The following is a 72,089-nucleotide window of genomic DNA, read 5'->3' as shown; positions in this document are numbered from 1 at the left end:
TCCTATTGGGCTCTCTCCCTTTCCCTTTCTTGGAACTCTCTTGGATCTTTATGTTAATTTTCTTGTAATTATTCCCAATATGGGGGTGATCCTCTGACAATGTATTCAAGAAATATAATTGTATAGGCTCAACAGGCTAGCAAAGTATTTCTTATTTGATTTTTTTTTCTTTTAAGTAGAAGAAAGAAGACCTACCATCCTTTTGGTGACCATTACCTTAAATGAATTGTTGGACACTAAGGGTCCTGAACCCAAGGTGAATTTTTAGTAAACTAGTTTTAAGAAAAAATTGGTTTAAAATTAAGGCTCAAGTTATCAAGTGGTAAATCAATGCATTATTTGGTTCTTTTGGTTATATTGGTCGACCAAAGATGGCCACTATCATTTGATCATGTTGGCCTTACAAGACTTAAAATCTTGTTTTGATGATAACAAATCAGAGGAACTTAACATATTTGGTTAAGTGATGATATTTCAGGAGTCAAGTATGAGAATACAAGGTCAAGTGCTCACAAGGTTCATTGAAGGCTTATACTCCAAAGACAATCAAATGAACGCTTACTAGACATTGAAGCTTGGAGTTAAAGAGAGATGAAAGCTCAATGAATATTGATGCATAGACAACACTAATGAAGCTTGAAGCATATTGACACATGAAGTCAAGATGGGCTCAAAGAAATGGAAAAGCATGAAGACTTAGTGCTTAGAGCATTTAAGTTTAAGAGGTCTCATGTAAGTACTTCTTTCAATATTAATATGGATATGTGAAGCTCTTTAGGGGACATTATAGACTTAGAGACCAACTTATGAAAATCACGAAAAATGATTTTTAAAGTCACATTTGAGTTTTTCAAAAATTAAAGGTTCAAAGTATTAAAAAATTGAAAATTGTGAAAATTTGACAGCTCAGCTGACTGACCCAACAAGTCTAGCCAACTGACATTTTTAATTCTAATATTTTGCTCAGATAGAATGGACTTAGTTGACTGACTCAGCCAACTACCCCAAACTAAATAGGCCCAGTCAACTAACCCAGTCGACTAACCTGCGGAAATTTCAAATTTTAAACAGCAATGGGAAATTGTCAAAAATAAGTTTTTGAATTCTAAACATTGTAAAAACTTGAGAAACACTCCAAGAGACGTGGGAAATAAGGAATTACTTTCTAAAACTCTATAAATACTCCCTAAACCCAATGTTTTTAATGTACCAAGCAATACAATCAGCATTCAAGCATTCATATGGAAAACTCTTCTAAAGATCTCTCTTGTTCAAACTCTTACTGAAGAATACTACTGATATTCTGCTAATCAAAAGCCTATGGTTCTTGATTTTCTACTGCATTTCAAAATTCTAAGAAAGAACCTCCGATGATAAACTTTCTTGAGCTTCATATCTTCTCTATTTGATATTCAAATTGAAGTATATTAGTGCTCTAACTTGTACTAATCAGCTCTATTTTGAGAGTGTCTTTCTACACCAATATTTGTTTCTTATTTTGTAGATGATTCAGGTTCTTGAATCGTTGTTAGACCAAGCGTGGGGTATCGCTTGGAGAGGCGTACTCTAGCCTATTGAAGGAGTGATCAAGCATGGGGTATTGCTTAGAGAGGGGGCTCCACCCTAAAGGAGGGATTGTAAATTTTTGTTCCACCCAGAAAGGAACAGTATAGTGAAATCCTTAGGTGGTCTTGCCTAAGGCGAGGACGTAGGCTCGGTATAAACCAAACCTTGTAAAAACTCTCGTCTCACTCTCTTCCCTACTCTCATTTTATTTTCCGTTCATATTAACTGCGTGGTTGATTGTTTATTTTTCAGTTCAAATACACTACGTTGATTGGATTATAAATAAACTGAAAATTAATTTTACATTGGGATTGCGGAAACCAAAAAGGGAGTATGTTGGTTAATCAATACTAATTGCGAAAACCATAAGAGAGTGTGTTGATTGGTTAACACCCAATACTCATTAATTGAAAGCTTATTTAAAATCTGAGTTTTGGAAGAGTGTTGAAAATTGATATTGTATTTCATATTGAGAAATCAAGTTCACTAATACAGGGCTATTTTCAACTATATACATACACTCTACTTTGAGTTACTCAAGGTGTTGTAACTTTGAAAGTATTGCTAGAATAATTGTGTATTGTGTTGTGGTCATCTTGATTGAATTGAATTGAATTACTGAAATAGATATTCAAATTGCTATACTCATTCATAAAGCTTTTAACTAAGTTAATTTTCTGCTGAACTTATAATTGTATAAACAACTTTGCTTGTAAGGTTGTTGAACTTCTTAAGATAAGTTGAAAAAGAATTATTCAAAGTAAGCATACTCATTCATTAAGGTTGATAACTAATTTAATCTTTCATTGTACTTATTATTGTTAATAAATTTTACATGTGTAATTGTTAAAACTAAAGAGGATTGAGAAAGAGTTTAATAAAAAGGATTTAAAGAAATTTTAAAATCCCAATTCACCCCCCCCCCCTCTAGGGAATACACCTTCCTTTTCAGATCAAAACACTATCATTACACTCATAAGACACTGGCCGCAATTAAGATTAAAAATGTAAGAAACTTTACTCATTTATCTCATCAAAAGGTACACATTACATCACACATAATACTTTTTTATAGCATCTAAATTGATAAGGTTTGGTAGGTCATCTTCATCCATATCGGCTAATAATAACACTCCTTCTAATAGTGTCTTCTTTACAACATATGACCCTTCATATTTCGGAGTCCATTTCCTACGAGGATCCTTAGGGATTGGCTTAATCCTTTTTTGGATCAGTTCTCCTTTGTGAAACTATCAAGGACAAAGTATACTCACATTGACTATTGAAGTGGGATTTTTACTAGGCACAATTTGTTTTTCCTTTGACATTCTTAATATTTCAAAAGGTAGGTCCACCTTTTCTTTTTATGCTTCTACCTCATTGACTAGATTATGAAAGCCAATTATTGGCTCTGGGTCTTTTATATTGGTAAAACTATTTCATGTGTTCGAATTGATGAGATCCAAAAAGGGGGGTGAATTGGTTTTATAAAATATTTTGGCTAATTTAAAAAAATTATGCCGATTCACCACATATCATATCCCATTCAATGTACACGCGTGTATGTAAAATAATTTTAACAGTGAAAATAAACATACACGTGTACAGTATATCTTATTTAAATCAAATGCGTGTATGCAAATTTAAGTGCAGAAATTTAAATAAGATAGAGATACACATATTTGTTAATGAGGTTCGGCCAATACCGCCTACGTCCCCGCCTTAGGCATACCCCCAAGGATTCCACTAAACCGGCTTGATAATGACCGAAAGGGAAATTGTTAGGGGCAAATCATAGGAAAAATTGTCTGAGCGTGCGCTTTAATGCTAAAATTTAATGCTAAAATTAAATGCATGATCATTTGTATTCTCTTCTATCTTAATATGCTTGAACTTTACTATGTATATTTTCAATTAAGCATTGTCTTAGAGGGAGCCTTTTCAGGCTATACCCATTTTGCTCTAGTGCGTTTGTCATCATCAAAAAGGGGAAGATTGTTGGCTTTTTGAGTCCGATCCCTTGTTTTGATAATGACAAACTGTAAGTTACTTATATGTGTTTCTAGTGGTTGAACAGGTTATAATTTAACACACACATAAGAGGTTTGAGATGGAAACCAGATGAAGCTCAAAGAACACATTATTTGGCATATTCCATGAAAATGGAAGAGCAAAAGAAGAATTTTGTATATGCATTTAATTTTAGCATTAAAGCACACGCTCAGACTATTTTTCTTATGATTTGCCCCTAACAATTTCCCTTTCGGTCATTATCATTTTTCTCAAAAACATCATGTATCCCTGCACGAAACACAAGCAAAACAGGAAAGAAAAAAAAAAAGTTGAGCAAAATGACAAGTAAAGAATGATGTAATAAGGTGAGATAGATGTACTGAAATGCATTTTATATCATTAAAATTCAAAATGATCTAAATAGAAACAGTTTATGGGGAATTTTCCTCTTATAAAAAAATAAGAATGTGGCAATTCTTAAACATTTCAGGATTACATAGATCCCGCCACCACTGGGTGCTTAAGCATATGTCAAATATTCAATTCAATATCTGTCGAGGTGGGGTAGGCCCAATTTTCTACCATCTCTTTAGTGACAAGTCGATCCACCACCAAAATTGACAATCAGTTAATCTTTTAACCCAACATGGAATTCTACCAGGAGAGCATCCATTAAGTTCTATAAAAATTCTTGAAACATACTATATTCCTGCATTAAAAAGATAATTTCTTCTTGACAACAACAACAGTGTGATTTTGCACCATAGAGTGCCCCTTCGTTAAACATTACCACTTAATGCAATTCTTCAAAGGCCTTATCCAAAGGGGTTTAGACTTTCCTTACCCCTTTTCTCTAATCTTCATTGTTTTCCTTTCCTATGACATTTACTGCATCCTTTCCATGGTTGGGCAGTGAATTAACATGCAGATTGGGCTCCCTTTTATCATCAAAAGCCAACCACCCCACATCCCTTAAAACTTGCACTTTGTATTTAAAGGGCCAACAATTTTCAATCGACTAGCCTAGTGCCCAAGCATGGTATTCACATTGGGTATTAGGGTTGTACCCTTTTGGGTAAGGAGGTTAGAATCATACTCCTAGTATCGAGGCAACTAGCTGACTTTTCATTAGTTATGAGAACAATTCTGCATAAGTCATCAGGATGCGCTGAATTTCTATTCTCTTTGTTTCCCTTGGAATTTTTCTTTTTGAAACTTTAACATTCTACTACCTAGGAGTTGACGGTGAGCCCAAAGAAATCATTTGTGGTCACTCATTCTGTTTGATTATACCATTTACTATGGGGTGCACATTTTGATGTCATTAGACCATCTAGCATTGTTTCCTTTATAAAGGTGGCCTTACAAGACTTAAAATATTATTTTGATGATAACAAATAAGATGAAATTAACATATTTGGTTAAGTGATGATATTTCAGAACTCAAATATATGACTACAAGGTCAAATGCTCATAAGGATTATTCAAAGCTTATACTTCAAAGAAAGATGAACAAATGAAGCTTAAAGAGTCAAAACATGGATTCAAAGATGATATCTAATAAAGCTTGAAGATCATGAGAGTGTGGATGTTAAAGAGTACTTGCTAAAAGCTTAAAGTATGTTGAAACTTGAAGTCAAGATGGAACCAAACAAAGACAAAGCAAGAGAGCTCAAAGAAAGACAAGCATGAAGACTTAAATGCTTAGAATGTCAAAAGTCTTAAGAAGTCTTTACGTAAGTACTTCTTGTTTAAATATCTTATGAAATATTTTTGAAGTTTTTTAGGGGTTATTCATTGACTTAGATACCTTATTTAAAATCCTGAAAAATGTTTTATAAGTTAACAAAGTAAGAGAGTAAAAAGGATTTTTGAAACCTAAAATGAAAATTCTGAAGTTGGTCTGCCCAGAAAACTGAGGTGTACCCTCAGAAGTCTGAACATATACCTCAGACAACTGAAGTTTTACTTTAGACGTCTGAAGAATTTGTTCAAAAGACTGAAGAATTAGTTCAGTCTACTGAATATTTATTTGTTGAAACATAGAACAGGCAGAACACCCTTAGAATACTGAACCTTCAGTTCAGTCGTCTGAGTTGGGACTTTAGAATTCTGAACCCTCAATTCAGTCATTTAACCCTGTGTCGAGTTCATATTTTTCAGTGTGTTAAGGAATATCAGAAGACTGAACCCGATAGTTCAGTCATCTAAACACTGTTAACGGTTAGAAATTTTAAATATTTTAAATTTCAAATAAAGATTTCTTGTGCCCAAAAATTAATAAAAACTTGGAAGATACTCCAAGTAATCTTGGGCATCACGAAACCACTTTTCTAAGCCTATAAATACATGGTTTTGCAAATCAAATAGAGAGAACAACAAAGAATTGAAAAATCTGTTGCATAACTGAAAGCACATCTTGCTATCTCGCTACTCTCTCTTGCACAACTCTTTGCACAACCGAATTGCTAAATTTATGAAGTGCTGATCCATCCTACTACTGAGTTCTGAGTTGCTAATTCTCATCTAGAAAGAACTTGGTGAATTATTACTTGAGCTTCAATTGTATTTCAATTTGATATTTAGATATTGAAGTATCTAATGTTTGAATTTGTACTAATCTGCTCTATGTGAGAGTGTTCTTGTATGCAGAGGTTACCTATTGTTTTCTACAGTTTCTTTGACGTTTCCACGTTGTCAGATCGTTGACCCAGTGTGGGGTATCACTTGGAGAGGTGCAGCTCTAGCCTATTGAAGGAGTGACCGAGTGTGGGGCATCACTTGGAGAAACGTTGCTCTAGCCTACTTAAGGAGTGTTTGAGTGTGGGGTATCACTTGTAAAAGGTTTGTTCTACCCGGAAAGAAATGGCATAGTGGAACCATTTTGTGGTATTGGCCAAAGGCAAGGACGTAGGCTGGGGATAAGCCGAACCTCGTAAAAAACGTGGTGTCACTCTTTTTTCCTATTCTCTTTACTTTTTAGCATATATGAATTACATGGTGTATGCAAAGTGCAGGTTACTGAAAGTTGAAAACTAAAAATAACAAGAGGACTCTTAATAAAAGAAAGTACGTTTTGATTAAACGTTTGAGGAAACCTTAAAAGGGAGTACTTTGTTTAATCATTTTGCGAAAATATTTGTTAGGAGAGTGCAAACAATTTCATTCAATAAAGGGCTACAATCAAAAGCTGAAAGTACTAAAGAACAACATATTTCATCTTGGATTGGTATCTTTGGTTGTTTACTTTAAAGTTGATTGATTGGTTGTTGGTGGATTGTTTGAGTTTTGGTTTACTTATGTTAAGTATTGGTTTGTGGATTGAATAAGTAAGTAAAAATTTGCTGTGTGATTGTTAGATTAACAAGTGATTTAAGAATTAGTTAAAAGAATTAAAAAAAAATTTAAAATCCAATTCATCCCCCCCCCCCCTCTCTTGGGACTACACCTTAACTTTCAATTGGTATCAGAGAGGGGTTATAGTAAATCTTAATCAATAGCTATATAAAGATCTAGATGGCCCATATAAGAGTTGTGTTAGCCTAGTAAGGCTTTCACCTCTTGTTTTGATGGTAACAAATGAAGGAAAGATTTAATGAGTTGTATGTTCAAGTAATGTTGTTTTCAGGAAAACTCAAAAAGCCAAAACCAACAAAGCTTCGAAGGAATTATCAAAAGATCACCAACAGCTCAAAGGAGTGTGATGTGGCATGAAGTGATTAGAAAGTGAAGCTCAAAGATAACCATGAAGTTTTCAAAGAACAAGAAATGTTTATATCTTTAGGAAATCTTCATGTAAGTACTTCAAAGGTAAAAATATCATTGTGAACGAAATGAAGCACTTTAGGGGATATAAATGGACTTAGATACTTTATTTTAAAACCCAAAATAATATTTTTCAAAAGTAAGAAAGTAAGAAAGCCAAACATCTTTGAAAAAGAGAGAAGAAAACAGATTTTTTACTATTCAGGTGACTGAGGTTTTACCCTCCGGTTACTGAGGATTTATTGAAAAAAATCATAACAGGAAATGTTGCTTCAAGCGCTTGACCCTGTATCTTCAGGCTTCTAAACCCACTTCAAGCGACTGAGGTTGTACTCCAGGCAACCAAAGTTCGGCAATGGTCAAATTTTTTAAATTTCTTATTTTCAAAATTAATTTACTTGCACCCTAATCTTTTTAGAAACTTGGGGCGCACTCCAAATAAGCTTGGGCAGCATGAATGCGAGTGTTTCTAAGCCTGTATGTAACGTCCCAAACCCTTAAACCCGGGTCTAGCACGTTATACTTGATAAAATCTCTTATAATCCATAATCCATAATCCATGATATACGCAGCGGAAAACATAAACATAATCTCCATATGATATAAAAACCATAATCAATAAAACCAGAGTTTACTACCCCTATATAACATCCAAGCAATCCATCCAACACCTGCATTACCACAAATACATACCTCTCCAAACATTCCAGTATTTTCCCAATCATTCCTCTCATAACTAACTTAAAACATAACGACATAAAACATAAAATATATACATTCCCAAGTATTATCAAACATATACCCTTTTTCCTTATATTCCTCAAAAATGCTAAATACCCTCAAGTTCCCTAAGCTCGACCTCGAGGATGTCTTGAAAAAGAAATAATCATATTCGGGTGCGACACATCTCAGTAAGGGAAGAAATAGTATATTAAAACAGCGTGTGGCTAACATGAGGTAAGTAGATATCATTTTAAAAATATTTGCAAATCATTAACATAACACTGAAATCATTCCTTGAACCTAATCAATCACATGCAAAGATTTAACCCATGAGATTACCCAAAGATAAGGGTGATTACCCGCCCATACAAATAGCACCCTCTGTTCTGATATTTAGGTAACCCTAAGGTCACTACTAAAGCATACCAGGGCACTCACCTTACTCAGTAAGCCCCCAAGTGTTAGATTGATCTCGTACTCACACCGTTCAACAATAGCTTATTGGCAAAGGCCCTAAGGATAGGGAAATCTACCCTCTCATACAAGTAGGTTCCCTCTGCCCTAGTACGTTATGCAGCTACTGCCACATCTGAAGCTACTAGTGCACTCGCCGTTCTCAGCAAGCCCTCAGGCGAAGAGTACGCCCCGCCCAAATCATAGGATATTCTACGAACATAAATACTTCTAATATCATAATACATCATTATTTCTATCTTTATTTAATCATACACATCCATTCATGTTCATAACTTAACATTGCATTGCATTTCACTTTAAGTGACTCTTTCCTATTTATATCGTTCACGTTTCACATTTCATTTCATTGCATTGTCATTCCATTGTCATTTCATTGCATAACGTTTTCATTTCATTCTTTCGTACTACAGTTAGTCTTTAACCATCATTTGTTAGTCCACATAAAAATGCACTAAAATCTACTAACATGGCTGTCTTTCAGCTGTCTGACATTTACATGGTTGCATTTAACATACACAGACAACATTGTCCATATCATATTTTATTCTCAATACTTTACTTGCTTAGCCTGTATCTCATACATTTAACATATATTTGCACAGATTCTCATGTCACACAATTTAACAGTAAAATTCATACATATTCCTATAGAATAGGCCAACCCAATTTTAACATTTAATTATTGAAAATACAATTTCCATTTCTTACATAATTATCCAGAAAATTCATTCCACTTTCTTCAGTTCATTTCCACAAATACATAACTAAATAAGTGGTACTAGGCACAGAAATCATAATTTTACATGGTTGGCATTTTAATAATTTACACCAAAACATACATATAATATAACATAAATTATTACCTTCAATTTCATAAAATCTGATTTAATATATAATTTCCCCTTACCTAAATTCTCGAATTACACCGACAAGAATCCCACACAAATGCCTGCGGCACTCACTCGGACCCTGATTCAAAAAGCCTAGTTCCATTAAATTATTCCTAAATAAAATACTATTTAAATATTTTCTAGGGCCATAATTTTCAAATTAATCGTTATACTCGCAAATATAACCAATTTGCCAAATCTCCCAAATCTCACTCTCACTTTGGAGTGGGGCCTAGAAAATCTCAATTGAAAATTTACCCAAATCAAAATGACAACAATCGCGACTAGGACAACGTGGTGGTGTCCGATCATCGATTTATTAGCATATTAAAAGAAAATTTGAGAAAAATGGGGAAAAGTTACCTTTCCCCATGAGTAGTGCCTAAGTCGTTCCCACAACAAATCTGCTCCAGAAGAAATGTCGGTGGCGGAGTTAGGAATCCAATTGCACCTTCCGTTTTCCGATCGGTCGAGTATCCGCTGAGAAATTGAGAAGAGAGGGATGAAGATGGAGGCTGAACTCACAAGAGAATTTCACAGGGGAAGGGTGGCATGGCCTGTTCTATTCTACAAACCTAATTTCAATCTGGATGATAAGCATCCAGATTGATATAGTATATAATATTATATCCTTTTTTAAAAAAACATATATATATATATATATATATATTATATAATAACCTACATGTATAAATACATATATATATATATATATCTTATTTCAATTAGTTTTTTTCTTTAAATTCAATGTAATAATGTTTAATTTAATAACTAATTATTTAATTATTTAATTTATCTTAATTTAATTTAATTTTTAAATTTTTTTTCTTTTTTTCTTTTTCCCACATCATTCCTTTTTTTTTTATTTGTTATTTTATCTATTTTTTTATTATTTCAATCATTTTAATTTTTCAGGTCTTTACATTCTCCTCTCCTTAAGAAATTTTGTCCTAGAAATTTGTTACCTGATCTTTCATTTCCATAATTCTACGATTTACCATATCCCATACCATAATTCCAACAACACAATTTAATACTTTAAATTCAATACACATCTAAGTTCTCCATATAAGGACCAGTCGCACGGTTAAGAAACTTCACCATCGATGGATTTACCGTGGTTTTCTGAAACCGTCGATTGAATCAAAAAATCACAGAAGTCCGCCAAGGGATTTCTGCCTCCAAGCTATAAGAAAAAATCCTATACTTCCCTACACCATACCTACTTCTCAACACCTAACCTAATCATCTCCTATTATCATCCTAACTTATTCCTATACTCTAGCATAAATCATCTCTAACCTAATATTCTAACATTTCCATATCCAGACATTATGAAATTAATCACAGTTCCGGCTGGACATTGCTTTGATACCATAATGTAACACCCCGAACCCTTATACCCGGGTCCGCGCATTATACCTAATAAAATCCCTGATAACCCATAATCTATGATATACGTAGCAGAAAATATAAACATAATCTCCATATGATATAAAAACCATAATCAATAATACCAGAGTTTACTACCCCTATATAACATCGAAGTTATTCATCCAACACCTGCATTACCACAAATACATACCTCTCCTAACATTCCAGTATTTTCACAATCATTCCTTACATAATTGACTTAAAACATAATGACATAAAACATAAAATATGTACATGCCCAAGTATTATCAAACATATACCCTTTTTCTTTATATTCCTCAAAAATGCTAAATACCCTCGAGTTCCCTAAGCTCGACCTCGAGGATGTTCTAAAAAAGAAATATTCATATTCGAGTGAAACACATCCCAGTAAGGGAAGAAATAGTATATTAAAACAATGTGTCGCTAACATGAGGTAAGTAGATATCATTTTAAAAATATTTGCAAATCATTAACATAATACTAAAATCATTCTCTGAACCTAATCAATCACATACAAAGATTTAACCCACAAGATTACCCAAGGATAAGGGTGATTACCCGCCCATATAAGTAGCACCCCTCTATTCTGATATTTAGGTAACGGTCACTACTAAAGCATACCAGGGCACTCACCTTACTCAGTAAGCCCCAAGTGTTAGATTGATCTCGTACTCACACCGTTCAACAATAGCTTACCGGAAAAGGCCCTGAGGATAGGAAAATCTACCCACCCATACAAGTAGGTTCCCTCTGCCCTAATACGTTATGCAGCTACTGTCACATCTGAAGCTACTAGTGCACTCACCTTTCTTAACAAACCCTCACGCGAAGAGTACACCCCGCCCAAATCATAGCATATTCTACATACATAAATACTTCTAATATCATAATACATCATTCTTTCTATCTTTATTTAATCATACACATTCATTTATGTTCATTGCTTAGCATTGCATTGCATTTCATTTTAAGTGACTTTTTCCCATTTGTATTGTTCACATTTCACATTTCATTTCATTGCATTGTCATTTCATTGCATAACGTTTTCATTTCATTCATTCGTATTACAGCTGGTCTTTAGTCATTATTTGTTAGTCCACATAGAAATGTGCTAGAATCTGCTAACATAGCTGTCTTTCAGCTGTCTTACATTTATATGGTTGCTTTTAACATACACAACCAACATTGTCCATATCATATTTTATTCTCAATACTTTACTTGCTTAGTCTGTATCTCATACATTTAACATATATTTGCATAGAATCTCATGTCACATAATTTAACAGTAAAATTCATACGTATTCCTATAAAATAGGTCAACCCACATTTAGCATTTAATTACTAAAAATACAATTTCCATTTCTTACATAATTATCCCGAAAATTCCTTCCACTTTCTTCAATTCATTTCCACAAATACATAACTAAATAAGTGGTACTAGGCACAGAAATCATAATTTTACATGGTTGGCATTTTATTAATTCACACCAAAACATACATATAATATAACATAAATTATTACCTTCAATTTCATTAAATCTAATTTAATATATAATTTCCCCTTACCTGAATTCTCGAACTACACCGACAGGAATCCCACACAGACGCCCGCGACGCTCACCCGGATCCTGATTCAAAAACCCTAGTTCCATTAAATTATTCCTAAATAAAATATTATTTAAATATTTTCTAGGGCCATAATTTCCAAATTAATAGTTATACCCGCAAATATAACTAATTTTCCAAATCTCCCAAATTCCACTCTCGCTTTGGAATGGGGCATAGAAAATCCCAATTGAAAATTTACCCACATCAAAATGACAAAAATCATGACTAGGACCACGTGGTGGTGTCCGATCGTCGATTTAGTGGCATATTTAAAGAAAAATTGGAAAAAATGGGGAAAAGTTACCTTTCCCCATGAGTAGTGCCTAAGTCATTCCTACGACAAATCTGCTCCAGTAAAAATGTCGGTGGCGGAGTTAGGAATCCAATGACACCTTTCGTTTCCCGATCGGTCGAGTATCCGCCGAGAAATTGAGAAGAGAGGGACGAAGATGGAGACTGGACTCGCAGGAGAATTTCACAAGGGAAGGGTGGCGTGAGCCTGTTCTATTCTGCAATCCTAATTTCAATATGGATGATAAGCATCCTGATTGATATAGTATATAATATTATATCCTTTTTTTTTAAAACACACACACACACACACACACACACACACACACATATATATATATATATGTTATATAATAACCTACATGTATAAATACATATATATATATATATATATATATATATACATATATACATATACATATATATCTTATTTCAATTAGTTTTTTTTTAAATCCGATGTAATAATGTTTAATTTAATGACTCGTTATTTAATTATTTAATTTATCTTAAATTAATTTAATTTTAAATTTTTTTTCTTTTTCCTTTTTCCCATGTCATTCCTTTTATTTATTTATTTGTTATTTTATCTATTTTTTATTATTTCAATCAGTTTAATTTTTCGGGTCTTTACACCATAAATACATGGTTTATGAAAATCAAACCTACCAAGCATTGAACAATCTTTCAAAAGCTCTCTCACTCAAAACTATCTTGCTATCTGCTCTAAGCTCTAAATTGCTCCGAATTTCTTGAGAAATCGCTGAAGTTTTTACATCTTCTTTAAAGCATATGATTCGAGTTCTTGATCCTTATCAAGAGAAGTAAACCGGTGATATTTACATTGAGCTTCTTGCTTCATTCCTTTGATATTTTTGAAATGAAGTATATTAGTTTTCAAATTATACTAATCAGCTCTTTGTGAGAGCACTCTTTGTACACATCTTTTGGTTGTATCTCTTGTAGATTGTGACAATTCTAGGATTGTTGGATCATTGGCTAAGCGAGGGGATATCGCTTAGAGAGGCGGGCTCTAACCTAATTGAAGGAGTGATCAAACGAGGGTACATCATTTGGAGAGGCGGGCTCTAGCCTACTGAAGGAGTGTGTAAACGGTCTTGTTTCACCCAACAAAGGAACTAATTTTAGTGAATCCTTTGGTGGTTTGCCAAAGGCAAGGATGTAAGCTGGGTATAAACCAAACCTCGTAAAAATCCCGGTCTCACTCTCTCTTTCCCTTACTCTTTATTTTCAGCACATATAAATTGTGTGGATGATTTAAATTCCTAAGTCATGTATACTACATATATTTAGAAATCAAGTAAACTTAAAGTCTAATTTTGATTTGGGATTGCGGAAATAGAAAGGGAGTATGTTGGTTAAAACATACTTTGTGGAAACCATAAGGGAGTACGTTACTTGGTTAAAACCCAAAGATAGATTTACTAAGAGTTTATTTGAATTCTGAATTTTGGGAAGAGTGTGAATGTTTTGTTGAAAATTACTTTGAGAAAGCTAATTCATTATCAAAAGGATTGCAATTAATCACAGGACTTGAATCAAACTTTCATATTTTTAGGGCTGCAAATAAACAAAAGTTGAAATCTTGTATCTTATATATCTTGGTTTGAATATTGTGTTTTGAATAATTGGTTTGGTTGATTGATCGGTTACTTGATAGTTTAAATAGTTGTGTTGTTGATTGTATAAAAGAAATTAAGTTCTTGTGTGATTGACAAATTAACAAACAAGTCAAGAATTGGTTAAACGAAATAAAAGAGGTTAAGAAGTCTTAAAAGGAATTAAGAGAAATTTTTTAAAATCCAATTCACACCCCCCCCCCCCTCTTGGGACTACATCTTAGTTTTTAATCGATATCAGAGTTAGGTTATAGCAAATCTTAATTAGTAGCTATAAAAAGATCTTAATAGCTCACATAGGCATAGCTCCCTTTGGAGAGGGACAATTTTCATTTAGGCCTCCTATCTTTTGTGGACATAACTACACTTTTTGGAAAAAACGAATGCAAATATATCTTCAAAGTATGAATTGGAAAGCTTGGGAGGTTGTCACGGATGATGATTTAATTCCTACCAAATTAGTTGATGGAAAACAAGTTCCTAAGGAGAAAATTGATATGACAGACTTAGATCATAAGATGCTGCAAGTTAATTCTAGTGTCATTAATGTTTTATATTGTACTTTAGATGCTAATGAATTTAATAGAGCAATGACTTGCAAATCGGCTAAGGAAATATGGGACAAGCTAGAAGTCACCTACGAAGGCACTATAGATGTTAGGGATAATAGGATTGATATGCTTACAAACGAATATGAAGCTTTTAAGATGAACTCAGATGAATCTATAACTAGCATGTACACTAGGTTCACTCACATAATAAATTCCCTAAATGCCTTAAGAAAAACCTACACTACCTATGAGATGATAAGAAAAATTCTTAGAGGGCTGCCACCAATATGGGAACCAAAAGTCACTGCCATAGCGGACGGAAGAAATTTGAAAAATACTTCCTTATATGAGCTTATAGGGTCTCTCCTCACATATGAAATGGCAATGAATGAAAGGAGTGGAAAAACCAAAGCACAAGAATCAATAACCTTTAAAACCTTAAAAGAAAATTCTAGTAGTGAAGAAGAAATAGATGAAGATGAACTAGCCTTAATATTTAAGAAACTTGCAAAAACCCTTAGAAGGAAAAACAAATTCAAAAGAAGAAATCAAGACTCCGAATCAGAAGAAGAAGATATTAGAAAAAAGAAATTTAAAAATAAAACTCCTACGTGTTATAATTGCAACAAAGTTAGACATATAAAATCAGAATGTCCATTACTAAAGAAAGAGTCTAAGAAGAAAAACAAAAAGGCCATGAAAGCTACTACTTGGGATAGTACAAGTAGTTCAGAATGTGAATCAAGTGACCAAGAGGTTGCTTATACTTACTTTATAACATGGGACGATGAAGAAACCTCCTCATCCAAATCCTTAAATAATCATTGTAGTGATTCATCAAATGAATCCAATGATGAGTGTATGTCATCTTATGATGAATTACAAAATAATTTATTTAGAGTACATAAGATGCTAATCAAAGTAACTATACAAAACACATCATTGAAAAACAAGATCGATGGAATAATGAAAGAGTTATAATCAATTAAGAGTGCTGAAAATGATAAAGATTCAAAACTCAAGAAAATAGAAAATAAGTATGAAGCTGCAATAAAAGAATTAGAAGCTAAAAATATTTCTAAAAAAGAAAAGGACTTGAAAATTAAGAAATTAGAAAGCAAGAATGAAAACATGATAGAAGACCTTCGATCCCTATCCTCTATGGAATATAAGAAAGACATATATATTTCTAAATTAGAGGATAAAATAAGAAAATTATCTCAAGAATTAGAAAAATTACTAAAGAAGGTTGATAACAAGAAAGATATCAAGATAAATGAGCTCAAAAATCAAATGAAGATAAAGAAAAGATCATTTACAACTTCACAAAAGGAAAGGAAAACTTTGACAAAATGATAGACTCACAAAAGATGACTTTAAACAAAGAAGACATTGGATTTAATGGGGTTGAAAATAAAAAGAAAAAGAATATTTACATGGGTTACTTTTCGAAAGCATCCAAAGAGTATGCTAGCGCATCTTCTAATGCCTACACTAACACCATATGCTATCAATGTAATAAAAATCGACATATAAAGTTTGAATGTCCATTTAAAAGAAAGGGTGTGAAGACTAAACAATTATGGAAAGTAAAAGAAACATCCCTTGATAAATCATCCAGACCAAAGAAAATATGGGTACCAAAATTGAAATAAATAACTTCAATTAATATTAATATTATGGAACTTCATACAAATATAAAATAGAAAGTAGCAGGATACATGAAGGTTGGATGTTCAAATGAAAATCAAAAGAAAAGTAAATATGAACTTATTACATAAGTTTTTACTAAAAGAAAGGTATGTGTCTATAAAAAGAGAAACTTGAACCATTATACAATAAGGGAAGTAAGTTAGAAGGGCTTCAAAACAAGAAAATAAGGAAACTGAAGAAATTGAAGAACTTTGGTTGACTGAACTGATAAATTCAGGCTTCAACATGTACTTCAGGCGCCTGAGCTATAGATCTCAGGTGACTGAATAGCTACTGCCTACTGAATTTCATTCCAAAAAATCCTCAAGTGACTGAACTTATTCTTCAGGCGCCTGAAGTTGTGAATTCCTATTGTATTAAAAGCGCGAAACCCTATTCTTTTCTAAACTTCAAGCTCCTGAACCGTATCCCATCACTCACCCAAAGTTTCAACATCAGATTCTCCTCAATCTCTTTCTTTAAAACCTTTGAATCAGAGTATCTTAGCACGATCATACCTATTCTAGGGTTTGAAAGAAGCCATTAGCTTGCTCCAAAAACTTCATGATGCCTCGAACAAAACAAACGGCACTTCATGGTTCGTCTTCAGGTAGAGATGATACCAACATTGAGCAATGGTTGGTAACTCCTCATTCAAAGCATGTATATCAAACCCTTCTTAAGTTTACAGATCCTATATTTAGTAAGGTTCTTGATGTTTAATTCTTCAACACTGAGTTTCCTGAAATCCTACCGTTATTCCACAACATAGGATGGAAAAAATTTATTGTATATCAAGCTAAAGGACTTTTTCCAAACCTTGTCAAGATATTCTATCCTAATATGGTTCAAGGGGAGAATATCTCATCAACTGAGTCAAGGGAAAGAAAATTGCTCTTACTCCTCAAACATTAGCTCCCATTCTCCACATTACTCCAGGAGAGTTTGAATGCCCTACATTTTCCCAATCTTGGATACTTCAACAAGGTTTTACACCAAAAGAATGTTTACCATTGATTATGGAGAATGAACCTACCTATTTTGGACATCCACCACTATATAAGCAACTTAACCTGAAAGCTCAAATCCTCCAAAAGATTATCTCCAATAACATTCTACCACAAGCCGGATCATATGACCATCTCTTGTATATAGACTGCTTTGTATTATGGTGTCGATTGAAGGGGAAAAAACTTGATTTGGCTAGCCTTATTATGAAATGGATGTGGGCTAAGATGGATGCTACTCGAGTCACTTTTCCATACAGGGGAGCTTTTAATATGATCTTTGCGAATCAGAATATCACATCTTCATCAAATTTTTTCATCAAAAGGACTAAGTATGACCTCTTTACCTCCACGACTCTCAAATAGATGGGATATGAAAAACGCAATCAAGAGTGGTTTTTAAAAGGGGTTAGACAACGAAGAGCGGTAGCTACACCTTCTCCTCCACCGCAGGCTCAGTCACACAAGGATCCACAACTGAAGCTCCTTCTTGGTTCATACCATTCTATAATGAATTCACATCCTTTAGTCGTGATATGCGTGATGGTCTTAAGTCTCTATAGGATAACCACTCTTCCTTAGATCAGTGTATTACGCGCATTGAGCAGATACGAGGTAGTTCTTCTCATGGTGATCCTATGGACACTAGCTCCATACCCCATAGTGATGATTCATCGACAGAAGCATCTGAAGAAGATAAAGAAGGAGACGAAGAAGAAGAAGCGGATGCTAGTAATGAAGAATCTAAGGATGATGGTGATGATGAGAATGAAGAAGAAGAAAAAGTGGAAGAAGATGATGATGAAGGACATAATGATTAAAGTTTCTTAGCTTTTAAGATGTAAAACACAGCTCTTTTTATGATACATTGTATTGTTGTAGATCACATCTTAGTGATGTGTTTTGGCTTGTACTACTTATGACTCTTTGATACATATTTATATGGTTCTTTGCTCTTTGTATTACAATTTTGTTTCCCTTTTTGCATGATGTCAAAGAGGAAGTGATGGTTTAGAGAGCAAAAATATATGAATGGTTTAAAGAGATGGAAAATGCTGAATATCGACTATGTTGAACGTTGAATATGTGCTGCTATGAATATTAACTATGTTGAATGTTGAATATGTGCTATGAATATTGACTATTTTATATGCAATATATGATCTATGAAAATACCTTGATAAATATACAATATTAAAATATGTTATAAGGATTTGCAAATACCTTGTTGAGTTTTGGACTATTACTTGAATTTGTTTAAAACTATGCTTACTGTAAGGGGGGCGTTCTAAAAGTTTTTCTCAATTTTTTGCTCCTTATTTGTCATTATCAAAAAGGGGGAGATTGTTAGCCTAATAAGGCTTTCACCTCTTTTTTTTATGGTAACAAATGAAGGAAAGGTTTAATGAGTTGTATGTTCAAGTAATGTTGTTTTCAGGAAAAATCAAAAAGCCAAAACCAACAAAGCTTCAAAGAGATTATCAAAATATCACCAACAGCTCAAAGGAGTGTGATGCGGCATGAAGAGATCCGAAAGGGAAGCTCAAAGATAACCATGAAGTTTTCAAAGAACAAGAAATGTTTATACTTTTAGTAAATCTTCTTGTAAGTACTTCAAAGGTAAAAATATCATTGTGAATGAAATGAAGCTCTTTAGGGGATATAAATGGACTTAGAGACTTTATTTAAAACCCCAAAAAATATTTTTTTTAAGTAAGAAAGCCAAACATATTTGAAAAAGAGAGAAGAAAACAGATTTTTTACTATTCACGCGACTAAGGTTTTACCCTTAGGCGACTGAGGATTTATTGAAAGAAATCAAGACAGGCAGTGTTGCTTCAGGCGCCTGACCCTGTATCTTTAGGCTCCTGAACCCACTTCAGGATACTGAGGTTGCACTTAAGGCAACCGAAGTTCGGCAATGGCCAGATTTTTCAAATTTCTTGTTTTCAAAATTAATTTACTTGCGCCCTAATCTTTTTAGAAACTTGGGGGGCACTCCATGTGACGACCTACTTAATTTCTATATATATATATATATATATATATATATATATATATATTCTATAATACAACAAGTTCAGCAGATCATATACAACCTGAACCCGTGGGTACCAGGGATACATCATAAATACAGTACGGAAGCCTAAGCAGTATGAAACATAAAATTATAAACATCACATAATATTATAAACACAACACCATTCATCACAATACCAGAGTTATTACATCCATTGTATTTATATATATACAACCCAAAAGAGTCCTAGGGTCACTTTCCACAAAATCCATCTGACCCTATCAAAATACTTACCCTTTAGAAAGGGCAGATCAGCTGCATCTATCTCAGCGGAGGTTTATCCGCTCTCCTATCAAGGGCTCCTGAAATGTTCATATAATTCGGGGTGAGACACCTTTCAGTAAGGGAGAATAAACTAATACCAGTGTAGGGCAACATGAGTTTTTTCATGTTTTACATAAATCATATATAAATATATGTAGTAAACTGTCTGTATCATACCTGGGAAAAACATATACAATCATCACATGGTAGAACATACTGGATTTCCATAAGCATAATTTCATCTCATATAATAATAATACAAAAACAACTCTAGAAGGTTAGCTGGCTGGTGCCATGTCTTACCCCCACATAACTGGGTTATGTGGCCCGAAGGCGGGACCTGACAATGGCTAGCTGACTAGTGCCAAGTCAAGTAAATGTTTGTAAGTACGATGGGTCTGCCAAACCTGGTCCGCATACCAGGGGCACTAACACTTCAATAAACCACATCGACTATCCATCCTCATGCTACCCCGTACGACAGCAATAACACAATATCATGATGATCATGAACACATAACTATGGTACCGTGCAAGTGTCAGCCTAAACCAAGCCAACCAGGTTCTGATAACATATAACATATAATCAAAATGTGATACATAGGTATTTCATACTAATAATTGCCAAGTTAATATCATCACATCATTTTGTATATGTATATATCGTGAAAAATCATCGGCCCGTATGCCGATATTTCGTATTTTACCATTCACGACTCGTACGCCATCATATCATATTCATAGCTCGACCCGTACGCCAGCAAATCATATTCATGGCTTGGTCCGTATGCCGGCAAATCATATTCATAGCTCGACCCATACGCCGGCAAATCATATTTAAAACTCTATATCATTATCATGTTTCCAAAAACAGTAATTCATATTAAATACTACTCATGCCACACAAAATGGGTACAACACCTTGAAAACAACATCTCCCATAACTAAACTTTAGTATTCCTTCGTGTACAACATTTCCTATAACTATGGTAAAGTCAAATTCTGAATAAAAGTCTTACCTTGAATTTGGGATGAATTTCAAACTCATCCCACCGACGATCCACTCTAGTAGATATGTAGAAAATTTCCCCAGGAGTGTCGTTGTGGCTTCGGATCGTCGATTCGGCAAAGAACGGACCCATAAATTAAGAGAAAAGGGTGGAGGTACAAAGGGAGAAGAGAGAGAGAGTTTTGACATTGAATTTCAGCCTAAAAATGAAGCTTGGCCTATTTATACACTGGCCTTCATCGACGAGCCACGTCACCTCATCGATGAGGTCAAGTAGGCAATTCATCGACGAACTCTCCCCTCGTCGACAAAATTCACAATTGCCAAAACATCCTCTCAGTACTTTCTCGTCAATGAAACGCTCCCTCATCGATGAGCCCCTTATGTTCTCTCGTCGACGAACTCCCTGTATTCGTCGATGAGGTCCTTTTACATTTTCCTTTTTCCCCCTTCTTTTACTATATAAATACTATAATTTCTCTGGGTCACTACACTCCAAGTAAACTTGGGCAGCACGAATGAGAGTGTTTCTAAGCCTATAAATACATTATTTATGAAAATCAAACTTACCAAGCATTGAACAATCTTTCAAAAGCTCTCTCACTCGAAACTATCTTGCTATATGCTTTCAGCTCTAAATTGCTGCGAATTTCTTGAGAAATCTCTGAATTTTTTACATCTTCTCTAAAGTATATGATTTGAGTTCTTGATCCTTATCAAGAGAAGTAAACCGATGATATTTACATTGAGCTTCTTGCTTCATTCCTTTGATATTTTTGAAATGAAGTATATTAGTTTTCAAATTGTACTAATCAGCTATTTGTGAGAGCACTCTTTGTACACATCTTTTGGTTGTATCTCTTGTAGATTGTTATGATTCCAGGATTGTTGGATCGTTGGCTAAGTGAGGGAATATCACTTAGAGAGGCGGGCTCTAGCGTAATTGAAGGAGTGACCAAACGAGGGTACATCGTTTGGAAAGGCGGGCTATAGCCTACTGAAGGAGTGTGTAAATGGTGTTATTTCACCCAACAAATGAACTAATTTTAGTGAATCTTTTGGTGGTTTACCAAAGGCGAGGATGTAGGCTGGGTATAAGCCAAACCTCGTAAAAATCTCGGTCTCACTCTCTCTTTCCCTTGCTCTTTATTTTCAGCACATATAAATTGCGTGGATGATTTAAATTCCTAAATCATATATACTACGTATATTTGTAAATAAGTAAACTTAAGGTCTAATTTTGATGTGGGATTTTGGAAACCGAAAGGGAGTACATTGGTTAAACCATACTTTGCGGAAACCATAAGGGAGTACGTTACATGGTTAACACCCAAAGATAAATTTACTAAGAGTTTATTTCAATTCTGGATTTTGGAAAGAGTGTGAATGTTTTGTTGAAAATCACTTTGAGAAAGCTAATTCATTATCAAAAGGATTGCAATTAATCACAGGGTTTGAATCAAACTTTCATATTTTCGGGGGTGCAAATAAACAAGAGCTAAAATCTTTTGTCTTATATATCTTGGTTTGAATATTGTGTTTTGAATAATTGGTTTGGTTGATTGATTGGTTACTTGATAGTTTAAATAGTTGTGTTGTTGATTGTATAAAAGAAACTATGTTCTTGTATGATTGACAAATTAAACAAACAAGTCAAGAATTAGTTAAACAAAATAAAAGAGGTTAAGAAGTCTCAAAAGGAATTAAGAGAAATTTTTTAAAATCCAATTCACCCCCCCCCCCCCCCCCTCTTCTTGGGACTACATCTTAGTTTTCAAGTCGCTCCCTTTGGAGAGGGTCAATTCTCAACTAGGTCTCCCATCTTTTGTGGTATAAACTATACATTTTGGAAACAACATATGAGAATTTATCTTCAAACAGTGGATTGGAAAGCTTGGAAGGTTGTCACACACAGTGACTTAATTCCTACAAAACTTGTAGATGGAAAAGAAGTACCCAAAGAAGAAAAAGACATGACCGACAATGACCATAAGATGTTACAAATAAAATCAAGTGTTATGAATTCATTATATTATGCTTTTGATATAAATGAATTCAATAGGGTCATGGCATGTAAATTAGCCAAAGAAATATGGGATAAGCTAGAAGTAACTTATGAAGGAACTATAGATGTTAGAGATAGTAGAATTGACATGCTCACAAGTGAGTATGAAGCTTTTAAGATGAACCCAGATGAAACAATCACTAATATGCACACTAGGTTCACACACATAATAAACTCCCTTAATGCCTTAGAAAAGACTTACTCAACTTATGAGATGATCCGTAAATTCCTTAGAGGACTTCCTCCAATATGGGAACCAAAAGTCACAGCTATAACAGAAGGAAGAAATTTTAAAAACACCTCACTAGATGAACTCATAGGATCCCTTCTCACATATGAGATGCCTATGAATGAAAGAAGTGGAAAAGCTAAAGCCTAAGAATTAATTGCTTTTAAAGCATCAAAAGAAAACTCTAGCGATGAAGATAAAGAAGAGATGGATGAAAATGAAATAACCTTTATATCCAAGAAACTTGCAAAAATCCTAAAAATGAAGAATAAATTTACAAAAAGAATCCAGAATTCAAAATCAGATGAAGAAGAAGAAGAAAAAGAAAAAGAAATGAGTAAAAAGAAAACAAAAGTTGAACCTCCAACATGCTATAATTGCAAGAAAGTAGGACACCTAAAACCGGATTATCTAAAACTTAAGAAAGATTCCAAAAAGAAAAAGAAAATGGCAATGAAAGTCACTACTTGGAATAACTTGAGTATAAGTAGTTCAGATAATGAATCAAGTGACCAAGAAGTTGTTTGCTATATGGCATGGGACGATGAGGAAAGCTCCTCATCCAAATCTTTTAATAGTTCTTATGATGATTCAGCAGAAGAATCCAATGATGAGAGTATGTCATCTTATAAAGAATTAAAAAATGAATTATTCAAAGTTCATAAGATTCTAGTTAGAGTAATAAAATGATATATTTCACTGAAAAATAAGAATGAAGTTGTTATGATGGAATTAGAATCTAAAAATCTTGCTGAAAATGAAAAAGATTTTAAAATTAAGAGATTAGAAAGTAAGAATGAAAAGATGATGAATGAAAAGATGATGAAGAAATTAGAATATATAAGATCCTTAACTTCCATTAATAATGAGAAAGATCAATATATTTCTGAACTAAAGAATAAAATCAGCAAGATATCTCAAGACAAAAAAAAAACTACAAGAAAAGGGTAAAAACATACTAGACTCAAAAATTGGTGATTTTAAAAGAAAAATTAAGGATCAAGCCAAAATAATCTACAACTTCACTAAAGGAAAAGAAAATTTTGATAGAATGATTGGTGCACAAAGAATGTCTTTAAATAAAGAAGGCATAAGATTCACTGGAGTTGAAAATACAAAGAAAAAGAACCTCTGTATGGGGTACTTTGCAAAAGCCTCCAAAAATTATGCTAACACCTCTTCAAATGCCTACACTCACACTATATGCTTTCTATGTAAGAAGAAGGGACATATAAAGTTTGAATGTCCATTAAAGAGGAAGGATGTGAAAACTAAACAAGTTTGGAGAATTAAAGAAACATTTCTTCTTAAACCATTCGGACCCAAGAAAGTATGGGTACCAAGATGAAAGACTAGTTCATAAAACCACACATTTTAAGTATTAAGAAAGTCACTTAATCCAATTTTTTTTATAAGGATAGTGAACTAGTTGAAATAAAATTGAAGAGCTTATGAGATAATTACGAAACGTCATAAGTAGCCTCAAATAAAGAGAACCTTAATTGAACATATCTTCAAAGAACAAGGATGCTATATGTCTCAAAAGGCAATGCTAAAACGATGCTTGAAGCCTAATAATTTGATAAAGCACAGTAGAGAAGTAATTTAGAAAGGTTTCAGGATAAGAATAGAAAGATTTCTAAAAATTTACAGACTTCAGACGACTGAGCTTGTAAGCTTAGATGACTTAACACTGTTGCACTGAAGGTTCAGATGACTGAACCTGAACTTCAGTCTTCTGAAGTGTTATTGCTTGTTTAGTTTCCTGATTCTAAAAATATTCAGAAGACTAGACTAAACTAGCAATCTTCTAAGGTCACGGGAACTATATATTTAATACTTCAAAACCTTAACTTCATAAATGAAAAATATCAAAGATGAATTTAAAAGCTTATTGATAACTATAACATATAAACAAATACAAACAAAAATGGCATTGTTGGCCAAAATCATAGGATGATTTGTACAAGGCTTAACTTTCTAAGGTTTGGAAAGCAATATGAAATGAAATCAAAAGAAAGAAAATTTGAAGCAAATTTGAGCTTATTGCATGAGAAATTTGATTAAGAAAAGATATTTGAACAAAATGAGAGGTAGTTAAGCTAAATGAAAAATATTTAAGAAACATGATAAACAATTTGAATAAAATTATAACACAATGCGATCATATGCTCCATGCTTATATGACATGCTGATATGCTACATACTCCTATGCTGACATATATGATACCTATATTTTGCCAAAGAAATGATACTAACTTGATGTATATGAATGATCTTATGGCTCACTATACATTGCAAATTTAAGCATGAAATTATTGAGCATGGTTATGAAGCATGAATCTTGACATGATATGATATTAGTATTTGTATCTATAAAATACGTTGGTATCTATGAGTATGTTAAGTGATACTTGAGAATGACAGCATATTTGTGTCCATGATATTGATATGATATAGGTACTATTCTTGATATTGGTATCCATGAGCACTCACATGAAATAATTAACATTTGAAGCATGGCATGATAAGTTTAAAAGCACAATTAGTATCTTCATAAATACAAAGTTTAAAGTTCACAAATGAAAGTCTAAACCTATTTTACAAGACTTAAAATCTTGCTTTGATGATAACAAATAAGATGAACTTAACATATGTAGTTAATTGATGATATTTCAAGATTCAAATATATGACTATAAGGTCAAATGCTCGTAAGGATCATTCAAAACTTATACTTCAATGAAAGATGAACAAATGAAGCTTAAAGAGTCAAAGCATGGATTTAAAGATGATATCTAATAAAACTTGAAGATCATGAGAGTGTGGATTTTAAAGAGCACTTGCTAAAAGCTTAAAGTATGTTGAAGCTTAAAGTCAAGATGGAACCAAACAAAGACAAAGTAAAAGAGCTCAAAGAAAGGCAAGCATGAAGACTAAAGTGCTTAGAATGTCAAAAGTCTTAAGAAGTCTTTATGTAAGTACTTCTTGTTTAAATATCTTATGAAATATTTTTGAAGTTCTTTAGGGGTTATTCATTGACTTTGAGACCCTATTTAAAACCCTGAAAAAAATTTTATAAGTTAACAAAGTAAGAGAGCAAAAAGGATTTTTGAAACCTAAAATGAAAATTCTGAAGTTGGTTTGCCCAAAAGACTGAGGTGTACCCTCAAAAGTCTGAAGATGTACCTCAGATGACTGAAGTTTTACTTTAGCCGTCTGAAAATTTTCTTCAGAAGACTGAAAAATTAGTTCAGTCTACTGAAAATTTATTTGTTGAAACATAGAATAGGCAAAACACCCTTAGAAGACTGAACCCTCAGTTTAGTCATCTGAGTTGGGACTTCAAAAGTATGAACCCTCAATTCAGTCATCTGACCCTGTGTCCAATTCATATTTTTCAGTGTATTAATTAAGGAACATCAGAAGATTGAACCCGATAGTTTAGTTGTTTGAATACTGTTAACGACTAGAAATTTTAAATGTTTTCAATTTCAAATAAAGATTTCTTGTGCCCCAAAATTAATAAAAACTTGGAAGATACTCTAAGTAATCTTGGGCATCACGAAAACACTTTGCTAAGCCTATAAATATATGGTTTTGCAAATCAAATAGAGAGAACAACAAAGAATTGAAAAATCTTTTGCATAACTGAAAACACATCTTGCTATCTTAATGCTCTCTCTTGCTTAACTCTTTGCACAACCAAATTGCTAAATTTCTGAAGTGCTGATCCATCCTACTACTGAGTTCTGTGTTGCTAATTCTCATCTAGACTGGTGAATTATTACTTGAGCTTCAATTGTATTTCAATTTGATATTTAGATATTGAAGTATCTAGTGTTTGAATTTGTACTAATCTACTCTATGTGAGAGTGTTCTTGTACACAGAGTTTACCTATTGTTTTCTGTAGTTTCTTTGATGTTTCCAGGTTGTTGGATCGTTGGCCAAGCATGGGGTACCACTTGGAGAGGTGCAGCTCTAGCCTATTGAAGGAGTGACCGAGTGTGGTGTATCACTTGGAGAGGCATTGCTCTAACCTACTTAAGGAGTGTTTGAGCGTGGGGTATCCACTTGTAAAAGGTTTGTTCCGCCCAAAAAGGAACGACATAGTGGAATCATTTGGTGGTATTGGCCAAAGGCGAGGACGTAGGCTGGGGATAAGCCAAACCTCGTAAAAAACGTAGTGTCACTCTCTTTCCCTATTCTCTTTACTTTTCAGCATATATAAATTGTATGGTGTATACAAAGTGCAAGTTTCTGAAAGTTGAAAACTGAGAATAACAAGAAGATTCTTAATAAAAGAAAGTACGTTTTGATTAAAAGTTTTCAGAAACCTAAAAAGGGAGTGCGTTATTTAGTCGTTTTGCAGAAATCTTTGTTAAGAGAGTGTAAAAAATTTCATTCAATACAGGGCTACAATCAAAAGCTAAAAGTACTAAAGAACAACATATTTCATCTTGGTTTGGTATCTTTGGTTGTTTAATTTAAAGTTGATTGATTGGTTGTTGGGGAATTGTTTGAGTTTTGGTTTACTTATGTTAAGTATTGGTTTGTGGATTGAATAAGTAAATAAAACTTTACTGTGTGTTTTTTAGATTAACAAGTGGTTTAAGAATTAGTTAAAAGAATTAAAAGAAAATTTTTAAATCCAATTCACCCCCTTCTTAGGACTACACCTTAACTTTCATCTCCTCATCCTTCTTTTTGCCCTTTCCTTTATTAGTGGTGCCTATTCTATGCCAGAGTTGTTTATCATTTCCAGTTTGAATGCTCTTTCGATTCTTTCTCCAGTAGTTACCAAGTCCGAAAAACTTTTGGGGAGTGCTTCCAACGAGATGACTAAAATATAGATCTTTGAGAGTACTAACAAATAAAGAGATTGCTTTTTTGTCCTCAATTGGAGGATGCGCTTGTGCTACTATTTCCTTTCATCAGTAGGCACATTCCTTGAATGACTCATTTGTCTTTTTCTCCATATTTTGTAGAGTCAACCTATCAGGAGCCATTTCAATTACATGCCTATACTAAGCAATGAAGGCATGAGCCAAATCCTTCCAAATGTGAATCTTTGTATGATCTAGCTGGATGTACCATCTTGTGGTTACTTTGATCAGGCTATCTTGGAAGCGATGGATAAGCAATTTATTATAATTTGAATAAGCGGTCATTTTTTGACAATAAATCTTCAAATGGGTTAGACACTTGGACCCATTGAGTTTTTCGAAATCAAGGACTTTAAACTTTGGCAGTAGAACAACATTGGGCACCAAGCATAAGTCAAATGCATCTACTAATCCGAACATATTTGTGCCTTCTATAGCTCGTAAGCGTTTTTCAAATTCCTCATATTTATGATTCACCTTAGAGGTAGGGGCTCATTCTCTGGCTAGCCCCCTTTCTTCAATATTGGGAATTATGATCAATGGTGATTGCGTATTTTCATTGACAACTTGTCTAAATGCTAAAGTTGAATGCAACCCTAATGCTGCTAGTATGAATGGGTGTGAATTCAGGCCCTGGCCCATTGTCACATTCATCGACTGCAAGGGAGGGTGTCCATTTACTAGTATGAACCTCGGTGGAAATAAAGATCATCCTCAACTGCTGGTTGTGGTGGCTGTATGACTTTACTTTTATTCATGGGAAGAAGCATCTCCATTAACTTGTTCATCTGATATTTGATTTCGTGGATATCTTAACTAAATTCTTCATAGCTATGCTAGCATTCGAATTTCAAGATGTTTCCCCATAATTCTGAATCTTTGTTGAGTATTATAAGGATGCAAGGATTCTACTTTATTCTACTCAATGTTGAAACCTTAGAATTCGAATTGAAATCAGTTGTATTCTTGGCACTGTAACCCTAATCTCTAGGTAACCGGATAATATGAGCACTTCTAATGCATATAATGGAAATGAGTAATGACTATGCATAAAATGCATGAATGCTTTTGAATGCAATACATTCTAAAACAACCATTTTACCAAAATTCTTAGGAAAACCCCAATGCACCACATATTTTTATTACATCAAGGTTTGAGAAAAATACAAAGATGAATAAAAAAAAAACTATTTTTTAAAAAAAATTATTTTTTATTTTTTTTAAAACTAATTACAATAGTAAGCAAAAGACAACCACATATGCTTAATGGGAGCATACAAACGAACCCCCTGAGCTTAAAAGGTTATTTCAAATGTCTAACGATCTAGTGCCCGAAACTGAACCTCTCAATATCTTACTTTCTACACATAAGGTACTACTTGATATTTGGCTTGCGACTGTTTATACTTAAAAGTCCCGACTTTGCAATCAGACTTCAAGTTCCTGTAAGAGACCTGGTTCTTTTCTTCATTCCCAGCCTCAGAGGTTTTCAATAATTCCATGTTCAAACTCACCTTTGCATGGAGTTCCTTTCCTTTCCTTTCTTTCTAAGGATACCATTTATTCCTTAGCTTTCCTTTCTTTATTCTTTGCACGCAAGGATTATCCCTTGCTCCTTTCGCTTCATCTGCCGAGCATTTTATTTGTCCCCAGTGGCTCTTTCCTCTCTCTCTCTCTCTCTCTCTCTCTCTCTCTCTCTCTCTTTGTATTACATCTTGAATTCTAACATGGTAGCCTAATCAACACTAACCTCTTCCTCTCTCTAAGCCGTAGCCGCTGCACCACCTCCCAATCGCAGCCGCAATCTACTTCTCCTCCGTTTTGCAGCCCTACAAATCAAATCCCTCTTCCCCTCCCTGCTGTTGAGCCTCGTTCCTCATCTCCAAAGCCCAAACCGAATCCTAGCCTCCACAGTACACACTCGACAGACGCACGAGCGACGGCAATCGTTCGCATTCAATAGTCACGGTCAGAAATTTATAGGATCCTCCGGGAAGAACTTCAGCTCTGACGCCCTCTTCGCTGTCCCGAACCTGACCACGGGCGCTCTGGTCATCCCATCTCTCATGAGCAAGCTTGTGGCCCCACCCGACGCGTAGATTGCCTTGTACCCCCTGTTCGTGCTCGCCACCAAACACCCCTCCGTCGTCACCGTAGGCACCGAGTACTCGAACCCGTCGAGCAGCAAGGGCCCCGCGGTCAAGGAGAATGAGGTGTATATCTTGCCGGGAGGAGTACGGCTGGCGCGATGCTGGCACCTGCAAGGAGTGTTATGAGAAGGCCAGCGAGACGAAGGAGGAGCTCAAGCGCGAGATCGAAGACCTCAAGGCCAAAGTCGCCTTTCTCAGGTGCTTGTCTCCTCTCGATCATTCCAGATCTTCCCCGTCCTTCCCCGACGTCATTTTGGTTGCCTCGGATCACGATTCCCCCCAACACTCCCCTCCCATCCCCGCTCACAAATCTGTTTTGGTAAGCCGCTCCCCAGTTTTCAAAGCAATGCTTGAAAATGAAATGGAGGAAAGCTTGAGTGGTAGAATCAAGATTAGCGATGTTTCATATGATGTCCTTCGAATGTTTGTCAATTACTTGTACACAGCTGAGGCCTGCCTTGATGAGCAAATGGCCCGTGATCTCATTGTACTGGCAGAAAAATATCAAGTGAAGCACCTCAAAGCCTGTTGTGAGAATTTCATGGTATCGAAATTGAACTGGGATAATTCAGTAATGAGCTTTGTATTTGCACACCAGCACAATGCCAAGCACCTGCTTGATGCTGCTTTGTCACTGATTATGGAAAACATGGAGAAGCTAACCAAGCGGGAAGTGTATACGGAGCTTGTGGAAAGGGATCCTCGGCTTCTTGTTGAAATCTATGAAGCCTATCTCTCCAAACAAGTTAATACTATGTTAGGACGCTGTGAGCATCCAGAAGAAAATGACACCAAGAAATTTACAGGGTTCGATCAGGAATTACTTACATCAATTGTTAGGACCCTATGAGCATCCAAAAGAAAATGACATCAAGAAATTTACGGGGTTCGATCAAGAATTACCTACATCTACGGAGCGCACATCAATTGTTCAATAACTCGTCGAAAAAATGTTACAATTCTTTCTCTCTCTCTCTCTCTCTCTCTCTTTCTCTCCCTCCCTTCTTCCCCACAGCTCTCTCTTCACTCTCTGTGCTCTCTCTGCACTGCTGTGCTATGCTATGCTATATCACTTTCCACAGCCTCTTTATATAGGCTTGGATTTTACATTACAATTAGATGTGAATCAATATAAATTGGAAGTTTAAAACTGAGATTAATGGAGAATAAATTCCATACATTTTCTAACTCAACAATGTGTCTCCAGCTGTGTTTCTGGCTCCATCTCTAACAATTTCTCACTTGGAGACAGAGACACCTCTTCAACCAGAGTATCATGAATAAATGATGTACTTATAACATGTCTTCAGGCATGAAGACCAATTGAAGTTGAACACAACTTCAGTTTCTCTGTAGTCGCCACCTTCCTGTATGCTCGATTTCTGCGGACTGATCTGATAGCTGTTATCTTCACAACTGGTGTAAAAATACCGGTGTAGTCAATCCCTTCCTTCTGCTCAAAGCCTTTGACTACCAACTGAGGCTTGTACCTTCTGGAGCCGTTATGCTCCTCTTTGATTCTGTATACCCACTTGTTATGAAGGCCTTTGGACAACTTCCACGTTATGTTGGAGGTGGGGGACTTCATCTCATCCTTCATCGCAAGCTCCCACTTGCTCGTATCTGCCACCTGACATGCTTCATCATTGCATTCGGACTCTCCTCCATCTGTAGGAAGTAAGTAATCAATATACCTTCTGTCTGATATATGGGATCGAGTAGATCTCCTAAGCTTCGGACCTGGAGTAGGAGACGGTGGTGCGACAATCTACTTCACTGGTTCCTCCACCTGAGGATTCTTGGTATTCTGCTGATGTGTCCCAATACAATCATGGGTGTTTATCTAAAAACTAACCCTCTTCTGTTTCCTGACTATATAATTTTCACATATGTCAACCTGCACTGACTGTAGACCACTCAATTTTTCCTTTGAATGCATCACTCTGAGTCCCTTCTCGCTTATGTGAGCAAGTCGTTGGTGTCAGATGTTGCTGTCGTCATTTCCTGCAGCAACTGAAATAGACATGGAGGCATTGGAGGTTAGAAAAAATGTTCTGCTTTTCTTACCTCGCACAATCGTTAGTACACCCTTTGAGACTTTCCATTCATCGCCAATGAATTTTGTCGTGTATCCCTCATCTGCCAGCTGACCAACTGAGATCAAATTCTTTCTCAGGTCTGGAATATACCTGACATCCTTCAGCTTCCATACTGACCCATTTATATTGATCTTCACAACTCCTTTGCCGATTACGTTGTAAGGTTGATCATTATCAAGGTACACCTTACCAAAATTATCTGGTGTGTATTCCTCTAGGCAATCTCTGCAGCATGTAGCATGAAATGAGGCTCCGGAGTCTATGACCGAAGACTCCTGCTTGCTCTCCAAAGAGCATATCAATATCTTATCATTCTCAGAAGCAATATTTGCTTCTGTCTTTTCCCTCATTTCGAATTCTTTCTTCTAACTCTTGCACTAGTTCCTGTAATGACTAGTCTTTCTACAGTTCCAGCATTCAATAACTTTAGTGCTTTGGGAACTTGTGTCCTGAGTACCTCTAGGATTTCCGGATTGAGACTGTTTAAGCCTAGATCTGCCGCGGTTGTTTGATCGTCCATGCATGTTTCCTTTGCCTTGACTCTCCATGTTCAAGGCTGAACTCGAATTGGAGCTATGGTCCGTAGGGGTGAGCAAACAGTCAGTTCGGTCAAATTCGGTTAATTAACCAAATTAACCGAAATTTTCGGTTAATGATTTCTGATAACCAAACCGACCGAACAAAGGAAGCTCATCGAACCGAACCCGACCGAATTACCTTTTCGGGTAATTCGGTTAACCGAATTTAACCGAAATAATTTGAAATTAATTATTAAAAACAGAATATAATTATAACTTTTTTACTAATTCGAGTTTAATTAAGCATCTCATCTATTAATTTTATTAATAAAAAAGATATTTTGGTATTAAACTAGAAGAGTAGAATCACTAGAATCATTAATTATCAATTCAGTTAATTCGGTTAACCGAATTGATAATTCATATTAACCGAACCGATAACCGATTAACCGAAAATTGGTAAAATCGTAACCGAACCGAACTGACCCTATTTCTTGACCGAACCGAACCGACCAAAATTGGTTGGTTAATTCAGGTAATTCGGGTTTCCCCGAATTATGCTCACCCCTAATGGTTCGGTTGCATTCTTATTTCCTCTGTCAAAATCATGTTGACGACTTCATCGTATACAAGCTTCGATTTTCCTACGGAGCTACTGATGGCAGTAACGACATCATTCCAATTTTTAGGCAACTGACTGAGAATCAGTAGAGCTCGAATCTCATTATCAAACGTTATCCCAATTGAGGCGAATTGATCAAAAAACTCATTGAAGTTATTCAGATGTCTGCTGAAACTCTCACCTGCAGACATATTCATTGTAAATAGTCTTTTGATGAGATGTACCTTGTTTGTGGCTGAAGGCTACTCGTACATATTTGAGAGCGCATCCATCAGAGACTTGGTGGATGTTATATGCTTGATATTGAACGCCACAGATTTCGACAACGTCATTCTGATGGTTCCGAGAGCTTTTTCGATCAAGCAACTCCCACTTGTCCTTGTTCATGGATGTTGGCTTACCCTTCAATGGTAAGTGCAATTCCTTCCCAAATAAAGCAAAACAAAGCAACGCAATAATGTTTGTTTCATTTTTGGCAAAAGTGGGCATATTGCTTGAATTTGCAAATTTTGGAAATTTGGGCCTAATCCTCGGGCCAATATAGTTAGGGAATCATTTGTGCCAATAATTACAGACTTAAATATGGTCCATAATATTGAAGGGTGGTGGGCAGATTTAGGTGTTAATAGATATGATTGCTAAGATAAAACTTGGTTCAAGACATACACTCTTTTTAAGGAACCTAAAATAATTATACTTGGTGATTCTCATGCCACCCAAGTACTTGGTAGTGGTAAGGTTGAATTGAAGTTTATATCTAGAAGGGTATTAGTGTTAAAAGATGTGTTTTCTACTCCTTCCATTAGAAAGAATTTAGTGTAGAATTTTCTTTTTAATAAGGCCATTTTAAACAAACCATGGGATTTGACCAATATGTAATTACTAGTAATGAAATATTTGTGGGCAAAGGTTAAGTTTGTAATGGGATGTTAATTAAGTATTGAGAATAATGACAATAAAGCATTCTCAAGTCCTATTTACTTGTTTTCTTTTCTTAAAATTTTGGCATGCTCCTTTATGTCATGTTCATAGTAGATATTTTGGAATCTTGAGTAATTTAGGATTAATTTCGAATGTTGGAAAGGATTTTGAAAAAGGTGAATCATGTAGTAGAGCTAAAATAACAAAAAGGTCTCACAAAAGTGTTGAGAGAAATACCAAATTGTTAGATTTAATTCATACTAAGTTGTGTGAATTTAAAGGAATTTTAACTCATAGAATAAATAAATAGTTTATCAATTTTATTGATGATTTTTCAAAATATATGCATGCTTATTTATTGAAAACTAAAAGTTATGCTTTTGAAAAGTTTAAAACTCTCCTCCTTGAAGTTGAAAATCATTTCACTAGAAAAATTCAGAGAATTAGAAGTGATAGAAGTCGTGAGTATGAATCTTTAGAATTCAACTCATTTGCGTAATTTTTGGGAATAATCCATGAAATTACTCCACCTTTCTTCACCTACTTCTAATGGTATAACTAAAAGGAAGAATAGAACTTTGATAAATTTGACTAATGTTGTGCTAATAGAATTAGGTGCACCTCCTAGTCTTTGGATGAAGCTATTTTAACTGTTTGTCATGTTTTGAATTGAGTATCATACAAAAATACCAAAATTTCATCTTTTGAACTTTGAAGGGCATAAGCTTAATTTAGGTTACCTAAGAGTTTGGGGTTGTTTAGCCTTTGTAAGGCTTACATACCTAAATTATGTGCTAGAGCTTCTATTTTTGTTTTTCTTGGATTTTCTATTAATAGTTTTCTACTTTTATTTTTCTTGGATATGCTATTATTAGTTCAGCCAATATATTTTTAGATATCGAGATTAATATTATTTTTGAGTAAGGTGATGCAATTTTTCATGAAGAAAATTTTCCTTTTAAAGCTAAAAATATTGGGGGCCAAAATATAAGTGATAATGTTGCTTTAGAAGCTAACTCATCTACTTTTGGTCTAAAGAATAAAATAGATTTTGAGATCAAACCTAGGAGTAAATGGGCTAAAGTTGAAGAATATTTTGGTCTTGACTATTTTGTTTATATTTTTAGAAGAAAGTCAAATTATCTTATAAGATGCATTAACGTCACCTAATGTAATTTTTTTTGGAAAGATACTATGAATGATGAGATGGAATCTCTGATTTCCAATAAAATATGAAAATTGGTAGGTTTACTATAGGAAGCAAATAGTTCCTTAAAACGAAACTTAGACCGGATAGGTCAATAGACAAGTATAAAGCTTGTCTATAGCCAAAGGTTTTAAACAAAAAGAAGGCCTTGATCTTTTTTTATTTATATACATTTTCTCCGATTTCTAGGAGTACATCCATTAGGCTGTTAATTGTGATTGTTGCAATATAATCTACAAATTCATTAATTGGATATAAAAACTTTTTTTTTACACGAGAACCTAGATGAAAAAATTTATATGGACCAACTTGAAGGCTAACGCTAGCTCCAAAACAATAACATGAAAAGTTCAATTCTTGTATGAATGAGAATGAACATAAAACAAATGAGTCGGACAAGTGTATCTATTATAAATCTTAGGAAGACTCACATATTATCATTAGTCTCTATGTGGATAACTAGTTAATTTTTTATTCAAATTTGCATGTCATAAACAAAACAAAAAAATATGCTTAAAAGCATTTCGAAATGAAAGATATAAGTGAGGCTAGTTTTATCTTAGGCATGAAAGTTACAAGATCATATGATGACATATTTTTTTATTCAAAATTGCATGTCATATTAAGACAAAAAATCTGCTTAAAAAGTATTTTGAAATGAAAGATTTAAGTAAGGCTAATGTTATCTTAGGCATAAAAATTACAAGATCACGTGATGGTATATTTCTTGATCAATCGCATTATATTGAGAAAATTTTGAATAAATATGGTTACTATAAATTTAAGCATGTCTCTACTTGTTTTTATTCAAGTAGCCACTTATTTCCAATTGAAAATGAAAATGAAGTGATTAATCAAGAGAAATATAGTAGCATAATCGGTAGCTTAAGATCTGCAACTAATTTAATTAGACCTGACATTATGTGTGCAGTAGAAGTATTTAGTAGATTTTCTAGTAAGTCAGTTAGAAAACATTGAAATGCTCTTAAGTGTATAATGAAATATTTAGTTGGTATCAAAAGTTATGACTTGTCTTTTTACTAAGCATCCAGCAATACTTAAGGGTTTCTATGATGTCGATTGGAATACTTTGCCAAGTGATTCTATCTCTACCACTGGTTATATTTTTAATTTAGGTGGTGGTGTTATTTGTTGAAAATCCAAAAAATTGAACAATAATGGTTAACTCAACTATGGAAGCTAAGCTAATTGCTTTAATATCAACTAGTGTGGAAACAAGTTGGTTAAGAGAAATGTTATATGAAATTCTATTTTAGGATAAGTCAATACTACCTAACTTAATTAATTGTGATACTATTGCTACAATTGGTAGAGTGAATAACCTTTATTATAAAGGTAAATTTAGACCTATAAGAAGGAAACATATTATTGTGAGATCACATTTAAGTAGTGATATCATTAATGTGAATTATATAAAATCTACTAAGAATCTTGAAGATCCATTAACTAAATCCTTAGCAAGAGAAAGGGTCTAGAATACATCAAGGATGAGGTTGAAGCCCATAAAATCATAAACAATGTATGAGGATACCCAACCCAAGGACTAGAGATCCTGTTGTTGGATTCAATGGGAAGAACAAATCATATGGTGGTCATAAAAAAATACAGTATTATCTTGAACTCATCCCTATGGTGTAAGTGCATTTATCTTCTAACAAGAGAGGTTGAGTTTTTAAAACTCTTAATAATAATATGTATCTCTTATGAGTGGAGTGTTAGGGTTACAAGAGCACCCTTGATAGATTTTACCTATGTGAGCAGGAGAGTGGGGTCACTCTCTATCAGAGTTGGGTTTATCCTCAAATGCTCATGAAATTGGGATTAGCAAAAGGCCAAAATGTGTTGAATGTTAAAGCTTCCGTCAACATCTAGATTATTATGTGTGAGTAGTAACACTTGATTTCCTAGATTATTATGTGTGAGCAATAACACTTGATCTCCTTTAAGCAGTCATAGTTCAAGTCCAAGAGTACTACTAACTCTAAAGTAAATACTATTGTTCACTAAGTGAAACTTCAATGCAGAGCTTACTTTTATTATGCATAATTATCTCTCTTTGGTTGTTAAACTCTCTACATACATATTGCATACATGATATGAAAATAAGGGAGAGAGGGAGGGTTGTTAGTTTATTTTAATATTATATTTTCAAAGTTGGTTAATCATCTTGGAAATTACATGTACCTTGAAGTTAGACTTTTATTTAATTAAGTTTTTGGAAAGGACATGTGTCTTGCATTTAGATTTTTATTTAATTGAGTTTTTGAAAAGGGCATATACCTTAGTGTTAGATATCTATTTACTGAGTCTTTAGTTTTTGTGTTTTTTAAATTCAAAATATCAAGCATACCTTTATTTTAGGCCTTGTGTGCCTATAAAGAGACCCCTAAAGCATTGACTCTATACATAGTCTCTCCACACAATTCACGTTCATCATACTATTCTGTCATCAAAGTATAGAGTTTGATAACTTAAGAAATGTGTTTTTTGTGAGTTTTAGACTCTTCTATTTGTGCAAAGCTAGAGAGAGTTGTACGATTTAAATTAGACTATTATACCATAAGGGAGACAAGTAAAGTAAAGTTTTGCAGCACCAATTAAGTTAAAAACCCATTGAGGGCTTAAATTTCTTTAAAGAAAGTGAGATATTCGTGCCTCAAACTAATTGTGAATCGTGTTTGTATTTAATTTGAGTTTAAGTTTTTTTTTTATTATATTTGTATTAAGTATCCTAACAAAATCATTTGATCATTATAAATAATTGAAAGTTCTTATTGAAAGGTGATTTTAATTCATAGAAAATTGAAAAGCTATTTCTCATAAAATAGAAGAACTACGATTGTTGAATTGGTTCACTAATTTTGCACAAATTTACTTTGGTTATTCATGACTAAAACTTTCCTCATTCTCCTATTCGTGCTAGGGGTGTAATTGGTTTTATTCAGTATTTTGCCCAAATGTGAAAATCGAACCAAAATTATCGATTTTTCATTTTACAAACCAAAATCACATCGGAAATCGACCATTTAAAAAAGAAAAATTGAAAACCGACTACTACCAATTCAATTAATTTATATATTAGTTTTGAAGCACTAGAAAAATTTTAATTTAAGAAAAACACAAATAGCAGAGCATGGCATATATGAAGAAGGCCGAATACAGAAGCCCTTCAATCCAAGCCCAATTCAAGACTTTAATAAGGGCCAACCACAAAAAATGCAGCCTGAGACTAGCCACTGAAGGCTATGATCACATAGCAAGGCCTGGTGTGTGTCTATATATATATATATAAAATCTAATTTTTCAAAACATAATTTCTAAGTGGGTATTCAAATTTAACCAATTTTATTCAAATAAAGGTTTGTTTTATACCTCAACAAAAAAAAAAATAAAAAATAAAAAATTTGTGAAGATAAAAGTCAAACAATAATCAAAAACCAAAAACCTTTTTAAAAAAAAAAATCAATAACCTAATTAAATAAATTATCATTATTTATCCTCAAATCAAATAAGATTTAAGAACCATGCTTAAAATAATAAAAGTAAAAAATAATACATATTAAGAATACTATAATACAAATCAAATTTATTATAATTATTTTATATCAAAATCCACATTACAACAACAATCTAATTGTTCATGAAAACTGAAAAATAATCAAAAGTATTATGTAAATAACTTCTTAACATTTTTTTTTAAAATTTATGGACATTTTTATTTTAGTTATATTAAATTCATACTATCATTTTATTTTTATTTTAATTAAAAACAATGCATGGAATGAATAATTTAATCCAACAAAAGTTCATTTTACATACTAGAATATTCTGATAACAGCTTACCATAACAATTGAAAACAATTAAAAGCCAACAAAAAAAAAACTAATAATGCAAATATGCAATTTCATAATTTGTTTCTCTAGTATACAAAAATATAAACCAAAAGCAAAAACTATACCAAACATACCCAAGTTTTAATACAAATTTAATATAGGCATACTCCAAAAATGAAAGCTTCCATGTGCAAAATCATAGAAACATGCATTCCGTTGATACCTAAAGTGATTGGGAATGAGGAATCTATTAATAGGAATGGGAGCAATTTCACACCCGTAATGTGTATATCATTATACTTCTAGCGGCTAGCAAAGCTAATGTCTACAAATGCTTTAAAATTACAGAAACTTACACAAACAAAAAAGACCAAAAAAAAAAAAAAAATCCAAGAGTTGGTATCGCCAACCCTGTGTTGAACTACATTTTTCTGCTGCATAAAAATACCAAGGGAAGAAGATAACCTTGTGACGCCTATAAGGATGATAATTCAACTTCTTGGGTACAAGGGCGATATGCCACAAAAGTGCTGTCATTTGAGAAGGAACCAGGATTGAAACATGTAATTCCTGTGTATTTGAATGCCTTCTGCTCGCTACTGTCTCCCAAAACTATCTGCACAAGAACATCATATAATTGAACAGATGTTTACACATTATGGTTCCTTTCAAATTCATTGGCTAGTTTTGCAGCACTTATTTTAGTCAGAGCTCATTTTCTAGTCTCCTAAACCATCTGCACAGGGTCATCTAATGGAACAAATCTAACTGTTCCAATCAATTTTCATCTCTTGTTGGGTTTTGCCAGCATCAAGTTCATGGATTTAAACAAAATATAAGTACAGAATTGTATTAAGTTTTGTCCAAATTTATACAAACCAAATCCAACACCTGAAATCTATGCTCCCGAACACAACTTAGTGATATACGTGCTTGGTAAGTCCATCCCTATCCCTCAAACCAACATTCTAGGTTAAAAATTGCGCATACTCCGCACACTAGAAATGGATGTGAAGCAGAAGAGAAAATTTCCGATAAATTCTACTCTTTTAAAATATCTTTAAGTGGCATACATGCTTAGTGAATCCATCCCTATCCCATGTGTTCCCTAGGATTGAAGAGAAGGTATGTTCACATCAAAGAAACATCCTTATGTTATACAATGTTCAACCTGGCATTGAAAAGATTTTATATATATATATATATATATATCAAAATGGTAAGCGAGAGACGAGCAATACCGCATGTGGAGCTGGATAGAGATGAAGACAGTGATCGTAGTTCCAGATAATAGGTTGTATACTAAGAGGGAGGGGGCACAAATGACTTTGATGTGTAATGGTGGCCACGAGCTGTATCAAGGAGTTGACAGTCATCAGTTTGATGACCTATAATTACAAATTATATAATTAACAAAAAAGCAAATGATGAAGGGGACATAATGAACTCACATGCTCAAAAGGGTCACTGGTTTCTTCTGTAGAGGGGGGCATTAAACATGAACGTCGCATCCTGTACAGCAGGTCCTGACGGAAAAGTACAATTTCTTGTGTGTAAAACTTGATTCTGTATTGAAACAAGTACATGTCAACCAGGATGACCAAAAACCACCCAATGGCCACACCATAAACACAAAGCACAAAAAATTTGTCTTTTTATATTTCAAGTTCCAGGGGTGACCTCAGATGCAGTAAATCTTAATATTCATGTCAGATAAATGGTCTTTAAAATTCACAGAATTAATGTTAATAAGAAACTTTGGAGATCTCCAAGAGATAGGAAGCTTTACCCTGTAAAAAAAAAAGGACTGAAAATCCAAATTCACCTGCAAGGATTACTGGAGAATGTGGCATTGGGAATGTGCTTCTGAAGCTCTTCAGTAAAACACTTTGGTAAAGCACACCTGGGCAGAACCGCTGATGGACCTGAAAAAGTGCAAAACGTCTTCAAGTGATCTACATACAAAAACTTTGAAGGGGAGTCATAGAATTGTCAAGTTAATAAACCTGGATCATCAGGACCCGGAATAAATAGAAATTGAGAGTGCTCTTTCAAACGTTGACGGGCTCCAATCATTTGTCCAAGCTTTCCAAACTGCAATCTGCAAGCCAAGGTGTTCCATTAATGCTTTTATCTCATCATCATCATCATCATCATAATAATAATAATAATAATAATAATTTTTGTAAAGAAACTATAAGAATAAATATTATGTAAACTCCCTCACCTAAGATTTGAGAAGGAATGGAAGGACAGGTTACATGGGCGAGAACAAAAGTTTCCCATGAAAACAAATAGAGAAGGAACCACCTCCACATTCTCATAACCATCCAGGACAGTCTCGAGCTTTCCCATAGTCTTCTCTACGGTTAAGACAATATTAAGATCAAGAAAATGTCACAAGTAATAAAGCTCAACATTTTGGAAACAAAAAGTTACAAATTACCTCCTCATCATCTAGCCAAATGTCAGAGAGTATGACAAACATGTCATTCACTGCATTCATTTCCAGACTTGCAAGCCTGAGCTATATGAAATTGTTTAGGAAACTACTGACTTAGGGTTTTTCAAACACCTGAAAACAGTTATCAAAATGCTTTTCATGTTGTGATTATCATTGAAGGTCTGATAAAGGATACTGTCTCCTCTTTTGTTAGCATACCACCACCAAAGAAATCAAATCCAGCTAGTAATTTCAGTGACTCATCCCTCTCCTCTAATGGAGGAAATCCACATGTCTTCACCTGCATAACAGTTCATAAAACAGAAACTTTCAGTATGCTTCAAGAAATTAATTTACACTTCAGAGACTCTAAATAAAATGCAGAACCACTATACCCAACAGCAGTACAGTATGCAGATAGTAAAATTCTTCCAAGCAATTCATTCTAGCAGCCAAACATGGTATACAAATATCAGGAAAGTGAAGAACAAGGAAATAGTTTTGAAATTATTTAGAAGAATTGAAAATGGAGAAATGAAAATTATTTTCCACAACACAACAGGTCCTTCATTTTCTTTTTGAGTTGTTGATGGGAATCAAAGCATAGAAGAATAGAAACTCTAAGCATATCATAGTCCCAAAATCCTCAAAATTTTTTGGACCTCAAGTCCAACTTTTGGTCATTCCCAGCTGTGCTCAATTGGTAAATAAATAAATAAAGATCTCAAACTTTTTTGCAAGTAATGAATAACCCTATTTTCCAGTTAATATTTCAACTTATTTCAAATTTCAAGGCAGAGAGAGAGTGACCACAATTCATTGCTAGCCCATGACTGTATTGTCCAATAGCATTTAGTTTAGTTCACAGCCTCAATGTAATGATAGGATAAAGTATAGAATGAACTAATGTACAAGTGGTTATGACACTAATGCAAAATGCTGTAAAGCACCCTAAGGAACAATAATGCCATGAATGAATGAAAAAACAGAGCAAAAGGAGCAGCAAGTTTCTGGTAGATGTATTGGTTGTGCCTGCAGTCAGAAAATGTCCATCTGTTGGAAAAAAGGTTAATCAAAGTTGATTGGTTTTGTGCAGAAAACAGGAATGAGAATTAAGAAGCATCGCCAATATCAGGTTATGGTTATCATTGTCAAATTTATTTGAGATAGATCACCAAAAGAAAGATGACTGGAAAGAACATACTACAAATGTAAGCAGTTGTCTTCACGGAAGCTGTATCAATTTTTTAGTCGGATGGAGAAAAGAGCTGCCAAATAAATGTTCATTCAAGGATCCCCAACACAGAGTTAACTATTGATGCTTGGAATTTTGATTGCTCTCATGATCTTAATATATTTTTTAAAAGATATGTACCAGTCATAATGTCATATAGTGCTAAAATTGGATTCTTAATGGAAGTGACCAATTTGGATCAAGATAATAAAGTCCCAGGCAGCAGGAGTAATAGTTATGATTTTGAATTAAATTATTTTCATTGAATACGAATTTTAATCTTTTACCTGTGATGGCAGTTATAGAGATGAGAACATCAAGATTGTTCCACAGGTGTATATCTCTACTGATTTTGCTAGTCATTTCATGTACTCTTTCCTAAGACAGCCTGGCTCAATAAGAGAGAGCAATGAGGTTTTTGTGAAAGCTAATGAGGTTAACTAATTTAAAATCTTTGCTACTTTCCATCGAATTAAAATTTATATACTATTAATTTATTCATGCATTTCAGTAGTATTATCTTGCTGTTTGTTTGATTTGAGATCAGGCAAATCAAGGTTGACTCAAAAGTATTATAAATGCAACTTATATTCAACAGATCATCAGAACCTACAAGACAACAAGTAACAACAAGAACAGTCAAAACTTGAAGACATGTTTTGCAGCATGGGTATTCAAGATTTTTGTATACTAATAGGTTTTACATCAGCTTCCACTTCATTAAAGAAAATTACGTGCACGTCTATAAATTGAATGAGATAGCATCTCTCTTTCCAAAGATTCCCTGCTGCTATCATGAATTTTGCTTCTAGTCTGTGCATAATTTTAATAATTGAAATAAAAATCAGTTGCTCATTGCTGTGTAATTTGCTTTTGCAATATATGGTTCAGTTTTTGCATAATTTCCAAGTTTGCTTGTTCACCAAGCCTAGAAGTCTCTTCTTTATCTCTGGTTTTATTTTAAGAATTATGAGGTTTCTCAAGCTTCCAGGCATAATAGTAACTTCTGCCTGGAATTGGTCAATTTTTGCACGTCTCTCCCCCCCCCCCCCCCCCCCCTCTTTCTTATACCTTTGAATTTCAAGCAGCCTTTTCCCTGAATTCCAGCCCTCTCATGAACAAATTCCAAATGAATAAAATCTTAGTTGACTTCTAAACCCTAAACCTATTTCCACCATAACCATAACCCTAAAACTCCTCCCCAAATCATAAGGCCCCCAAAGCCACATAGGCTGATCCCCCAATGTCAGTTCAGAATGAGTGCGAAGAATCCTCAACATTAGACTGAATAGAGAGTCTGGAGACCATTGTTAGGGATGTATTTCATATAACACATACAGGGCGCAAACAAATGAGTGGACTTGTTAAAAGATACGAACATAGTCTTGATATCCACCTTCCTTGCAACCTGAATTTTGTCTGGACATTTTTTATGCATCAAGGAGCCAAAACTTGAAGAATGAAGAATGACAAACTTTTTTTCTCACAACCAGCTAAAATAGGGAATACATGCCCTAACATCTCATCACAGGCAAAAAAAAAAATGTATCGATGGACTTGCCATCTAAAGGATCGAAAGCCAAAACTTATCACAAAAAATGCAAGACATGGACCTTGTGAGTCTGCAAGAATAAAATTTTGGAGAATCTACAGGCTGGATTTCCAAATATAACATGTGTAATATGGAAGTCAAGGAAGCTGATGATGAACATCGAGAATCCAGGAAGGCCCTTCCAGATAAAGAAAGAGGTCAACCCAAAGAGAGCATGTGGAAGACAGTGGAGATTGAAAGAGAGCAACGACAATAAGCAAGAACAAGTAAGATTTTCAAGAAAGCACAACTTATGTCAACTATTAACTTTGTCATTCCAAAACAACTTGAACCCACATCGAAGAAGTAGAAGCAAAAGCAAGTAAAGATCAAGCCTTCCTACCTGTAGACAGAGGATCACTTGCAGGTAGCTCTAGGTGATCATATTTAGTTTGAAGATATAAAATTAAGGATTTTATATTAGCTTGGAGATGTTTGTTTATTTCAGTAATTTTTAATTACCTGGGGCTTATTTTATGATTTTTGATTGTTTTGGTGCTATTTTTTGTAATTTTTAATAGCTTATCCCTAGGGTTTCTTAGTTGCCTAAAAGTATAGGCTTGTGATGTAAGGTTATGAGGCTTTCGGATGATTAATTGAGTTTCATGTTAATCTCTCTCTCTCTCTCACAGCAGCCTCTCCCTCCCTCCTCGTGTCTTCTTCTTCCTCCTCCTTTCTTCTTCCTACTCCTCCTTCCCTTCTCCTGTCTGCTTCTCTCTCTGTCTGTAATATTCTCTGTTCTGTTTCTAACAATGTTCTGTTCTGCAGCTGCTTCTCTCTTCTTCTCCATTCTTTTCTCTTTGTTTCTTCCCCTCAATTCACTCTCTCTCTGTTACTTTCTGTTGTGTCCTGCAACAATTTGTATCAATGGCAAACCAACTTTCCACCATCCACACTGCAATCACTTTCATCCCAGTCATTCAGGTGCCCACATACAGAGCACGAGCTCTTTAGGAAAACCCCCAGAAAATACAACTTTAACCCTTTTCTCCTTCAGCAGACACAACCCCCCCCCCCCCCCCCCCCCACCAAAAAAAAAAAACCCGAACTCTTCTTACTTTCAGCAAAGCCCAAGAGGGGGGGGGGAAGAAAAAGAAGTCTGTTGCTGTGAGAGGGAAAACACCAGCAGAAGCATAGAAAAACGACAAATAAATAAATAAATGAAAGAGGATTCATGGCTGCTGCAAAAGGAAGACTCTAGCAGGAGCACTAAAGCAGGAAAAAAAATTGTCCACAGAAAGTTTCAAGAACCAAAAAAAGGATGGAGAGAAAAAGAGACAAATAGGAAGTGCAGCAGCTGCTGCTACTTCAAAATTCTAACTGGAAAAGAAGGTTGGAAGATAAATCCTTCATCACAACCCCTACCGCCTTGCAAGAATTTCTTCTTGTCCAAACCAATCAGATCTGCTTTGAAGCTTCATCGCTGGTAAAGAGAAAAAAAAAATTTAAAAGAAAAAGAATTTCATGCCTCAACAAAACCCTTTCCAGGAAAAGTATTCTTGGGATAAATCATACATTCGTGTAGTGTTACTAGAGTATAGAAGCTTGGCATAATCCCAAATCTTCTTACATATATCTAGATGCATGCACATCCATGCAATCTGGGGCTCCAACAAATTCCACAAGAGGGAAACAATCAAGGCATCTTCCTGAATCCACACTTCTTTTTTCTTCTTATCACAAGGATCAGATTGGATCAAGTGGGTCAAATTTTCCTAATGCTACTACGTAAACCCGAACCACCTTAGACTATTGAACATAATTCTTTCCATCCAACTTTTCAATTGTTATCTGTGGTAGCAATGAAGGAAGCATGTTTTTTGGGATTCATGGACCCCATCCCAACACTCACAAACCAATAGCCACACCAATGACAACCACAAATGATGTGAAGCACTGAAAACAACCACAGAAGAGGTGAACCACCAACAAACTGATATAGCACTGCCACAGCCTCACAACTCAACTTATCACAAAAAACCTTCACAAACAGTGAACAACTAATGGATTACCACGAGCGCACGGTCAAAAATCTTTGAGCAAAAAACATGCCCAACAACTTGATAATATGGTCTAGGGAAGGAATCAAAACATGGTGGAGGAAAAGCTCAGAAAATAGTGGTCGAAATCTCTCTCACGGGTCAGTGCGTGGGGCTGAGATTGTCAATAGTCAGCCAGCCCATGGGAAGCTTTACGGTAATGGAATTTTGTAGAGTTAGGTTTCAGAGGGTCCTATTTTTGGAAATATGGTTGGTTTTGTGAAATAATGAAGGGTTGAGGTGGTTCTAAGATGGGCAGCGATGAGAGGGTGCTTCCCAGTGATGACCAAGTGTCATAAGCTTTAGATTGGATCACACTCTGATACTATGTTGAGATTTTGATTAAATGAATGACCTAACTTGAAGATAGGTCTCGCCCTCTATTTATAGTACAAATAAAACACATTCTAATGACCATAATACTCTTACTAACTCTCACTAATTAATATACTAACACACTTAATAACAATACTAAAAGACTAAAAAAACCTTTAACAAATATTTTCTGTTTTATTTCTAATTCTATAACATTCTGCAACTGCTTCTCTCTTCTTCTTCCTTCTTCCTTCTTTCTTCTTCTTTCTGTTTCTTCCCCTCAGTACTCATTCTCTATGTTTTTGTCTATCATTGCCCTACATCATTGCACATGTTCATTGTTCCAAGATTTACCCCTTTTTTTTATAAAAGAAAATATTATCAGGGAGAGAAAGAACAATATCGATAAGGGAGAGGAAAAAAAAAGAGGAACTCTTAGACAATCGCTTGAAACTGAAAGCAAAGGAATAAGATACCACTTTTTCACAAGTCATATGGAAAGGGAAGAAATATCCCCAAGATCCTAGCATTTCTTTCCAACCAAATGAACAAAATAATAGCAAGCCAATAATTGAAAGCCCTAAAAAATCATATACTCCTTTCTCCACCCAAAGCCCTAATGCTAAAAATAAAATTCCTTAGGTTACACCTAATTAGTGGAATGTCTATTCCTAAGAATAGAATAATATGGGAATGTAAAAATTTTATAAGGATGTAATAATTTACAAAAAAATCACCTCACGTTATTATGTTGCACATGTGATAGGACGGACCAGAACAGATATTTCCATGCCAAAATTTAGGAATTGTATTCCATGTATAGTCCATATTATAGATTCTTAAAAAAATTTGCAGTCATTTTCTTTATAATTACAACACATCTTGTCTAAGTTATCAAGTCCTCATATTATAACTGCGCTAGTCAGGAATAAACATTCCATGAGCCAAACCAACCTTAAGATTGGACAAACTAACAAACACAACTTACTCTATGACGCTAAGAAGTGAATTTCACAACCTCCAAGGGAAAGTGCAATGCATAAGAGGATGGGCAGTAGTCTCATTCCTCTGTTTACGTGCAAGATGCATCACACATAAGAGCAGATAAAGCCTTACTAGGCTACCACATCAACAAAATGACGTGTTTATTCAATTGAGAAGCAAACACCATGCAAAGGCATTAGCCTTGGAGGGAATCTCAACCTTCCATATAAACTGCTCCACAAGAAAGGAATCATTAGTTGACGACCATAGAAGATGCACATAGCAATATTTACAAAAGAAGTTACCAGAGCTATCAAGACATCAAACTCTCAGCAATGAGACTAAGAAACCTGACACAAATCAAGAATATACCCGAAGAACTAAAGTCATCTGCCTCTCTGTCACTGAGGTGATAATGGAACAAAAATTTAGATAACTAGAAGAGCCCTCCAGAATATATAAACTAGAGATTGGAGCATCATCCAGAGTGGAGTGGTGGTAAAGACAAGGAAAAACATCATAGAATGGACCATTCCCTTCCACAAGTCTTGAATTTCAGAATCATCCCCAAAATTACAATTGGTTAAAGAAATCATAGCAAGACAAAGCAAAGAGATAAATTTGCACAGACTAGCATGGGAAATATTTTTCATTGCATTAGAATCCTATATGCTCTCTCTCACTCTATGGTACTGTTCACAGCATGGGAACACATACTCTAACTTCCCTGCAAACCAAATCAAATTTCCTTTATTATAGCACTCAAAACTCCAAACCATGCATGTACTCTTCGACCTGTTCGTACACATTAAACCCTCCAAAAACACAATAATGGAACCCTAATCTTCTTGCTTCCCAGACTTTCCAGCAACTAGTTCCCTATATTCCACTACATAGTAATCAAATCCTAGTTAAATAGAACAGCAGTAGTTAACTTCTAAACCATTATCTGTCTTTCTCTCATCAACATAATCTTAATGTTACTTCTTTTCTCAGCCCAAAGCCCACAAAACTAAAGTAGGTAGACCATTGCCAATCTGTCCTTTGCCATTGGGTTTAAATAGCATGATGCATTACTAAGTTGGTAACAGAAGCCCAAGAATAAGGGGGAGGTTCACAAAAATGGTTGGTTATTTTAAAATCCTAGCAAGTTCAAATTGAGTTTGAGTTGGATTACCAGTATCACTGTTAAGGTTATTCCTTGCTTATCCAAGGCTATGTTAAAAAAAAATAATATAAGGTACGGAAATGCCAAAACATGTAATTAAGGTGATGATAAACATGCGCTGATCTTTAATTTACATATAGATATGGCTGTACAAAAAAAAAACACATATAAAGACACATAATGGCATAGGAATCAAGCAATATAAGTTGATATTCAATGCATGACATGGGCTTCACCATATTTAACCCAATGAAGAAATAACGTGCAAGACAAAAAGTTGCACCACATAGATTTTGAATGGGAATTGATTTCCCACATAAGTTCCAACATTTTTTCTTGTCTATTTTTTCATGGCTTACCCTTCATTAAAATAAAATGGAAATAAACACGAACCTGGAAAATACCCTCCAGTAGCATCTCACCTTCTGCTACAACTATGGTATTCTCTGAAAAATATCCTGTAGTAATCTTGTATTGCATGTTAAAGAAGATATGCCATTATATATTGATGTAAAATTGAGGCAAGGAGAGCAAGAGGAAGAAGATTGATGGGGAGAAAACAACACAGTTATTTCATTCAATTTCCAAAGACTCAACCCATATAGACTTATCTTAAGGTCAGGAAATAATAAAATCAAACTGTAAAATAAGTTAATTCGATAAGCCATTGAAGAGGATACAAAATAAAAAAATGGAACTGTTTCATGAATCACCAAACTCACAGGGCAAAAGCTGTCATTGGAGTTGTCCCAAGCTAAAATCTCCAAATTTACTTTTCTAACACTTACATTTCATTCATGACAATAAGCAAGAAACAAAAAGACAAGTAACAGGACAAGAAATACATCCAGAAGAACTATGAGATTCCTGTTTTATCCATGCAAATAAACTCAAAGGTGAACAATTCCCATGTTGTAGCATGTTCTTCACATCCTACTACATGAATTTAGTAGGAGCAATGAAATGGGCTTGAACTAAACAAAAGCAGAAATTAATCAGCATGAAATTTAAGCAAAGAAAAGAGCAGTGGAGATGCGAAACTGCACAACCTCCATGAGGTAACCAGAATATTCATGAGGAAGAATTAAATGCAATTAGAACCAAGCTTTAAATTTTGAACAGAAATTTCTATTTTCATTTCAAGAACTGATGGAAATTAGAAGTAAAGCGTGGAAATTTTTTTTTGAAAATTTAGAAGCTGCTAATAGTTACTATAATGTACAATTTACAACTAATAAGACACATCAATGACGGATATCTAATGCATGGAACAATAAATTCAATTCAATAACATTATTAAACATATCAATTAATATAAACAAAATTCATAAATCAATTAACTATTTTTTATTATGAAAATTAAACTAATTTAGACATAAAAGGCCAAATAAAATGTTGTAGCTAATATCTAAGTTCAATATTGCAAAAAATTTCAAGTTTGTGAAAGTTGTCATTCAATTTTTTTTTAAACTCAATTTTCAATCTAAGTACATTTTGTCCCATGGTAAAATTATATAAAATTTTCGCTGTAATTTTGAGATTCAATTATTCATGGAAATTTGATGCAAATGTTGCAAGATGGAAAATTGACCACAATTTTAATTTTGAGAGTGGTGGAAAGCAGAAATTTTGACAACTTGGTGCAAATTTTTAAGACTAGTTACAGCAACATGAATAAAAGATTTTAAATCCCCAAAGCTTTAAATGGAAGCATCTAACTGTACCTAATAAGATATATCCATATGTATGTGCTCACAGTAACACATGTTTATGCATACGCAGTTAACCTACTCAAAACACAGAAACATAATACATGAAATAAAGTGCTAAAGGATATTGCATTTGACAAATTAATCTCCACTGATGCAGTAAGATCTTCCAAGTAAAAATGCCCATCTTCCAACTGAGATATCACACCCATAACCCATTTCCTCCCTGTTTGTCCAATCAGTGATTGAATCGGAGAAATCTGCCCAATAAATCGTTTTTGGATAAAGAAAAAAAAATTGAAAATGAATTGATTCATAGGATATTGCATTGGACAAATTAATTTTCATGTCTTATATTTCATCTCATAAAAGAAATATGCATGAGAAAGAGAAGGGGGAAGTACCTCACAGCTTCCAAAACGTGACACTCCAGTATCAAATGCAGGTTTAGAGAAATGGTGATGGCGAGAAAGCCTCTGAAGCAACAAAAGGTACCTGTCCCTATACAAAGCAGCTTTTGCTGAAGCATCACCATGAATCGGAAGCCTTCCTGTATGCCTGCCATTCAAAGAACAGCCTAAATAACACTTACACTGATGACAAAATTCATGCTTTTTTAAACATGATCACATGTTTTATCAGCAATCAGACAGAGCTACTTGACGACACTGCTTTGATTGCTTAAGTGGCAATAATAAAGTAAATGGAAAAGAAGAAGAAAATACTGTAATAGTCATACTCGTGGAAGAGCTTCTTAATGGGATCGTAGCAAAATTTAGGGACCAAGAAGGCATCAATTATGCGAAGAGCAGATCGACTGCTGATGGAACAAGGGCTTTCCTCAACAGCGGCCTCAGCCTTTAACAGAAGGCTGACTACCCGATGCACTGATTCTTTGTCTAGCGTAGAAGACTTCACTGCAAGACAAGCCAGCGGTACAATCAGCAGAAAAGCATACAAATTGAGTAACAGCGTAGAATTAACAAGAAATATACGGGGTTCGTTTTCAAGTTCGTCCAGAAGGATATCTATAGCTTCATTTTCATCTTCGAAGCGGCTTAGGAAGGAGAGTATCTCATCCAGAGCTTCGACTTTGAGAGTGTAGCCTCTGATCTTGAACTTCTTCTGTACATTCTTCCTCGTCGATGCCCTCATCTCTCTCTCTATCCCTAACTTCTGCTTTTTGTTTCTAATTTGTTCTCTAATGTGCTTGAATACTCTTTTCTTTTGGCTCAAATATCAGCAGAGTGAGGGCTTCGTACAATTGAGGGTGGCGAAACACTGAAATAACCGGATTCAACGACAGTGACAAAGCTGTGAGAGAGAGAGAGAGAGAGAGAGAGAGAGAGAGAGAGAGAGAGAGAGAGAGAGAGAGAAACGAAAATGAAAGAGAGAGGAAGGGGTTCCGTACCAGGTGAATAGAAAAGACGACTCCGGCGGAGTAAGAGGACTTGGCGGCGAGGGGTCTTACCAGCACGGCGACTGCGGGGATGGGAGCCGCCACCGTCTAAGCTGCTTTCAGCAGGCGCGCGCGCGAGAGAGAGAGAGAGAGAGCGATTCAGCGAGGGAATAGGAACTTCGCGCGGCAAGGCCAAAATTTTGCCCCCGATAAAAGATCGTCACGTTTATTGTGCTTTTGGGCAATTGGACCAACCAAAATAAATCGGCTCATAAAAATTTATCAATCTAAGTAGAATTACTAACTCAACCTAACGCACTGGATAATCAAATCATATTCTGAACGGTGCCATTTAAGATTAACTTTTTGTCAAATCAATAAAACAGGATTATTTGTAATTTTAGACCTAATCGAATTCATGATACCCCAAATTTTTGCTAATCGTTTTTACATCTATATAATAAAATTGAAAAACAATCTTGCTTTTTTAAACATTCTCAAATGAATGTGCCATTTTTTATAATTTAAAAATTAAAAATAAAAATTTAATTATTTTTCAAACTTTAAACTTTTATCCCATTCATTTAGATGAATTTTTTTAAATACAAAATTATCATATTCTCTATGAATGAGATGTCATAAAATATAATCTCCTTGTTTATGCAGCATTTTTTAATAAATTTAAATTAAAATAAATTAAGTTCAATACATTGAATAAAGTGACCTTTGGAGCTTTTAAAAACTAACTCTAATTTTTTTGGAAGTTTTTTTAATGGCAAAACTTGAAGTTTTCAAAAGCAAAATTGTACTTAAACAAAGTGTTTATATTTCATACATATCATTAACCATAAACAAATATTATTAGATTATTTGTGGCTTCCCTTTTTCCACCATGCATCGGCGTGTAGTAATAGTGCTTTGCATGCTTAAATATTTACGGCATAATAATAATATATTAATATGGGTGCAGTAATAGCTCTTTGCATATTCGAACATTTAAGATATAATAGCATATTAATATCGATCAAGTGATTTAGAATGATAAATGATGAGATATTTTACCTATTATATAAAAAAAAACCCGGCATACATTATGATGCACACATGTATATAGTAGTTGTGGTCCCTATCTACATGCTCATGCTAATTCATGAACGATCTAAAATAACAAAGTATATATTACACTCCTCCAATAATTGTAAAAAATATATCTTTTGATATTCAAAAAATGATACCATTTAAAAAAAAAAAAAAATTGGTAAATGGGTAAGCTCTAAAACCCACATTTATGTTAGCTTAAGAAGGTTTATTCTCATTTTGATAATAACAAACCAAAACATCTAATTGTGTCATTACATATGTATACATGTATTAAGGTCTTAAAACACAATAACAGATGCAAAATGGAAAGTCATGAAGCATACAAGACAATGATATTTTTTTATAAACATGAAGCTTGCATGAAGACCAAGCTTAAAGACATGAATAATTTTGTTATGTAATTGTAATTAGGAATTCATGTAAGTACAATGTCATTGATTATGTGAAGAAACTCATAGGTAACCTTGGTTGGACCTTAGGCACTTTATAATTTCATGAAAATCATTTTATTAAAGTGCAAAAATTATTTCAAACGGTTAAAAACATTTTAAAAATGAAAAATTAAGGGAATTGCTGCTCCAAGCAATTCGGGCACCTGAGGCAGGGCATTCAGTCAACCGAAAAGCTACAGGTTGAAGACTGAATCTACTCCAAAAAGTCGGGCGATCAAATCAAGCAATTCGGGCAACCGAGTCTCAATTCAGTCGATTGAATATCGCGGTAGAATGCTGCAACGGCTAGAAAACGATGAGTTTTCAAATGATAAATTATTTATTAAAAGCCCAATGGTCATAAAACAACCACTTCATTATCTTGCCTATAAATACAATTTTATAAACTTGTTTTTAAATATGAGAAAAGAGGGATATACATTTATCATACACATCCAAACTTTTGATCTTTGTTGAAAAATATTTTCAAGCATTTTACAAATTCTTTATTTATCTTTCAAGTGCTCACATTTTAGTTACTCCTTGAGCTTCATTCATAATCTATTGAGAGTGTATTAGTGTGATATTTTATTGTACTTATCCGCTAAAGTTTGGAACATTTCTTGTACATCTATTTCAATTGACACTACAAAAAAAGAGGTTTTTAATGACGAAGGTATTAGTGACGGTTTGAATTTCGTCATTAAAAACCAGCTTTCCTGTTCAAACTATTGCGGGAAACCACTTTTCGTGCTCAAACTATCTCGGAAAAATATTAGCAACGTTTTTTAGGTACTAGTGGCGTCTTGAAATCATCACTAATAGACCCTTATTAGTGATGATTCATTGAACATCACTAGTACTACATTATTAATAACGATATTAAAAAATTATCACTAATAGTCTTGTATTAGTAACGGTTTATAGAACCATCACTAATAATGCATTGTTGACTAAGGAAAATGTCAACAATATTAGTGACAGTTCTAAAAAACGGTCACTAATAGTCTATTATTAGTAACGGTTCTCATAAACCATCACTAATGGTATTGTATTAGTAACGGTTTGTAGAACCGTCACTAATAATGTTGACTTTTTAAGTCTAATCCCTATTTTGATGCTGACAAAGAACTAGTGTCTTATCTGTGCGTTGAGTGCTTGTACATGTTTTAATATTGGCATGCACATAAGACAAAGGGAAATGGAAGCTAGAAGTACTTAAAGAGCACATACTACTGGTGCATTCCATGAAGACAGCAACGAGGAAAAAGAAGACATATTTATTTTAATTGTATATGCATTTATTTATTATTATTATTTGGTTTGTAATAATACATGCATTTGCATGATATGACTTGAATGCTCAAATGACTATAGACTGACCTTGGGGCACCTAGAGTTTAACCAAAAACTCTTTTCATAAAAACTAAAATTAAACAAAGGTTTTGGAATAGCTTTCGGTTGACCGACATCGAGTTTTTAGGCTTAATTTAAAAGCTTCGGTCAATTGAACCCTTTAGTACAAATTAGCTTGGTCGACCAAACCAACTCTGAGTCAAAGTTTGACTATCTTAGTTGACTGAACCTTTGGCAGTGTAAATGCCACGGTCGACTGAATCGTTTGGAAGTCAACATTTTAACTTCGCTCAGTCAACCGTTTTGTTTTGAATGTATCTTCTTCGGTCGACCGAACCAACACATGTCTAACACCCCAACTACTTGGTCAACCGAACTCATAGTTTATTTTAGCTATGGTCGATCGAACCTAGAGGTACAATCAACCGACCTTGTCTTGGTCGACTGAACCCATAAAGGGGTTAAGAATCGCCTTGATATGGTCGACCGAACTTGCAGTATCCACAGTCAACCGAACTTGCAGTATCCACAGTCGACCAAACTCAGTGATATGGTTGACCAAACCTTTAATATAGTCGACCAAACCTCTCGAGTTGGAAATTTTTTGAGGACTAAAACATTATTAATTTTTTAATTAAACTTTTTCAAAATACCGAGCGTGTCCCCAACGATCATATTTTTTGAAAAATATATAAATACCCCTCATTACTCCAGATTAGCAACTTTGATTAACTTTAAAAACCTCTCAAATTATTTCTTAATCAAAGTTTTCCCAAAGTATTTTTCATTGTAAAAATCCTTCCTTGGGGCAAATTTTTTATACTCTCTTTCTCTCTTCACTTTATTTACAAATTTTTTGGAAGAGAACATATTATTTTTTGGGCATTCATTTTTATTCAAAGCATAATTCTCTCACTCATCCTTTAATCTTTGAAAAATATTTTTGAGAGTAATACTTGAGTTTCTCTCGATTGTTTTCATGATAAATGTTTTTGGGAGAAGTGATTACGCGTCAAAACTGCGTAATTGGGCATCTTAACCCAGGTTTTACGGTTTATATTTTTAATTAAATGACCAAAATTGTCCAATATTTTAATAAAGTGTCAAAATCATCATTTTTTAACTTTATTGCACTATTTATGAAGTTTTGGTAATTTTTTGTTGCAGGAAAAATCTCGGAAACCAAAATTGACACCTGTTCGTATTTCATGCATAACTTTTCTGTCTGAGCTTCGATCGAGAAGATTCAAATTTATGGAGAAAGAGGAAAGGATTATCTACAACTTTTGTGTTTTGAGTTTTATGAGAAACGGGTTCCAGAAGAGTCAGATTTGCGATGAACAGAGAATGAAAAAAATGAAAAAAAAAATATAACAATACGGGTCAACCCTTTCCAAACGGGTTGGGTCGTGGCTTCACGGATCCTAGGGCAGCAGTCTACCTCTCCTATTTAATCCTCCCCTCTTCTCCTGCGCAGGGGGTGCCTCCGGCACCCTTCTCTCTCCCTCAAAGTCTCCCTCTTCCCTTCTCTTTTTCCCTTACTTTGTTCTGTTCTCTCTTGTCCTCTCCCTCTCTTTCAGTATCTTCCTCTGTTCTCTTCTCTCTCTCTAGGTTCCTTCTCTCTTGCTCTCTATTTTCTCTTCCCCTGAACTTCCTAAACTCTCCTCTATTTTCTCTCAGCCCAGCCGAGCACTCTGCTGCTGCCATACCAGCTACCACTGAGAGCACCACGGCAGAACAAATCCAAACCAGCAAGCAGCAGAGTAGATTACAGCAGCCTGAGCACCAAAATTCCTTCCAGTCTTGGCCTTCCACAGCAGCAGCTTCTCCCCTTCTCCTCCTCGGCTAGCTCTCCACCCACCAGCCCAACCTTCACTCCAGCATATCCATCCACCACACAGCAGTCCTAGCAGAGCACAACAGCTCCAGCAGATCAGCAAATCGAGAACTCCCACAGCAGAATAGACCCTCGGCTCTCCATGGCTCTCTCTCTTTATTTTATTTTATTTTATTTCATTATTTGTCTTGTTGTTCCCTTTCTTCCATTCTCTTTCAATGTTTTGTTTTTTTTTTTAGTTTTTATTTCAAGTAAAGTTCAAGTTGAATTGTTATTATTTAGAGAATTTAATTTTTATGAGTATTAAGTTTCTGTTAAAGTTGTTTTTTTTTTTTTTTTTTGTGTTTTGTTGGTTTTGTTTTTATGTTCGAATATGTTAAGTTTGATTTCTTAAAAAAAAATGAATAACATATAAAAAGAAAAATATATTGTTTTTGTTTTGAAGTTTTCCAAGTTTAATTTTCTTTTGAGGTTCAACTTAGTTTAGGGTCGGCTTTATTAAAATTGTGTTTATCATATTCTGTTTTCGTTTAGATCATTAATGGTTTAATCTTGATTCGAGATCCTACTTCTTGTTAAAGGTTCATTTTTTTTATCGTGTGTATTCATGTCTAGTTAAGTTTCCTTTACGTGTTTTAATTTCATATTCAAAGTTTCCTTCTTTAATTGACACAAGCTTTAATGTTTCCTTAAGTAGGTTAGGGTTTTCATTCTTGCTTTTTAATTTAGTGAATGTTAGTTTTAGGGTTTAAATTGTGTGTCATTTAATTTGTCAAAAGTGAAATTGAATCATCTTGAAAACCCCCGAATCTGAACTGAGTTCAGTACCTTTTTAATTTCAATTGGAAGAACATAAAATCTGAGATTAAACGCATTTCTTGAGGAGACGATCTAGCCCTTGGGCTTAATATTACACGACAGAATCCTATACTTGGGATAACTTCCGAGCTGCTCATTTTTCGAGTGAGTCAAGAAGTCATTTATTACACAAATATTTTCTTGAGTTTAAATTTTTAGATTCTCCAAATATTCTTTATTTGCAAAAAAAATATTTATAGGAGAACAATAATACTCATTTTTCATATATATATATATATATATATATATTATTTGTGCAAAAACCATTTGAAAAGCAAACCCTAGGTACTCCTATATTGAAATATATTTCTGGAGAAAATTTCTTATTAGAGTTTAAACTTATTTTGAAAGCACCTTTTCTCTACTGAACTTAACTCATGTCATTAGAGAGTGCATTTTGAGCTTAAATGTGTACATTTCTGCTTGAATTTTCAGAAACATTTCATATGTACAAAAATGATGTTTATTGTATCGGTTGAGTTCAACCCGGAATTGAACTGAGGAATCTCAGCCCCGTAAATGAGACTGGTTGGGTTCAGCTCGAGAAATTGAAATGGGGAGTCTTAGCTCCGTAAGTGAGACCGGTTGGGTTCAGTTTGGAAAATTAAACTGGGAAGTCTTAGCCCCGTAAGTGAGACAAGTTGGGTCTAGCCTTGTAATTAAGCTGGGGTTTACCTCGCCTTGTAAGGAAAGGTTGTAACGGCTTCTGCTCTGCCCGTTTAAGTGAGTAGAGATAGTGCAATCCTTGGGGGGTATGCCCAAAGCGGAGATGTAGGTTGGTTTGGCCGAATCTCGATAACAAATATCGTATGTCTCTCTCTCTCTCTCTATCTCATTTAAATTTTCGCACTTAAATTTTTATATGTGTATGGTTGTTCATTTATTGTTACAATTAATTGCATGCACACACTTAAATTAAATGAGATATACAACACACGTGTATGCTTGCACTCATGGTTTAATTATTTTACATACACGTTTGTATTATGAATGAGATATGATTTGTAATGAATCAGCGAAATGTTTAAATTAGACAAAAAAATATTAAAACCCAATTCACCCCCTCTTGGGATCACACCAATTCCAACAAATAATGCATTCGTTGATTGAGAAAAAAGGTCAACAATATTAGTGATGACTCTAAGAAATTGTTACTAATAGTCTATTATTAGTAACGATTCTCATAAATCGTCACTAATAATGCATTGTTGACTGGGAAAAATGTCAACAATATTACTGACAGTTCTCAAAAATCATCACTAATAGACTATTATTAGTAACGGTTCTCATAAACTGACACTAATAGTCTTGTATTAATAACGGTTTATAGTACCGTCACTAATATTGCATTTGTTGACTAGGAAAAATGTCAGCAATATTAGTAATGGTTTATAAGAACCATTACTAATAATCTATTATTAGCAACAATTTTTCTAAACCGTTACTAATAGTCTATTATTAGTGACGATTTTTCTAAATTGTTACTAGTAGTCTTGTATTAGTCTTGTATCTATGGTGAAGTTCTATAATGATTTGACTGATTTTTTAAATGCAATAGAGTTTGAGAGATCTTTTGAAGTTGTTCATTATAGTAAAAAGGAATGGGATGCACGAAAAAGAAACAGCGTGCTTTAATTTGTTTAAATATCTATGCATGGGTGGGTTGCTCGTGAAGATGATTACAATTTGGAAGAGTCAACCAGTCGAAGACTATCTTTGAAGCAGTGGACAAATAAAAAGAGTTGCTTATATTGTCTGGGAAGCAAAACAAGATAGAAATAATGTTGCGGCATTAAACATGTTAAAAGAGAACCGAGAGAACTGAATGAGTAAAAGAGGAAAAACCTAACATTGTTTTGGGAAGAGAAGTAAAATGCAAATGTTAGCAACTTCACCTCAATTGGTAGAATGCACTTTACAGAGAGGACATTCAGAACCAAACTCGTTCGATTTTGGTAAGCAAGTGTTGTGTGAACAGATCCTAGGGAAAAAATAGATAATAAATCAAAACATAGAAATAATAAAACACAATAAAATGTACATGAACATTTGAATTGGAAAAAAAAAAGAGGAAGAACGAACTTGCAGAATATGTGATTACAGGGCAGCAGCATTGGTCGAGTGAACAAATTTAAGTTGCAAAATCAACAAAGGGCACCGTATCAACGTTAGAGACACATTCTAAAACCAGAAACAATCACAGTTTCAAAGAGACAGAGTGAGAGACCAGATGGGGCATTTGAGCTCAAGAGAAAGCTTTTGGAGATGAAGAACCCATGGGTTGAGGAAGCGAGTGTAGCTGGAAGAATCCGCCATGGGGGTGGGGTTCAGATTTGTGAGGAAGAGGGAGAAGTACTCAACTATAACCTATGTCTTGCAGAATATATACCTATATCGTTGGCTTCAGAAAATCCCAAAAATCGAAAAAGCATCTTGGCATAGCTGCTGTAGAGACCCGAAAATAGGACTAATAAGAAAATAAAAGAAAAGGAACAAGAGAAGAAAAAAGAAGAAAATCTGAAGGGGCATTAGTAGGGACTCGTCGACAAGTGCAGAGAGCCAGGGAATCTCAGGTTTTAAATGATTCGTCGACGAACCCATTGTTTTTGTCGATGAGTGTCCTTTTTGGACTTCTTGACGAACCATTTATACTCGTCGACAAGTACCAGCCTATAAATATGCTGAAGATCATTTTTCCAGCGAAATTTCTCTCCTCCCACTCTCACTCTCTCTAAGGCTTTGACCTTCCTTCTCTTTCTCTTCGATTCGCTCCAATTTCAGCCGAATCGACGATCGGAAGCTACCACAAGATTCTAGGGGCAGTTCTGTGCAAGTTAATCAGAACATATTCTTAATTTGGGCTTTCGGGGCACCACTCCAAAATCAGGGTAAGGAGCTCGTTTTTCGAATTTTGTTAATTATTTAAGGAATGTGGGTTAAGAAGTATGAATAGAGAGTGTTATGGGGTTGAGTTGACTGGATTGGGATTTATAAATATAGGGGTTTTGCGTGTACGCCACAGGCGCGAACTAGGGTCCCTATGGGCTTATTATCAGGAAATCAGGTAAAGGGATAGATTAAGTAAGGTATTTCACAAAATTAATCGTTTAATATGCAGTATTTGATTCAAAAATATCAAATATATATATATATATATATATATATATATGAATTAAAGTAGATTTTTTTGGGAATACTGATGTTTGAACTGAGAAAACTCTAGAAATAGATTTAATATTATTTTTTAGCAGAAATACGCTTTTCCTAACAGATAGTATATATTGCAATGTAGTACTCACTTGTGTGGCATGAGTATAAATAATTTTATTGCAGATTTTTAGCATGCCAGAATATTTTATGTTTACATAGAACATGCATGATTTGATGACAAATTTTTAGAAAGTCATAAATAGTATAGAAAATTACTATATTTTCAATATATTGTGATTATTCAACCAGATAAGATGTTGTGATTATTCAGCCGACCCAGATGCTGTCATATTTTAGCCGGCCTAGATGTCGTGATATTTCAGTCGGCCCAGATGCCATGATATTTCAGTTGCCCCAGATGCCATGATAGTTTAGTCAGCTTAGATGTCGTAACATTTCAGCTGGCGCAGATGCCGTGATATTAGATATATATATACTGAAACCTAAGGTGTAATCCCAAGAGGGGGGTGAATTGGGTTATTTAAAATTCTTGAGAGTCTTTTTATAAGTTCTTGATTTTTTACAATCCTTTAAAGACTTTTTATATTCTTGTTGATTAGGCAATCCATACAAACACTTACTTCAACTATTCAATCCGCAACCACAACATACACAACCAACTAAATAACTATTAAAGCCAAACAAAACACCATACAAGTAATTAATATTAGCTTTGCAATATTCAGCAACCCTGTTTATGAATGTGCAAGTCTTGTAGTTGGCCTTTGAACTAAAAATTAAAATAATATTCAACCTTCTTTTCAAAATCAGAATTTAAATAAACCTTCAGCTAATAGGTTTTGGGTTGTTAACTAATCAACATACTCCCGTACGGTTTCCGCAAAAAATTGATTAACCAACGTACTTCCTTTCGGTTTCTGCAAGCCCAAGAACAAATTAGGCTTTGGTTTATTTAATTTCCAATATACGTTGTTTTTATAATTGAAAGAATTACAACATCCACGCAGTTTATATTTTTACTGAAATTTAAAGAGAGTAAGGGACAGAGAATGACACCGCTGTTTTTACAAGGTTCAGCTTACCCCAGCCTACGTCCTCGCCTTAGGTTAATCACCTAACGATTTCACTATACCTTGTTCCTTCCGGGTGGAACAAAAACATTTACAATAACCAACCTCTTTTTTTGGAAGAGAAACCTCTCCAAGCAACAACCTATGCTTGGTCCAACGATCCAACTATACCTTGAACCGTCAAAGATCAAGTAGAAAGGACAAGTAGAAAGGAAATGGACATCTGCATACAAAAACACTCTCAAACACAGAGCACGTTGTACAAGTTAAATCTCAAATCGTACTTCAAAACCAAAACTAAATAGAAAATGTGAAGTTCAAGGTTTAGAAGTCACCAAAGTTTCTTTTTTATTGATATAAGAATTTTAGGTGCAACTCAGAATCAAAACCTCTTTTTAATCCAGCAATTTCGTAGAGTTATCCCCCAACAAATGTGTGATCAAGAATGAGCTTTAGGAGAGTTTTAGCATAGAAATCACGTATTGCTTGAATGTATTCTTCATTTAGCAAGAAAGGTATTTATAGACCATTTTAAGGAAAAATTTCCTCATTTAACATGAAGCATTTAGGTAACTTTTCAAAAAATATTAAATTATAGAATTAATTTTGAAAATCTTCCATTTAGGTAACTTTTCAAAAAATATTAAATTATAAAATTAATTTTGAAAATTTTCCCGCAAGTTTGAAGTTCAAAAATTCTCCGCGGAGTCAGTCGACTGACTCACTTGACTGGATCATTGACTCACTCGATTGGATTACTTTTTGCACTAGTAAGTCAGCTGGGCAGTATTCTCTTTTCAAATATTTTCTATTTCTGATTTGTTTAAAATCTAGTTTACTTGAAAAACTTAATTATAACTTTTCAAAAACATTTTCAAGAGTTTTTTTTTTTTTTTTTTTTAAGTGCTAGTCTTTAAGTTTTTATATCTTAAGGAGCTTCATATATCTAAATAGTGATGGCTTGAAGTACTTACAAATTTCCTTCTAAACATGATCTCCTTAATCACTACGTCTTGCAGCCTCTAGAGGTTCAGTTTTTACTACAAGGTCTACTTGGCATTTAAGCTCTTCATGTATCTTTTATTTCTTCAATGTTCTGAGAAACTTTCATTTGATTGACTTTGATCTCCAACTTACTTTCATGATTAATCGCAAGTGTCCTTTTACTTAGACCTGAATTAAAACTACTCAACAACGCATGTTAAAACATCCATCATTTTGTTATCATAAAAAAAGGATTGAAAAGACCAGTTAGGCCAACAATCTCTCCCTTTTTGATGATGACAAATGAGGAGAAAAAAATATATGAGTGAGCCTTAAAAAGACTCCCCCTTACAACAAGCATCATTTTACTCTCTACAATATTTGTAGTTTCAAGACCAATTACAATATCATACAATCATTCTCATCATACAATATCATGCTCATCATACAATATCATGCTTATTTCATCATTCAAGTTCAAGATCATTCAATATCAAATACTTCCCCCTCTTTCTTTTGATACATATCTCATGTTTGAATTTTTCAATGCTCAATTTTATCATGCTCATTTTTTACTCAATACTACTCTCCCTTTTGACATCAATCAAAAAAAGAAAAAAAAAATTAAGTTCAAATGAACAAATGAACACACACTTCTCAATATATTGCAATATAGTATATATATAGTGAGCTTCGATAGTCATATTTCATATTTGGCATTCTTATTGCATATGTGTTGTGACATCTTTGAATTTTCAATCATACATATGGTGCCCAACATTCATATTTGTGAAAAAAAAAAAAAAAAACTTCGAAAATCACATTTGTCATGCATAATGCATCATTCAAATACCAAGATCATGACAATATTACCAATATCGTTACATGCACATAATTATGTTGTATTACTCAAAAACTAAGTGACATATTCATGGATACCAATATACTTTTTTAGTTACCTACGTTGATGTCATATCATGCACTACTCATGGATGCCAATTTTTCATTTATTCATGTGATCCATCATAAGCATACATGGTCAAATCCTTTCAAAACTCATGTCTCTAAAACATGCCTAATAACTTTATGCTCAGATTTTCAAAAATATAGTAAGCCATAAATCATTAATATTTTTGCATTGTCGTTAAAGATTTCAAGATACCAATTTCAAGATATACATATGTAGCATATGACACATAAGCATGAAGTCTATTATTCAAGAAACAAAGGGAAAGAAAGCAACCAAGCTAAGTGTTGTATCATTCACCATATCAAAGTACATGCCAAAAAAAACTTAGAGTGCACGAAGAAACAAACCCTAGGTCAGTTGACTAACCACTCAAATGACTTGAGAGTTTAGGGTTGCTCTGTCAGTCAGTCGGCTGACCTCACAGTCAGTCGGCTGACCTCAGGGTCAGTGGCTGACTGGCCTCTGTTCTAGGAAGAATTCTTCAGTCAGTTGGCTAACCTTAAGGTTAGTTGGCTGACCGTAGATTTTTCTTTAAGCTTGTCCTTTCAGTGAGTTTCTCTACTATTTATTAGACCAAGCTCTTTTCTAATAGTTATAAATCTATCTTCCGAGAGAGGTTTAGTGAAGATGATCTCTTAGGATTATTTGGATTGATAAATTTTAGAATGATGTCTTCTTTTTGGACATGATCTCTTAGGAAGTGATGTCTTATATCAATGTGTTTGGTTCTTGAGTGTGAGATAGGTTTTTTAGATATGTTTATCGCACTCGTATTATCACACTTAATTGGTATAGTTGTGTATTTCAAATTGAAATCTCTTAATTGTTGTTTCATGTATAGTGTTTGTGCACAACAACTCCTAGCTGCTACATATTCAGCCTCAGCAGTTGACAAAGTCATGGAGTTTTGTTTCTTAGAGGACTAAGAAACTAAAGATCTTCCTAAGAAGTGGCATGTGCCACTTATACTTTTTCTATCTATTTTACACCCAGCATAGTCCGCATCTAAATAGCTAATCATTTCAAAACTGGTGTCCTTAGGATACCATAATCCTAAGTCCTTAATGCATATTAAGTATATTAAGATTCTCTTAACAGCTATTAGGTGTGATTCTTTAGGTATTGATTGAAAACGTGCACACATGCACACACTAAACATTATGTCGGGTCTACTTGCTGTTAGATATAATAGACTTCCAATCATACCTCTATAATACTTTATGTCTACAGATTTTCCCTTTTCATCTTTGTCTAGGCTGATGAAGGTACTCATAAGTGTTCCTATGGGTTTATTATTTTCCATACCGAATTTTTGTATCATCTCTTTTATGTATTTGGATTGACTTATAAAAGTCCCATTCTTTGCTTGTTGGATTTGAAGTCCAAGAAAATAGTTTAATTCTCCCATCATGCTCATTTCAAATTCTTCTTGCATACATTTTGCAAACTCTTTACATAAATGTTCATTAGTGGCTCCAAATATTATATCATCTATGTAGATTTGAATAAAAAGTATGTCATCTTCCTTAGTTTTAATGAACAAGGTACTATCTATTTTTCCTCTTGAAAAGCCTTTCTCAATTAGAAATCCACTAAATTATTTCATACCAAGCCTTAGGTGCCTGTTTTAATCCATACAAAGCCTTAGTTAGCCTAAACACATGTTTAGGATTTTCTATATTTTCAAAACCAGGGGGTTGTTCAACATAAACCTCTTCATTAATATACCCATTTAAGAATGTACTTTTGACATCCATTTGGTATAACGTCAATTTTTTGTAGGAAGCATAAGCTAGCAGCATTCTAATAGCCTCCATTCTCGCTACAGGGGCAAGGTTTCATCATAGTCTATCCATTTTTCTTGGTTATACCCTTTAACTACAAGTCTAACTTTGTTTCTAATGATTACACCATTCTCATCCTTTTTATTTCTAAATACTCATTTAGTTCCTACGATCGAATGATTTTCAGGTTTGGGTACTAATTGCCATACTTTGCTTCTCTCAAATTACTTTAATTCTTCTTGCATAGCAATTATCAAAGAGTCATCTTTAAGGTTTTCTTCAACATCTTTAGGTTTATTTTGAGATAGGAATGCATTGTGATTGCATAGGTTCTTTAGAGAAGATCTAGTAGTTACACCTCTAGATGGTTCACCTATAATTTGTTCTTGAGGGTGATCTTTCTTATACTTCCATTCTCTTAGTAATTCTGGATTTTCTATAAGTTCATCTTTTGGGTTTTCTTCATCTATTGCCTTTTTCTTCCTTGATTTCTATCTCATCATCCTTTTTGAAAATATCATCATTTTCTTCATTTTTAACTTCTCTTGAAAAAGGATTTGATTCATCAAAATCTACATGAATTGATTCAATTATGGTGAGTGTTCTTTTGTTATAGATCCTATAGGCCTTACTATTGGTAGAATATCCTAGGAAAATACATTCATCTGATTTAGCATCAAATTTTCCTAAGTTGTCTTTGTTATTGAGTATGAAACACTTACATCCAAAGACATGAAAGTAGGTTATGTTAGGCCTTCTTCTTTTCCATAATTCATATGGTGTTTTGTTTAGGCTTGATCTAATAAAAACCCTAATAATTACATAGAAAGCTGTATGTACAGCTTTGGCCCAAAAATACTTGGGTAAGCTATTTTCGTTAAGCAGAGTTCTTGCCATTTCTTGAAAAGTTATATTTTTTCTTTCCACAACTCCATTTTGTTGTGGGGTTCTAGGTGCTGAAAAGTTGTGGCTTATGCCATGATCATTGCAAAATTTTTCAATGTTTTGATCGTTAAATTCTCTTCCTTGGTCACTTCTTAGATTTGAGACATTATACCCTTTCTCATTTTGAAGCTTCTTACATAGAGTGATTAACAAATTACAAGTTTCATCTTTGTTAGCTAAAAACAATACCCATGTATATCTAGAGTAATCATCAATAATTACAAAGTCGTATTGTTTTCCTCCTAAACTTTGAGTTCTAGTAGGACCAAACAAGTCTAAGTGTATGAGTTCTAGGGGTCTACTAGTTGATATATGTTTCTTCTTTTTGAAACTTTTCTTAATTTGTTTTCCTAGTTGACAAGCATCACACACTTTATCTTTGATAAACTTTGTCTTAGGCAAGCCTTTAACTAAATTCTTTTCGGAGAGTTTAGATATGAGATCCATGCTAGCATGTCCTAATTTTCTATGCCGAAGCCAACTATTTTCACTCATGGCAGCTAAGCAAGTTATATCTTGAAGGATCAAGCCATCAAGGTTTATGCAATATAAATTGTTCATTCTATGTGCAGTGAATAGTGTCTTATGATCCTTAGAACTCTGAACTATGCATTTGTCTTTCTTAAACACTATTTCAAATCCTTTGTCAATAAGTTGACTAATGCTTAATAAATTATGCTTTAGACCATCATCTAACAAGACATCATCTATATTGAGTGAGGAGTGTTTACCTATTTTACCAATTCCGATGATCTTACATTTTGCATTGTCTCTGAAGGCTACAAATCATCCATCCTTTTGAGTAAGAGAAGTGAACTTAGATTTATCTTTCGTCATATGCCTTGAACATTTGCTGTCCAAGTACCATTTATCCTTAAACGAAGTGGTCCTAAAGCAAACCTACAAGAAAGGATTTATGTTGTTACTTTAGGAACCCAAACTTTCTTAACTCTCTTTAAATCTTGTCTAGTTTTAGCATTTATTTTCCATTCATTTTTTACTTTAATGTACTTTTTCTTGAGTGGACAATTAAACATTATGTGTCCTTTATCTTTACATATGTAGCAAGTAGTATGTTCATAAGTGTTTGTTGATGAAGTACTTGCATAATGTTTGGATTGATTTACAAAATATCTCATAAACAAGTTTTTCTTTCTTTTGTTTGGTGTTCCATTGTAACCAATTCCTTCCTTGTTGTTTGCCATCCTTTGTTGTCCTACCATTTTTTCAAAGTTATCTTTACCTTTGGTAAAGTTGTAAACAACCTTTTCTTTTTCTTGAATTTGGTTTTTAAGATCATTTATTTCTTGCACTCACTTGCTATCTTCATTCACTTGAGACTTAGCTAATTTTTGAGACAAATTATCTACTTTCTTCTTAAGCTCTTCAATCTTTAAGTCTTTTTCTTCTTCAACAAGTTTTGAGGATTCAAGCTGATTTCTAAGTATTTCGTTTTGTTGTTTCAAGCTTATGTTCCTCTTTGAGACCTTAATGAACTTATTATGTAGAGAGAATAATTCAGCATGAAGTTTTTTATAAGAAGACATGCTTTCACACGAGTTACTACGTGATTCATCACATGAATCCTCAAAGAGAGAGTAGTAAGAGTTTACCTCTTCGTTATGTGCCATGAAGCACATGTTTGCTACTTGTTGATCACTTGACTCGCTCTTCGATTCACTCGAACTTGTGTCATCCCAAGTTGCCTTCATTGCAGGCTTGTTTTTCCTCGTTTCTTTCTTGAGTTGTGGGCAGTTCGACTTGATGTGTCCGGCCTTTTTACAGTGATAGCAAGTGGGAGGTTCATTTTTGCTTTTGTATTCCCTTTTATTACTTTCACCTTTTTTAGCTTTTGATTCGTTGTATTTTCTAGTAAATTTCTTGTTTATTTTGAAGAATTTTCCAAGTCTTTTAGTTATGAAGGCTAAGTCTTCATCTTCTAATTCACTAAATTCATTATCTTCTTCACTTGAATGTTCTTTCAAGGCTTGTAGAGCTATAGACTTCTTATTCTTATTTTTAGTGCTTCTTTCTTTCAAAATCATTTCATAGATTAGAAGTGATCCTATGAGTTCATCTAAGGAAGTTGTTTTAAGGTTTCTACCCTCCATTATGGCCGTTGCTTTTGGTTCCCAAATAGGTGGAAGTGCTTTAGAATTTTGCGAATCATCTCATGGGTGGAATATGTTTTTTCCTAAAGTACTTAGTGAGTTTATGATATGTGTGAACCTAGTGTACATGCTTGTTATAGTTTCTTCGGAATTCATTCTAAAAGCTTCGTATTCACTAGTTGACATATCAATTCTACTTTCCCTAACATCTACTATGTCTTCATATGTTACCTCTAATTTATCTCAAATTTCTTTAACTGTTTTACACGCTATTATTACTTTATTGAATTCATTTGCATCAAGTGCACAGTATAGTGCATTTATTGCACTTGAGTTAATTTGCAGCATTTTGAAATATGATTCGATTAGTTCTTTTTCCTCTTTAAGTACTTCTTTTCCATCTACTAGTTTAGTGGGGATCAGATTTCCATTTGTGACAACATTCCATGCCTTCCAGTCCATTGTTTGAAGGTAGATTCTCATTCATTGCTTTCAAAAAGTGTAATTTAGTCCAGAAAAAATTGGTGGCATAGTTGAGGATTGACCCTCACCAAAGGGAGCTAATCCTATTTGTGCCATTTAGATCTTTATATTGCTACTTGTTAGGTTTTGCTATAACCGCGCTCTGATACCAATTGAAACCAAAAGTGTAGTCCCAAGAGAGAGAGAGGGGGGGGGGTGAATTGGGTTATTTAAAATTCTTGAGAGTCTTTTTATAAGTTCTTAATTTTTTACAATCCTTTAAAGACTTCTTATATTCTTGTTGATTAGGCAATCCACACAAACACTTACTTCAACTAATCAATCCGCAACCACAACATACACAACCAATTGAATAACTATTCAAGCCAAACAAAACACTATACAAGTAATTAATATTAGCTTTACAATATTCAGCAACCCTGTTTATGAATGTGTAAGTCCTGTAGTTGGCCTTTGAATTGAAAATTAAATAACATCCAACCCCTTTTTCAAAATTAGAATTTAAATAAACTTTCAGCTAATAGGTTTTGGGTTGTTAACCAATCAACGAACTCCCTTACGATTTCCGTAAAAAATTGATTAACCAACGTACTCCCTTTCAGTTTTCGCAAGCTCAAGAACAAATTAGGCTTTGATTTATTTAATTTCCAATATGCGTTGTTTTTATAATTGAAAGAATTACAACATCCACGCAGTTTATATTTTTGCTGAAATTTAAAGAGAGTAAGGGAAAGAGAATGACACCGCTGTTTTTACGAGGTTCGGCTTACCCCAGCCTATGTCCTCACCTTAGGTCCACCTAAGGATTTCACTATACCTTGTTCCTTTTGGGTGGAACAAAAATCTTTACAATAACCAACCTTTTTTTCTGGAAGAGAAACCTTTTCAAGCAACAACCTATGTTTGGTCCAATGATCCAACTATACCTTGAACCGTCAAAGATCAAGTAGAAAGGAAATGGATATGTGCATACAAAAACACTCTCAAACACAGAGCAAGTTGTACTAGTTAAATCTCAAATCGTACTTCAAAACCAAAACTATATAGAAAATGTCAAGTTCAAAGTTTAGAAGTCACCAAAGTTTCTTTTTTATTGATATAAGAATTTTAGATGCAACTTAGAATTAGAACCCCTTTTTAATCCAGCAATTTTGTAGAGTTTTCCCCCAACAAAGGTGTGATCAAGAATGAGCTTTAGGAGAGTTTTAGCATAGAAATCATGTATTGCTTGAATGTATTCTTCATTTAGTAAGGAAGGTATTTATAGACATTTTTAAGGAAAAGTTTCCTCATTTAACATTAAACATTTAGGTAACTTTTCAAAAAATATTAAATTATAGAATTAATTTTGAAAATCTTCTATTTAGGTAACTTTTCAAAATATATTAAATTATAAAATTAATTTTGAAAATTTTCCCGCAAGCTTGAAATTCAAAAATTCTTTGTAGAGTTAGTCGGCTAACACACTTAACTGGATCACTTACTCACTTGACTGGGTCACTTTTTGCACTAGTCAATCGGCTGGGTAGTATTCTCTTTTCAAATATTTTATATTTCTTATTTCTTTAAAATTTAGTTTACTTGAAAAACTTAATTATAACTTTTCAAAAACTTTTAAAAGAGTTTTTTTTATTTTTTTTAAGTGTTAGTCTCTAAGTTTTTGTATCTTAAGGAGATTCACATATCTAAATAGTGATGACTTGAAGTACTTACAAGTATCCTTTTAAGCATGATCTCCTTAATCACTAAGTCTTGCATCCTCTAGAAGTTCAGTCTTTACGTCAAGGTCTGCTTGACCTTTAAGCTCTTCATGTATCTTTTATTTCTTTAATGTTCTGAGAAGCTTTCATTTGATTGACTTTGATCTTCAGCTTACTTCCATGATTAATTGTATGTGTCCTTTTACTTAGACCTGAATTAAAACCACTAAACAACGCATGTTAAAACATCCTTCATTTTGTTATCATCATAACAAGATTGAAAAGCCCAGTTAGGCCAACATCTACACATATATATGTTTACTCAAAAATATTATTATAACAGAATATATGCAGAATCATGAAGCGATATTATTGTAGCTATTTATGAAAAATACTATATGATAGCAGAACCTTGATGACTTAGTTTAGTTTCAGAGCACGGTACCGTAGCTATCAGTTCAGATAGTGCCACCACATATCTTAGATAGAGTGTGGGAGTTGGATAGTCGATTAAGCCAGTGTAGTAGTGTGCCCCCCTAGCAGTCCAGACCAGGCTGGGTAGGCCAATCGTACTAACAGACAAATCAGTTTTGGCTTAGCGTGGTAGCCCAACCATAGCTAGGTCCCGCCTACGGGCCACACAACTCGGTCATGTGGGGGTAATACATGACATTAGTTAGCTATCCGTCCAATGTATAATTTCTGTATTATACATAAATAGCAGACGATTTACATGTATACAGGAATTTATTATGACTCACTATGCTATGTTGAACTATGATTTCTTCAGATTTAACTGATTTATCAGACGCAGTAAACTATGTACAGATTTTCCTTATTTATCATATATAGTTAAATATGTTAT

At 34.1% G+C, this 72,089-nt stretch overlaps 2 protein-coding genes across 3 annotated transcripts; one reads left to right on the top strand and one right to left on the bottom strand.

The window, feature by feature from the left end:
• Positions 1–29,373: 29,373 nt before the first annotated feature.
• On the top strand, positions 29,374–31,512 carry LOC131164717 (BTB/POZ domain-containing protein At4g08455-like). Its single transcript, XM_058122137.1, has one exon. It carries the CDS (start codon positions 30,378–30,380, stop codon positions 31,167–31,169), a length of 792 nt encoding a protein of 263 aa, XP_057978120.1. The 5' UTR covers positions 29,374–30,377; the 3' UTR covers positions 31,170–31,512.
• An 8,258-nt stretch (positions 31,513–39,770) lies between these two features.
• On the bottom strand, positions 39,771–52,656 carry LOC131164716 (DNA polymerase epsilon subunit B). 2 transcript variants are annotated; one of them, XM_058122136.1, is made up of 14 exons: positions 52,436–52,656; positions 52,020–52,305; positions 51,764–51,941; positions 51,429–51,582; positions 51,153–51,284; positions 49,709–49,786; positions 42,181–42,285; positions 41,988–42,068; positions 41,769–41,899; positions 41,548–41,642; positions 41,367–41,466; positions 40,993–41,107; positions 40,783–40,893; positions 39,771–40,157 (listed from the first exon to the last, which is right to left on the bottom strand). In XM_058122136.1, the coding sequence occupies exons 2-14, from the start codon at positions 52,177–52,179 to the stop codon at positions 40,017–40,019; spliced, it is 1,581 nt and encodes a 526-aa protein (XP_057978119.1). In that variant the 5' UTR covers positions 52,180–52,305; positions 52,436–52,656; the 3' UTR covers positions 39,771–40,016. The 2 variants fall into 2 exon arrangements, with proteins under 2 accessions (XP_057978119.1, XP_057978118.1); XM_058122135.1 differs by having other exon boundaries at positions 39,771–40,153.
• Positions 52,657–72,089: the final 19,433 nt, after the last annotated feature.

Source organism: Malania oleifera, chromosome 9 (genome assembly GCF_029873635.1).
Source record: "Malania oleifera isolate guangnan ecotype guangnan chromosome 9, ASM2987363v1, whole genome shotgun sequence".
Lineage (NCBI taxonomy): Eukaryota > Viridiplantae > Streptophyta > Magnoliopsida > Santalales > Ximeniaceae > Malania > Malania oleifera.
This window is presented reverse-complemented; position numbering and strand designations above follow the sequence as displayed.

Bases quoted from the DNA above. Each gene is read 5' to 3' on its own strand.
- LOC131164717 (XM_058122137.1), top strand. From the start codon at position 30,378: ATGAGGTGTATATCTTGCCGGGAGGAGTACGGCTGGCGCGATGCTGGC.
- LOC131164716 (XM_058122135.1), bottom strand. From the start codon at position 52,179: ATGAGGGCATCGACGAGGAAGAATGTACAGAAGAAGTTCAAGATCAGA. The intron at 42,069-42,180 runs GTATCCTTTATC...AATTTCATATAG, and splicing joins TGCTAACAAAAGAGGAGACA to CTCAGGCTTGCAAGTCTGGA. The intron at 40,154-40,782 runs GTATTGCTCGTC...TTGTGCAGATAG, and splicing joins TCTATCCAGCTCCACATGCG to TTTTGGGAGACAGTAGCGAG.